We start from the raw sequence: 72,089 nt of genomic DNA, 5'->3' as shown, positions 1-72,089 counted from the left end.
TTCGCTGAATGACGCAGTAAATCTCCTTTGGTGCCACACGCGATCAAAAAGGGTGAAACAAGGCAGACACGTGACCTTTACATGTTTAAAACAATACCAAACACACAGGCGAAATAACCCAACTATACGAGAACAAGATCCGAACAAAGATGTACCGTGACACACGTGTTAAAAGTCAAACACAACAATTAAAACATATGTTAATACTTCCTATTCACGGCCTTTGTTCTCCACGGCCGCTTTTGGTCTCCCTAATCAAAGGGACTTAAAGAAAACCTTTAATTTAAAGAGCCGAAGAGCGAAGCTTTGTCTGACCTTTACGCTGCTAAGCGCTTCGTTTTCGCGCGTAATTGGAAATTTTTGTAAGGGCCTATTGCACACGTGAGTGATCGCAGAGATCGACATCTGTCACTCATTGTGCTCGAAATACACTGTAATGGCTTCCTATCGCGAGGGAATCGTTAGCGATATTGCAAATGTATATATGGCGATGTTATTTCGTCAATGAGGCACGCTTCGCGACAGATTTGTTCGCCCAATATGGGGTCGATACCTGCTAAACATCTGATAAATGCACACAGGAAAATCTCCAGGAGAGAACATACAGTTTGTTCCGTGTGTTTCAATCTCACCCCTTAACAATTAACGCCACTTATACACTTTTGCTTAATCACGTAACATTAGCCCTATAGCACTTAGAGTTAGTCTCTTTAGCAAGAAATAAGACTGTTTCAAAAGTCGAACATTGTCAGCCAATATCAGAAAATCTAAAAATAAACAATGTCACGAGCCACACTGTTTTCTACAATTGTTTACTCACGTTGAAAAAAAAAATGTGATCATGGTAATTTTTCGTAAAAACTTGCCCATGATGTGCGTGACGGATTACACCAAAAGAAAAAAGAACTTTAAACATACATAAAAAACTTACAGCACGTATTTATTGCTATTTTCATCAGTGACACAACTGTTTTAAGAGAAAAAAGTTATTTGCCCCCTGTTCTCTCTTAGAGCAATTCATCTTTTGACAGTAAAGATTTCTTTTCAGCTCACGAGTGTTGCCTTAATAAAGAGAACGAGCATTTTTCTCTCCAGCTTCAAAGGAGAGAGCCAAGGAGCGTATTAGTCTTCTAAGTAAAGATAAACGAACTGAAACTAAGCGAGTCAAGCAGAATTACGACCTAACAAGGACGCAGAGATGAACGTTTCCGTGTCTCTCACAATTGGACATCATTTTTCAAAATCTTCTATTTTTGAATCACGGCACGCTTCACGACTGGACTAGACACGAAAAGTCTGTTTTTGTCTGGAAATAGTTTCGTTTCTCTTCTGACATTATTGCTTACAAATTAAAAGGAAGTTCACCAAACGATGGCGTCTACGAGCGCTTGGCATAGCGGAAGGATGACAAATTCGAAGTGATATGGACGCGACATATACGTAGCACAGAGATAGATGAGGTCCTGACTAATCAACGCGTTACTCAGCAACTTGGTGATTTTCAAGTTCGCAATTTGCGGTTTAGGAACGAAAGCCCCCCTGAACGCCTTAATTAGAACCGTTTGAATGACACAACAACTGCATTAACGGAAAATCACGCACATCAATCAAACAGTCGCTTATTTTCACGTGTGATTGCAAAGTTCGGTTGTCGAGCGGTCATACTCAATGGAGAGTAAAGGGGGAAGGTACAAATCCTTACCCACCCCTCCCCTCTTCCCATAAATTCTTGTGTTTCGACCACTCTTCCCAGTTTTCGCTCATTAAGCGATAATTGACTGTATCGTTGATTAGTATTGAGGGCGAGGTCGTACCATTCTAGGATATACAGCAACCAACAGCCGGGACGGGCGGAACGCAAAGCCGGCAAAATTGGTGCGAGTGAAGTTGATAAAACGAGCGAAAGGTATCTGGTCGTTTCGCTACAATGTTAAGCATAAAAATGTGATTATTTCTCGTTCTAAAGGCGAGTTCAGGAGGAAAACTATTTTAGCTAAGCTTCTGTGTGTCATAATGTTTGTGTTCCGGGTAAATTTAAAATGTAGCGACGGAAACTACCGAACTTCAGCGAAACGAACGGTAACCGAAAAAGCCCCTAGGCACCTTCTCTTCTTGGAACAAAGCACACACACATTCAAACTAAAAACCACAATCGTTATTGTTAATAATATTTTACACAAATGAATAAAAAATCTTGAATATATACATGTGAGAGATTTTCACCATCCAAAAATAACGTTCCTTTTCAGATATAACAATTTTCTGCTCAGCAGTTTCACATGTCGGTGACCAGCCCCAAACTCGCCGGCGTGAGCGAGACGGCCGTTTTTTACTAGTTCAAGCTTCTTTCGATCCAAAACCGAAGAGAAGAGACTTGGTAGGAGTAAACTTCTAACCATTGAAACGTTCTTAAAATCAGTGTAATTCAGGGCTGGCCAAGGGCTGATGATGTACCTCATATAACCTTTCCTCAAGTGTCTCTTTTCTTCAAAACCAGCGCAATGGGGGAGGTTCTTCTGGCGCAGCGTCAGTCTTGGTAGATTTGTCGTCTTTTGGCTCAACCTTTGGAAATAAATCTGGAAACTTGAAGGTACTATTGGCCTGAAAGATTAGAGATGAAAAGAGAGAGACCACTTTTACAGCAAACCTACAGTAGTATTTGTAACTGAACTGAAGGTGTGGAAGGAACTGCCTCAGGCACCTTCAATACAAACTTTTTGATATGGGAACTTCAAAAAGCTTGCAGGGAATTTTGGATTTAGATCACTTTCCAAAGATAAACTTCCAAAAACAAGACACAATATACATGTAGCAACAGACTTGGTACAACAAATGTATCATGAAAAAAATCGAATCAAAAATTAGATTAACATGAGAAAATAATTAACCAATGGTCAGTCAAGCAGAGTTACATTGTATTAATTTTAGGGCTTCTTTTTCCAATCATCCTTAAGTTCTGTGCCAAGACTCGAGGGAAAAGATTTGAAATGTTCAAGAAGAAAAACAAGAAGTACAGGAATGGTGAACTTTACTTAGCAGCCTGTTCACAGGTGGTCTTAGTCTCCAGCGATGGTTGTATTGATGCACCCATGATCTCTCCTCCTGAGGTGAAGAATGCAGGTGCATCAAGACACACCCATGGCTGGAGACTGAACACAGTTCACAAGCTACAAATATGAAAGAACCCATTCTCTGTGCTCAATTTCTAGCCCTCCATGAAGCTCTGTAGAAGACGGCCTCACAAGAAAAGTTGACACTCAAAAACGAAATAAAGCCTCCAATTGTTCTTGTCTTTCAGTTATTTTCAAATTCTTCATTGTACTGTACATGTCAGAGTTGCCAGCCAAAATAGTTGACTGCTGTTTACTAATGACAGCCTTGTACGATATTCACACTGACTAGTCTTGATCATTCTTCCAACCATTGTTTTGTTCAAACGCATTCATATCTAGTTTTCAAAATAAACCTAAACGAAAAAGCTGCAACAGTGAATTTTCTGCATCCCTCCCTGAGTGTATTGTTGGCAATATTATTAGAGACTAGATTGACAACATGTTTGTGAACCATCATTGTAACATGCACACTTGACTGCATGCTAACTTACATTGAGTTTGCTGTGTGAAGAAGAATTTGTGTTTTGGCCTCATGCTATTAAATTCAAGTAATACTTGCACGCAGGCCATGCATGTATCTTATCTTAGTTAATGTGGATAGATGAATCCTTCCCTAGTTCAGTTTTCCACTGATGAAGGGCTAACGCTCCAAACTTCAGCACTCAAATCTGTTTATGGTCACCAAATTACCTTATCAACTCTGCTGATAAAACCAATCCTTTGTTTCGACTCCCCACCATAGTTAATAAAAGGCAATGGTTATGATTAGCCTGACAAACTTCTTTGTTATATATTTTTGTAAGCGTTTTTGGCCTTGACAGTGCACACACCACGATAGATTTTGAAATGTGTCAGAGCAACTGACCAATCAAAGCGTTCCTGTTAAGATATTCAACTGTAGTGTTAAATTTAAAAGAAGGGATTGTGCACGGTTGTGGCTCTTCCAACATAAATTGCAGCACCATTGTTTTCATGGCAAGGTTTCGTAACCAATCCCTCAATTAACTACAGTATGTCCCCACCAACGCACAGCACCACAGTTTTTAAGTTAAGAAACCACCCCATGATCCATTTACAAGTGAAAGTCAAAATTTGGCAGTAATCTTGATTTCTAGTTCAATTTACATTCAGAGACTTTCTTTTATAACCAGGTACTCACCAGAATAACATAGGCCACCTTGTAATCTGGAAGTTTTTTCTTGACCAGTTTATCATTCTTTACTATAGACTTTGTTTTACCTAAAAATAGAACAGAAGTGACATAGGGCAAAGGTCACTTTTTAAACTCAAAGGAACAAAATTTTTTAAACTATCTCTTGCCATAACAAAAAATAATGATAATAATAATAATAATAATAATAATAGTAATAATAATAATAATAATAATAATAATAATTAATTTATCCACTTTGCCTTGAGAATGGTGTCACGATGACGCCGAAATGTCAGCCATTAACTTTAAGTTTCGCTTGCTTATGTTTCAAGAAATCATTATTGATCAAAATAATAATAATAATAATAATAATAATAATAATAATAATAATAATAATAATAATAATAATAATAATGATATTTAAACAGGAAAACAGGGGGGTTGTACTTGAGTATACTAATGATGGGGAGAAGTGAACAAGGTCAAGTTAACAAATTGACTTCAATTAATAACAAAAAGTCAGAAGGGGCAAAATGAAGTCAAAATGCGGGGAACTTAAATTTCAGCAAATCAGACCAGCCAAGATCAAAAGCTTGTCTCACTCTCTTAAAGGGCCCTAGTGAGCCACACCTTTCTTTTTGTTTATATGCGAGAGTTTGGCTATTATATTTTATTTGGAGCATGTCGAAATGAACGAAATCACTGTGAAACTACTAAAGATAATGAAACATTTTCAGGAACAACTTACAGTGAAGCAATAAGATTTCGCTTCACCATGCAATATCAATAATTTTGAGGCATCGAAAATGGCGGAGGCTGACTAGGGTCCTTTAATGGTTAATGGAAAAAAAGGGAGACTTTCTTTTGGTTAAAAAAAGTGACAGATGGATGTTTGGTTGTTTTCAAATTCCCTGTTCTCGTTCGTTGCGTCAACATCGCATAAACTATAAATTCATGTGTCTGTCCGCTTATTGACAATAAAAATTAGTCAATGAGCTACAAGAATGTCTGCAGTTATTGTAAAATTGTTATTAGGCTTAGACTGGACCCAAAGAGTCCAATGGCCCACAAAGTATCCCAAACAAGTCCATTCTCCTCCACACAATAGCCCTTTAAAAATAGTCCCCGCCAAATTCTTTCAACCCCACCCCCCCCCCCCCAAAAAAAAAAAAAATCCCACCATTAATTTGTAACCAAATGGCCAATTTCTAACCTCAAGAATGTATTCACGCATCCCAGTCATTATATACCTTAGCACCCTCCTGGGAGCACAGTTTTTATACATGCAAGCGAAAAAAATGAATTTTAAGCTTACCATGTTGTATTCTTGTGTTCACCTTGTAAACATCAACTTTGTAAATACTCTGAAGGTAGTTTCTGATGTCCAGTTTTGACATGCTAAAGAAAAGGAAAATTTTGAAATTCATGTACAGTGTAAACTAAATTACAGTCAAACCCCTTTCATGCAGACATCAAAGGAAAGCTGAGTGCCCATATTAATGAGACAGATGTTATAGTTACATGTATAAATTTTGGTCTGTCTGATTTCAAGTGAACTGCCCAGAATAAAGAATTCTTGGTTAAGGGTGGGTCATAATACCAGTTTTTCAAATTGATCTGATTCAAGTCAATATTTATGGATATTGGGCAATTTCATTGATTCTGAGATCGATGTTAATTTTGTTTTCATCATCCATGATTTGTTTAATTTGTGGTAATGTCATTGTCCAAGGTAGAGTCTCGGCCATTACAGTGTAATATTTTTATCGAAAGTACAGCTAAACCAACAGCACATGTACAAACAGGAAAAATATTTTGTACAAGAAAACAGTAAAATACTTGGCATGACAATTAAGGTTCATTGAAGAAAGAATTTCTTAAACTCAACTTGTAAAACTTCCAGCCAATTCTTGTTTAAGTGGTCATGACAGCAGTATTCAAAGTTCTCCAAACAGCTGAAATACCACTGATTAGATCAGTTGTTTGGATTTATACTGCTCTGATCCCATGACCACCTAAAACAAGAATTAGCTTGAACTAAATTTTACTGAATGGGCAATTCCAGAAAATATCCATACCCAACCACGGACGGCTTCCATGTTTTAACCCCCCCTTGCCTTCGGAAATTCCAAAATGCGTTACCCCCCCATGCCCTCAGAATTCCATAATCGTGAACCCCCCCTCCCCTTCAGAATATCCGGTTTTTCTGGGAAGTACATTTTCAATTTTAGCAACGCCTATATGAACAAACGAACATGAATTTATGCCTCCTCAGGGCTGCGATCTAGCGGCGCTAGGCGACAAGCTTTACTCTTCAGCAACAAGAAAAACCTACCGCTAGTGGCCAGGCCGTGAAATGTCCTTTTCAAGTCCGAATTTGGCTATAATAATAAACACCATTTACGGCAGTTTTACTCCTCTTTGTTTTCTTGTGCCATTCAACTCCTTTAGGAAAAGTAGGAAACTAGAACAACGCATTGGATGAAAACAAAAATTATTTCTTTTCACCCCTTGTTTTATACCCGCACAAAATCCATGCTTCAGTCGGCTTCAGTTTCTGAACCAAAAATTCAATTAAATAAAATTGTATCTGTGATTCCAGGCGCTATCAAGAGAAAACTTGTGGTTTCAATTACCACATTACGAATACCTAGTATTAACTATTTCAAACGCTTTTAGCGAGGAAGAAGAAAATTACCGATTGTCAACTACATTGAAAACAACTTTATGCAAATTTATCAGTGATATGTGATGCGCGTCTTGAATGTTCGATTCCACGTGCCCGAGTCCCTCACGAGTAAACATACATCGTTGCTGTTTTGTAATTATCTACTTTATTTACAAAATGTTACTGAAAAAAGTAGCAGTCATTAACCCTCATACAAGAGCAGCCTTCCAATCGATCGACTCTTACGCCGGAGCACGTGGACAAGATTGCGGCTTTTTCGCGGAATGTAACACGATCGCTTCTGAAATATCTTCGCTGCGCAAGCAGTACGCTGTGCAAGATTATACTTGATTGTACTTGAATCTTTCGAATGAAAACTTCGGAAAAAGCATTTCCTTTTTTAAAAACGTACAACGTCTACGGTAAAATTCGGCAAGGAACCGGGGAAACTTCAACGTGGCCGCTCGCTTGCCTTTGAGCAGACTTTGTTTACATCTTTCGCGTAGCGTTACAAATTTGCATAAATATTATCGAGATCATCGAATCTCAAAAGGCGATGTCACGTTTTCTTCATTTCAAATCGTAACCGTGTCTTCCTCTCAAAGATGACTACCTGTCCACTTAACCCAGTAATAAACAGTGAAGGAAGCGATATTAAAGGATTGCACCTTTTTCGGCCGCTGTTTCACAAGCTGAGAATGGAAACACGCGCGATCGCTACCAGTACGCTGCACATAATTATGCTTGATTGTACTTTAATCTTTCGAATCAAAACTTCGAAAACAGCATTTCCTTGATTAAAAAACGAGCCAAGGCCCCCCCATGCCCTCAGAATTCCATAATCGTGAACCCCCCCTCCCCTTCGGAATTCCATAATCGTGAACCCCCCCTCCCCTTCGGAAATCCTAAAAGCCGTCCGTGGTATGGTATGGATATTTTCTGGAATCGCCCAATGTTTAAGGATATTCTTTCTTCAGTAGAGCTTAATAATATAATTGGCATACAAGAAAACAGACTGTGTATTGAGGCAAAAAGAATTATTATTAGAAATTTACTGTGATCTTGAGCACTTTAGGACAAATTGTTCCCGATGGACATCCAGTGGTACATGTATAAGTGTAAAGTTTTATTAAATCGGCCCCAGTTTACATATTGTTTCAGGAATACAACATTTTAATGATGTGATTTCTCTCGGGCCCAGATGTTAAGTGTATTGTCTGACCTAAAATCTGCACTCTGCTTGGATGCTATATATACAACGTACAATAATAAACATGCACGTAACAAAACATGAACTAACACGGTATAAATTATCACACAACTGGCCAATTTGAAGTCAACTAATGCCCCAAGTGAGTTAAGTATAAATGACACTGTTTTTAGCATAAGTGGAAGTGAAAGTTCACATTTACATTCAAATAGAACCAACAGCAATAGCTTCATTGTAACATGTGAACTGTATACTTCTAGAAATAGTAATTTCAAATGTGCTACAATGCTGTTAGATTGCCAAAGGTCTTCCTGTAACTCAGAATTTGAGCGTCTAATTGACACTAGGAAGGTCATGGAGCTGGATGCAGAATTTCATTTGTGTTGTCCTATGCCTGTGATAAGCTCCCAAAGACAACTTTACACTACTGGAAAATTGGGCCTGGAGCCATTAGAAAGGAGCTATGGCTGCACACATCTGACCAAGTAAATGATGTGTATTCTACAAATGCTACATGCATTTGTCATTTTTCCTTTACGGTTAGCTTCAATGTTTTCAGCACCTACAGTGTACAGCATGGCAGAAACTGAAAAAATACACATTTAGACTTATCTTTACAGTTCGAAGCACTGTATTAACTGTTATTATTTTTCAATATATTGTAATTTGTCCAAATGTGGTCATGGTGCACTCAAGATTCATCATACATGTATGTACAGAACAGATATTCTTCTACGATCTTGCAGAGTATTGCCTGGTTTTATTCAACTTGGGTTTTGGCCTTGTTTGCTTATGCCAAAGTATCCGGCAACATTCCATGTGATTTTGCAGGATGATTGTTGATTAGACTGTTGGAAAAACCTCAAGCACGCTTACACAAAACCTGGTCCATGCATCAGGGCCATATCCAGCATGAGGCAAGACAGGTTTTATCCCAAAACTAAAATATTGTGTATATTTTTAAGTTGAAAAGTATTTTCCAACTAGAGTTACAAATACTGTGCCCTGAAAGCTCAATCCTCATTAGGTTCATGAGCGAATTTAGGAGAAAATTCAAATAATTCCAGAGGGCAATCTGTTCAAAATTAAATGTGAGTGCAAACAAAAATTCTTCAAATGCGGTCTCACGTCTCTGGCTGTGGCCCTGCATACAGCTCTAGATCATTAAACAGCATGTATGGTTGTTGATCTTCCTTCCTGTCCTCCTCCACTGATTGTTACATGTTAAGGCCCATTTAAACGGTTTCAACATTTGACCAACATTTCGTTGAATGGATGTTGGGCAAATGTTGGATGAATGGAGTGTTCAAACTGCTTCAACGAAATTCAACATAATTTTTCAAGAACAAAGGAAATGTTGAATCCATGTTGAATGAGAGTTTAAACCAATTTAAATTTATTCAACACACTTTCAACAATGTTGAACGATCTGTTCAAATGCCCTCAACATTTGGTTCAAGAAAGTGTTGAATGAATGTTGAAGCAAATGTTGAAACCATTTAAACAGGACTTTATGATACTAATTGTTTTGAGTTGTTCATTATCTGCTAAATGTTTGTGCTTGAAGTCAAAACATTATATAAATTATTAAATTTTATGCCACAAAATTAACATTCAGTTCGTATTTTTCATTTCCCCGGATTATTAGCCCTTAATATTAAGACTACTTGCTCATTAAGCCCCCACCCCACCCCCATTTCATCAAAGTAAACTGCTGTTTTAAATAAAGAGAAACAGTGTGCATTTTCATGAACTATTAAAAGAAGATAGTGTGAAGTGTACAGGTCGCCATGTCTAAGTATAATTAAGCTTACTTAATCCAAATGCATGCTCTTTGCAATAATTTTGCACCAACTAACGCCAAACGTGAAGCTGATTTAATTGCTGTTCTTGGTAAAATAATAACCACGAATCATAGGCGACGAAATGAAATATCTTGATATAAAAATCCGGCTCTGCAGCTGCACAAATGCAAGCAGAAGACCAAGCAGTGAAATCGGCTGCAAACGACGAAAATGAATAAATAAATAAAAAATCTACTTACTCCATCGGGACATGGAACTGAACTGTGTTCTCTGGTATTTCTCTTCCCGGTCTAACAATCTTCATGTACCAATTACAAAGAAATATACGAGCTTGTAATTGTGGTCTCTTCACCACATGTCGAAACGCCATCTTGAATGAGCAACTCAGCAGAGGTCTGGATCCTAATTGGCAATTTGGGGAAGAGGGGGGAGGTGAGGGTGGAGCCTGACTAGTCGGGAGTGGGAAGAAGAAGAAGAAGAAGAAGAAGAAGAAGAAGAAGAAGAAGAAGAAGAAGAAGAAGAAGAAGAAGAAGAAGAAGAAGAAGAAGAAGAAGTCAGTTTGTAAAATGCAGGTATAGAAGACGAAGAGAATCTTGATTTATTGGAATTTCTGGTCACGCGCCCATACAGAGGCTTGTGATCTTCACAGCATGCTTCATTTTGTAGCTTTTTGTGTGTACTGAAGTCGGTTTCAAAGTACAAAAAAAGGGAAAAGATTAATGGAAAATTGATTTGGTACAATAGTGCGGCTGACACTATTGAGATACAAAAGAAAATTGAGAAAAAAAAAAAAAACCAAAAAAACAAAAATATTACGTAATTGCTAATAAAGAGGAGTTGTAGCAGTCGTGTAATACAACGAGTGAGATACTTTTACAGGGCGGAAAAACACCAGTGTCAAGTTTAGAAAAGTTTTGTCACGGACATTTAAACTATCAAGTTTAAGTGTCCCAGCTTGAATAATAAGGGAAGCTTTCCTGGAATTACGGTTGAGTCTAAGAAGGAAAAAGGATTTTTTCAACAGGAAGTGCAATTAGCCTAGAAGAAAGTGGTCGGCGGAAATTGTCAGTGGTGGGTTTGAATCTAGTTTTCGGATTAGGTTTGTCAACTGCTCTACACTGTTCATACATGTGTTTATTTCATCTTTTAGTTTCACTATGTATCGATACATCACTCAATAAAATTCGGCCAATTCTTAGATCATCATTAGCAAATTGAGAGATGATTTAATTACAAAACATAAATGTTTGTACTCGGCATATCTATGATCAGTAACAACGCCCATGTTGTTGTTTTTTTCAAATGCCTATTGATCAGTTTCCCTCTATTCGTGTTACGATTGTTTCAACTGTAATTCTATCAACCGTCTCACAGCCTTTAAACCTTTTATGTTTCATCACTGCAATGAGTAAACCTTATTATATTTAAACCCTATGGTTTCTCCTAATTAAGCCTTCCTCCGCCTTTTTTCTTCCGCTCGAATTTTGTTTTTGTAACGTGTGCGGTGAAATGAAATGGAATGAAAAATAGAATAAACGAAGGAGTCTTGATCTTATCTTCTTTCCGTTGTGAACAAGGTAAAAAGGTGAATGCTAACGATAACAACAACTTTTTTGCAACTAAATAGTCGGATTGATAAAATCTAGAAAAAATCACGCCGCGGCCATATGCATCAATGACTGTTTTGTCTTTTCATAGTAAAACACGCGCGTTTGAGAAATTAATCGGAGAGTTATAAAATTAATCCTGATAACTATAACAAAATTCTCGAATCTGATTGGCTATCAGCAGCCATGATTTGAGCATTCAGTAGGACAGTGTACACGTCATTTGCCCACGTTGTAATTAAATTGATCTCGAAACTTAAACTCCTCTATTTAGTCACCAAAAAGTTAAATTGTTGGCTTTTTTTCTCAAATTTTGTTAGAGTTAACTTCCTTGTTGTCCAATTCTGTCTGTAATCATACTCGTGATTAAACAAATCGGACTGTGCTGCGCGGTTGTCCGATTTTCTTTTACGATTACAAACCGAAATGGACTCCACTCAGTCCTATTACCCGATAAATAAATTAACCCCTTTCGGGCTTGCTCGTATATTGGATGTTGTTATAAATGGTTAAGGACTGTCCTCAAAATTTTACAAACTGGTCAATGTTTCCGGTTGCTCTCGAAGCTTCGATACTCTGCCAACTGTTCATTTTTCTGACAATCTGACAGCTTTGGGCATTATTCCCCTGCTTAAGGGGTTTATTGACAAAAGATCCCTGCTGCAACCCTGACTGCCACAAATATGGTCAATAAACGCCTTGAAACAGAGATTAAGTAAGCTAAAACAGGAGCCCTGTTCATCTAGAAAAAAATCGTACTGACGCAGAGGAATTAACACGCGTGGAAGAAATTCTGTATATATACTGTTGCTTGAACACAAATGACAATATTTTACTGCTCAAAGTGGCTGACTTGTCCTAGAGCAGACAAGGACAAGAGGAACTGAAGAAAGTATCATCGAAAAAAGACTTTCGACCAAACAAATGATCACAAAGGTTACTGGTAAACCGAGTTATTGTAGTTGTCTACAATACAGAAAACACAATGCCCGGATTTCTGTGCGTCTTTATTTTTCGACGAAAAATAAAGACGCACAGAAATCTATATCCCGGCTGTCTGAAAATGGTGTCGATTAAATCGATATAAGTCAATTAATTAATTATATACTTGGTCCGTTAGGAATTGAAAATATCAGCTTTGGGGCGACCGACCAACTAACCGGAAAAAAAAGGAAATACGAGGGATTTTAAATAAAATTAGGCGGACAAATTAAAGCACTCATTCCAATAATGAGAAGTACGATCTTTAGACAATAAACTTTACTCCGTATTGTCTCTCACCCAGGCTCCAGTTGTTCAAAGGCCGGATAACTTTATCCTGTGGATAAGTCACTATCCGACAGTTTCAATCTGTGCAAAGATTTCAGTATTTCCTCTTGTACAAGCGAATATGCACACTCTAACCACAGTTAAGTTTGGAAGTGTACGAAAACCTTGGACAACGTTTAACGTGAAGTATATTTTGGAGCATGAATAGTGCCTTATCCAGCGGATAAAGTTATCTGGTCTTTGAACAACTGGGACCAGGTGTATAAATTAGGTACCGACGGCACACTACTGGGGGTAACCCTGCGATGGACTAGCATCCCATCCAGGGGGGAGTAGCAATACTCCTAGTTGCTTCACGTTACTGAAACCGGCCTAAGCTTCGGCCGTGTGGGACACTTTACTTCATGCTATCCACTGAGCAAAAAGCGAATTAAAGTGCAAACTGCACATGATGAATAAAGATGTACAAGAAAATCTTCATGTGTGCCTCAAAACTCGATCACACGGGTGCCTGACTTCTCATTCCGGAATACCGCCAATCGAATGCACCCTTGGTATGTACTGAAAATTACCACGATTACTCCGGCAAGGGCCCATTTATAACTGAACATCCTAAGGGATAGCGACGCACGTTTTTGACACTCAAAGCAGCTTTTCCTTCTTCCTACTTGTTCACACTACAACACCGCACACCGATCCCCTCCCCTCCACACTGCTCCACCCCACCCCACTCCCCTCATTGGGCGTTGTTAGAAAAGGTTACTGCATGATTAATACGATGAAACAATGAGGGAATTAACTTACTAAACCCCAGAGCCCAGTTGTTCAAAGCCCGATTAAGCTAATCCTAGATTAACGAGAACTTTGATTCGAGTTTAATTACTGAGTAAAAAAGATTTTTCAAAAAGATTTTTGGCCCTCAGGTTTGACGTTGAATTTTCTTTATCACTAGCTTAAAATTGGATTTTTAAAGACATTTTTAACGAGCGAGCTGGAAACCTCGGGTAACTTTTAATCCAGGGATTAGCGTTAATCGGCTTTCGAACAACCGGCCCCAGGAGAGTAAATCGTTCTCCTTCCGCTGAACAAACAGGTATCAAGCGAACAAGGAGCATGTCTATATTTTGAGTAACCTTTTTTTTTAATCATATAAGCCACCAAAATTATTATCTGTCTGTCTCTACATCACCGGCCGTGCCTGACGAGCCACACAAAACATATATCCAAACCCTCACGCAAACTGATAAATATTCCCTGTTCTTTTATCCATTACCTTGCCAAACGAGTCATGATATCCATATGTTTGAGAGCTAACTTAAGTTCCCCAGAAATGACCACTAAGCTCTTGTATTGTGAATCCTGAAATGAACCCTACATGTCACGTCTTTTTTTTTTTAATGATGCCTCTATGTGCATCAACAGTAATCTAACAGCTCTTTGTAAGCACACCCTTCCGTACAGCATTCTTCAACCACATCTTCGGTACCTGAACCTTTCCGGTTGCGGCCCTGGGTTTGTTGTTGGAGGAAACTGAAAGCTCCTTTTTCGTCTAGGAACAGAGATCCTAGAAAGATAAGAGGAGATACTTAGAAAGGCGCACAAGAGCCTTGGACCCAATGTAGAGTTTGCATCAATAGGGTGTGCCGATAAGATTGGAATCTGCGCTGTGTACAACTTTTAGCCATTTAAGTGACTTCACAAAAGAAAAAAAGGTGTTTCGTGTTGTTTTTGCGGTCATCGGATTTCGTTTACTGTGATTTTTGTCAGTTCCAAGCCTTAAATTTTTATTTGGCTCATAGAATCTCATCCTCAATAATAGGCTCGATTTCTGCCGTCCCCGGCGGGTCCGGCTTTTCTCCCCTCAGGGGTGGGCGTGGGCTTATTTCTCGAACAGCGGCTGGTAATCAAGCCTACCTCAGTATTTCGGTGGTGAAAAAAAAAATAAAATAAAATAAAATAAATAAATAAATAAGAAGCTGTAATTTATGTAGCAGCTAACAAAGTAAAGCTAGCAATGAACGATGTCAACTTCGCTAACACGTAAGAGGAGTAAGACAAAACCTGGAGAGAAAAAAAAAAAAAAAAAAAAAAAGGAAAGAAGAGAAAGATAAAAACAATTGAACCAAACAAAATCAGATCATTTCTTCCGTAGCCTTAATTGAGAACTGAAATTTTACTTCAAGATCTTGATAAAGGAGGACTCCAGGAAATAAAGTTTTGTTCCAACTTACTGTGTTTCAGTCTTTTTTCACTCTTACAGATAGACATAAACAAGGAAAAAAGTCATCGCCGCAATATATTCCATCTACCGGACTCGATCCTACCTCGTTTACTTTATGTAACTGCCATTGCTGTTCTCCTGTAAAAATAAAACAGAGTTAAGTTGGATGACTAAGTTTACAATCACAGTTCTTTCAGTCAATTTCAAGATTAAAATCCAATTGAATCCAAAATAACGACGACCTCAGGGCTTTTCAGTTGTGCTGCCAATTGATGGTTGGAGGACCGAATGATGCTTAATAATTCTTGTCCTAACATGAAGCATCCTCACCAGGAAAGTTATGAAAGCGATCACATTTACAGGGACGGCGGAGCTTATTTGCAACTGGAGAGCAGTGAGAGCACTTGCCTTCCACCAATGTAGCGTCATATCACAATTTATTGAACATATAAAATAAATTTCAGTTAAACAACAACTCTTGTTTCTATTTTGAGCTATGAGCTTTGCTAATCATCCAATCATCGACCTTGGATGACCTCACGTGAAAATCCTGGAAACCATCCAATCAGAGCGAACTTTAGCATATTGATACGTGCTTGCTAAATTTGGCCACTGCCTTTTGCTCTCACACGAGATAAACTACAGTGCGACATTTTTGTCCCCATAGACTCGATTTTCGGAGGCCCAACTCCCTCCAATCTTACCCCCTGGAGTTAGGTTAGTGGAGGCCCACTCCCTCCAGTCAGAGAGGAGGCCCACTTCCTCCTCTCTACCCAGGAATGTTTACAGTGGCCCTGAGTGAAAGACTACTCCCTTCTCTCCATCCACTGTCTACATCTCCTTGGGCTGTAGGTTTTGTTTTCTTGACACTCCAGGAGCTTATGGGGCTTAAATATTAACGGAGCACTTTGTCACCCACTTCCCCATTTCCAGCCACACAAAGCTGTTGTTGTCCTTATTTCAAGAGAAGCAAGGGGAGGTTGATTAAATGTGGGTTGAGTTTGTTGTTGGTTCCCGTCCTTGCTCCGAGAGGTTTTTCTCCGGGTACTCCGGTATAGTATAGTATAGTATAGTATAGTATAGTATAGTATAGTATAGTATAGTATAGTATAGTATAGTATAGTATAGTATAGTATAGTATAGTATAGCAATGTATCGGCTGGTCTGCCTGTGAATTCTTGCCCTTTAGAACCCTGTTAACGAGCTTCCTGTTCCCCGGCGGGGAAGGCGACAAATGCTGCCGATTCTTGATGCAAATCACCCGATCAGCAGCGAAGAAAACAGAGCTGAGAAAACCACTCTATTTGATGACAATTGTCACAGATTCTTGCAGACGTATTTTTGTTGATCTACGAGAACACTCCAGTCCATCTATTCTGACATTGACCGTTTTTGTTGTTTTCAGAGTGGATATAATGTAATTCTAGTGCACGTGCGTGTAAGAGTCTTACCGTTTGCTAAGCCAATGCAAAGGAGAATACCAAAGAGTGCAAAACTACTCCACAAACACGAATGCTTCATCTAAAAACTAAAACAAATGAATCAGTCCCATGACCTAAGTGCAAACCTCGTGTAATTATTATGGTTGACCTCTTTTAAAAAGAATATATAACATTAAAAGGTAATATATAAATGGATCTAAATTTCGTGCGTTCAGTTAGCTTAAGGTGGCTGGCACCGGTTTTCATTACTTTTCAGGACTTTTACTTTGACAGATTACCATTACCACGCTTTATCAGTCGATACAACGATGATCCCAAAAAAGTCGAAAATTTAATTTAAAACTTTGTTTTTGGCCCATACACGTCACCAATCAAATGAAATAATATTGGGACAAGATTCCTTCTCTCGATATGCGTCTTTTGAAACCTTTGAAAGTGAATATATGACAATTCATACGTTTTAACTGCGAAAGAAAAAATGAAGAAGTGAATAATCATCGCAGTTATATACGCAACTTAAGAGGGAATGTCTACTAACACCGAGCGAGGGGTGGCACATGATAAAAAGTGAAAGTCCGTCACAAATTGACTAAGGATACCCTATGGTAGTTCTAGTAATGTGGTGGTTTTGATTTCTCGGAATTCTTTTTTTAACCCAGAAAAATTGAATAAAATCTGTTCGGGCCCATTAGTGTCTATAAAAGCACCCAAAGTAGACGTGTCCCATACCTTCTCTCAACTTCGCTCTGTTTAATTCGCATCGATAAAAAACTCATTTTAAGCTTGGAAATGTGCAGTTGAAGTGTTTACGAATCGCTTGAGGCCAATAATAGATCTCTGCTTTAGTTTTGAGGGTCATGGGGAAGGTACCGAAAGTTACTAAAATTGGCTCAGTCGAAATTCTCAATTTGGCGCACTTTTTCAGGAGAGAGTTTCCCTACCCGGTAAAACACCAAATCACTTGAAATTTAGAATTCTTGATTGACGAAATGCCGTTCTAAAACCAGGTTTAAAAATCAGTTTCGGGCTTTCTATCAGCGCTGAGAACTAACGCTCTCAAAATCCCGATAATTGCAACATTATCTGTCAAGAACTGTAAGCAATACACATGTTGTTTCTGTCAAAATCAACTAACACTTTTGTATTTTTTTTTTCTTGTTTTCCTCAATATTACGATGAACCAAACAACAGAAAGCTCATATTTAGCTCACTTTGAATAAGATGTCATCTAAGTATCAGTTTCTTGGCTTAGTGTACCACACAAAGCCATCATAGCTCGAAGGGTTGATAATTGATCTCCTTCAGTGACCAATGACTTCTGCTATCGCACTCACGTCACTTGGCAAATGCCAATTGAAGGGGCAAAAATCCTTTGACGGTGACAAAACCCTGTCGGCTCATAGAAAATATTAACAGAAATATCTAATTTTAAAGTTCTCCACAGTCATCTCAGAAACCGCCGGACTTTATAATCTTCCATCTTCGACTGTTTTTGACTGTACTTGTTTCGGTCACGCAACGGCTTCCTTCGGAGTGATTGGTTTTTCTTACATATGGCCAAAAACGAAAAAAAAAAAAATTCCAAACATCAGGGCGCCTGAAACTAGTTCCTTTAAAGTTATTTGAACATGCAAACGTGACTGTTCACGCATTAACGCGGCTTTTGAATTTCTCCGTGAACACTGAGTGATCGATTCAGGTCATTCAGGTTGTTTATTTCACGACGGTCATGGCGTGTGCGTGAATGGTTTATTCAGCAAAGATAATTACTTGAATGATGTTTTAACGAGAGGAAATTGAACAGATACCGGTAGAAGGTGATATAAGAAAATTTTGAATTAACGAGAACTTTTTCAGTTTCTCAACCAGAATGCCGTTCGTTCTTTTCGCATGTGTCGGTTTGCCAACATAAATAACAGCTATAAACAAGATAAAAGATATACAGACAGATAAAGAGTTCCGTGATCACTGATGATAACAGTACCTGAAAAAGGGTTGGGTGCATCAATTCTTCGTTAACAAGATCTTTAAAAAAGTTCAGTTTTCTGTTTAATCGTTAATTTTCTCTGATCTGTAGCACTTGTTTTTTTAAATGTGTTTATTTTAGTTACAATGATCTGTTGTGTTCTTATAAACACCGCCGTTGTTCTGATTGAAACAATTACCAAATATACAAAATTTCTATATTATAAAACACTTGTAGTTTTTTGTATTTACGCCGCGTTTAAAGAATTTTCTGATGATTGCAATCATTCTAACGGCCATTTCGGTCGTGACTGGGTGAAATCAGCTTGTGAGATTTGCGGGTGCCAGTTCAATTATCTGACAAGGTGGTCAAGCAGAAAAAAAGTGTTTTAGTAAACCGTTCAAATCTTTCGTTGGGGCAACTCTAGTGCAAAACCGTTAAGACAACAATAAACTTAAAGGACCCTAGTCAGCCTCCGCTATTTTCACGGGGGGTGACAACTCTACAAACGCTGTTTCGGGAGAAAGCCAAAATTGTTCCGGGAATCTGGAGATTTTCCATTGATATTGCATGGTGAAGCAAAATCTTATTGCTTTGTGTTCCTGAAAGTATGTGTCATTATCTTTAATAGTTTCACAGTGATTTCGTTCATTTCGATATGCTCTGAATAAAATATAATACCCAAACTCTCGCATATAAACATATATAGGCGTGGCTGGCTAGGGCCCTTTAATGCATACCTCGTGAAATTTCTCAGGACAAACACGTTTCGGGACAACACTAGCAGTGTTCGAATAAGTGATGTTTACTCCGAAGTTGAGCTTATCTTAGCGCGCGCGTGATTCTTTCTTCAGCTACATTTCTGTGTAGACCATTATAGACTTGCCACAAGTCGTCTTCTTATGCACCGAAAGAGTGACCAACAAGGCGACGGAGTCGTGAGCCGAGCGCCTGACTGGACTCCCACGAAAACGGACTTTGAGAAAGTCTAACCTATCCCATCTCAGTGGGAAATTGGCCGGTGCAGAGCCAGTGCTAATCAATGACGAGATCCGCATGGGCTCTCTTAACATACTGCAATACTGACAAGGTGAGAAAAGCAGACCGTGGGATAGGCAAGTCGGAGTCCTTAGCTTTATTGCGACAACTTGAAACTGGTGTACTGAGTACACCTTAATTTTGTCATATACGCTGGCCTCCTCTGTAACTGATTTGCGAATGAATGGGGCAATTTAGTTTGGAAACAGTGCAATCCAAACGTAGCCTGGACCCACGCAGTCGTCATTTTAGGGGACATCGTATTACCTGCTCCCCTAAAAGCGACTGCGTGGGAGTATAACCCAAATGTGACTAGTATTTGTCTTTTTCGTCGCTGGTGTTTTGAACTTTGAACTAATCACTACTTAAATCAATAAGTGAGCTTAGCAATCTTTTGCATAGGTATATGCCGTGACCGCAGGCCTATTGCGGAAGCTACCGAGGCGACACCAAAAACAGTACGAGAAACTGCAAGCATTGGATCGAGCCCGAGGGGATTGGGGGGGGGGGGGGGGGGCTCTACTCATAGTACACGGTATGTGTGAAACGATAGTAAGAGTTAAAATTTAGGTGTGAAAGGCTTGTCCTTTTGCACAGTTCAGATTCAGAACATAAAATAACTTTATTATATTACATCAGGAGCTACATTTAGGCCTATAGACGCACTGAATTCATACTTGGCATCTACAGACGTCAGCCCTATTAGATCTCAGCTAAAACGCTCATTGGAAAATGCGAACGGACGAACTTTGATGGTGGACAAGGGGTGGCTCCTGTCAGGTACATGCCAAGAAATAACACCAAATGAGACAAGCGCCCTGTCCCGCGCAATACGTTCACCAGACACGCTGCGTCGCCAGCTCTCTAGTGATAAACATTCTGATGTCGCAGCACACCGTTGATGTGCTAAACGAACTTAAAGAGGAGTTTGCATTGACTGTGAAGCAAGCAAAGGCAAACATCTTTACATCGTCATGGGAGGCCCACATACCGGCGCTCTATCAACCAAGATGCTGCAAGGGTTGACGTCCTAGAGCGACCTGAAGAGTTATCAGCAGGGGCACCCAACGACAGTTTTCTCTTAGATCCTTTGAAACGCTATTTAAATAAAAATAAATAAATAAATAGGAATTTCAGTGGAATCCACGGAGTGGCTCTTCTCTCCACTGTTTCCAGGTCGAATTGGAATTTGGTAATGTTGGTTTTTTAGGCTATCTGGAGTGCCTTTAAAGTTCTGTAGGTTCATTTTAGGCTGCGCTATAATATTTTTATCTGTTCGGTCATTCTAGGGAACTTCGGTCTTTTCGAAATTACTAGGGCATTTTTGTCCATTTCTCGAAAACCTTAGGTCTTATTTCCTTTCCGAAAATCTTAGCTGACCTTTTTTCCCCAAAACGACATTTTTATCAATCCGAAAACAATAGGCCTTAAATTTTCCATATCACGAAAGTTCGAGGTGAAAATTCCCCTCAGAAAATTGTAGGGGATTAAGGGCCTTCCGAACAGATAATTTACCGAAACCATCCGTTGGGTGCCCCTGTTATCAGTTTTGGTTGTCCGAAAACCAAAGTGCGCGATTCAGTAAACATGGTATATTCCTTCGCATGTCAGCATAGCTCAGATCCTATCTAGAATGATAAAAGAAGCAGAGACCGATACAATGTAGAATTACGGTTTAAAGGTTACTATATATCGGCTGGCCAAACCAGCCTTCTTCAGGTATAATGAAAATTTACATTGGGACATACGCTTACATATCTGCAGACAAATATTTGCGCAATAGCGGAACTACGTTAAACTAAATTGATTGACAATATAAAATATGAAGCAAATGACAATAATCATAACAAAAAATAAAAAACGAAGAAATGTACTAGTTTTTTTTTTCCTTTTATTATTTTTTTATTTTTTGTCAAGGATGCGCATGTCAGCAGTGAGGAGTGATTTTTTTCTGATAACATTGTTTTGTCCCATCCTCAAGAGAACAGTCAGGGATGAGACCGTAGTGACTTTTGCACGAAGGCGAAAACCAAGGCGTCAATAGTTAGTGGTTCTAACAAGAAAAGTGTTCCCTAGGTTTCACCTCATTAAAATGCAGAGTATCATACTTTAGCAAGGCTTGCTTTGTGGCTCAGTCCTTTTGGCGTGTATAGATGATAAAAACATTCGACTATAAATCATCGGTCCTGTCCACACTTTGGTAAAGATTTCATTGTTTTTAATTTGTTTTTTTTGTTTTTGTTTTCAGCATGTCAGGACACACGTTTCCCATGTTTTTTTCACCCAACATAGTCAAACCTAACGTCACGTGAATTAAAAAAAGCGTGACATTTTATTACGTGACTTATGCCATAAACAGAGTCGAATTGATTCACGAGCGCTTTCGCTTCAAGTAAATCCTGCGAACGGATCTCGAAGCGACAGCTCGAAACAAAAAAATCGTTTCGAAATTCAAAGAAAATCCAACTCATCTCCATTTTAAACGATCTTCAAGTCGAAAAGAAGTGGTCCGATGGTAAGTCATTTGAGTTTATTGTCGCTCCATCGCAATAAGCGATGATAATTTCTCTTGTTGACTTCACACATCAAGATGGCTATATAATAATGAAAGGATACACACACAACCAAATATCTTATTTAGACAATGCCTTATTGCAGTTAGCAAAACATGATCTTTCACTGGTGGTTTAAAGGCGAATGCCGAGGTAAACTACATGAAATTTCAATAGTTTCTCTTCATACTGGTTGCAGTCATGTGCAGTTTGTTTACACGTTGATATTGCGATTTTCGTGCTTTTGAGACCGCTAATGCTCGGCGCTGGTAAAAAGCCCGAAGCTATTTTTTAAACCTGGTTTTAGAGCGATACTTCCTCAATCTATAATTCTAAATTTGAAGGGTTTTAGTATTTTACCGGATCGCGAAATTTTCTATTAAAAAAGTGCGCCAAATTCAGAACTTGGAGGGAGCGAATTTTTGAGATTTTTTTGTGGCTCCTCATGACCAGGAAAATTCATCACCTGAAGTATTTTTGGACTCAGATACTTAATAAACACTTCAAAAGTAAATTTTCAAGAAGAAAACTGGGTTTTCTTTGATGCGAATTGAACAGAACGAAGTTTACGAGAAGGTGTGAACCATGTTTATTTCGGGCGTTTTTCAAACCACGAGGGGCCGTGACTGTTTTTTCTATTTTTTCCGGTTTAAAAAATATATTTCAGGAAAAAAATCCCACCACGTTTTTAAAACTAGTATGGAGTATCTCTGGACAGAATATGCAGAGTTTTGATTTTTTCATCATGTGCCACTTTTTTATGATTTCGCTCGGTCTTAGTAGACATTCCCTCTTAAGTAGTTGCGAAAAGAAAACCGGAAAAAAGTACATTATGATTTTGTGAATTCGCAATACAATCTGTTTTTTTTTTTATAAGAACGTCTAATTTTGGAGCTGAGGCTGAACGTTCTCATGTTTTTTTGCGATCTGAGGCTGAGAACGTTCTTAAGGCGTTCTTAAATTACATGGTATACGCTACATGTATTTCAGTAAATCAATACGGCGCGTAACCAGGAAACCTATCAAAGTGCATTGCCTACGACAAACCGAGATGTGTGTCACCATTGTGAATGTTATACAAAACATGTCCTTGAGTATTTTGGTTAATTTACATCTGTTACCTTGATTTTATTTACAGATTAGCAAAATAAAAACGTTCTTAATGGACTCTCAGCCTGAGGAATGTTCTTAATACGTTCTTAAAATTTTGGTTAATCTCAGCATTGACGTTCTTATAAAAATGGTTCTTAAAAAAAAAAACAGAGTGCATACCCGTAGAGGTGATTAGATGGAATTGAATAAATGGATATTTTTTCAGGATTTCTTTTCGCAACTGCTTAAGTGGCGTATGTAACTGCGATGATCATTCACTTATCCACTTTGAAACCTTTGGCAGAAATTTTAACTTTCAACTGACAACTTTGATAGGTATATGTTTCTTACCAACTTCTTAAGGTGGAAGGTAGTACTTTCAATAAAAGAACTTTCAACCCATATTATTAACAGTCAGCACAACCATTTAGAAAGCGTGCGGCGCTTGCATGCGTTCAACCATTTGTGAAAACAACATAAAACATTTAGGAAAACAACATGTTCCCTGACGTTTTCCGAGCACAGCAAAATTGCGTTAACCGTCAATCTCAAACGTTTAGAGAACGTGAGACAATTAACCCCCCCCCCCTTACACCGCCTTTTAGGAAAGGTGTCCCGCACCATAGCTGTATTTATAACATTTGAGATGTCGAACGTATTCCTATCGTGATCTTTGATTACTGCTAGATGTTGGTACTATGTATTATGTTATTATTACTCGATATGCCTTTTTAGAAAATGAAAGGTGACACAAAGTCGTGCTACTTTGGTGTTAAGCTGGCACTTCACTTGTAAAATAAAACGCAGATATAATATAAACCTTACGTAATAATACGGTATACGTTTATGATGTAGTCAACATTCAAGTTCTTCCATATACAAACCTGTACAGACGAATTTTCTTATCGTAACGTTACTGGATCAATCAGTCCTTAGTAAAATGTTTGTAGACCACACATCTTAAATTAAAGTTCCCATTATCGTCTTTACAGGTTTGTATAAATTAGCTCTTGTTACCTCATTTTTAGCTCAAAACTCAATAGAATATTTTACGTTGAAAGAGGGAATAAATGGCTGATTTGAATGCAAACAAAATAATAGTAAAATGGAAGTAATGCGAGCAATGAATAGGTCAAGAAAAAACAAGACAAAAGAAAAACTGGTTTTGACGCAAGACAGTCTGACCAAAATTCTAGCTAGTATGTGACCATGAAAAAGGTCGCTATTTTAAATACAAATACTGATATGAATTGCATGCGTTATTTCAGGTTATTAACTGAGCTGGTATAAGAGGCCTCGTCCCTTCCTAGTGACACAAGCGTCCGGAAGGTATGATTTAATACACATCTTGTTTTATTAAAAAGGTTTGTATTGAATCATACCTTCCGGACGCTTGTGTCGTTAGGAAGGGACGGGGCGTCTTATACCAGCTCAGTTAACAACCTGAAATAACGCAATTCAGATATTTGTATTTAAAATAGCGACATTCTAGCTAGAATTTTGTTCAGAGTATCTTGAGTCAAAAACAAAACTCAAACAGTTTTTCTTTTGTCTTGTTTTTTACCTATTCATTGCTCGCATTGCTTCCATTTTACTATTCTTTTATTTGCATTCAAATCAGCCACTTCTTCCCTCGTTCAAGGTAAAATGTCCTTTTGAGTTTTGAACTAAAAATGAGGCCAGTAACAAGGGCTAATTTGCATACGAACAAAACTGAATATTAAAATGGTAGCCATTTTTAAATAAGGCCAATTGCACTCCTGGCGTAGCCAATCCAACGGAACGGAATTTTAATCGAACTCAATTGATTGAAAAAACGCAATCGAACTCACAAAAAAATTCTTGGCAATCGAACGTTCAATTGCCAAACTCTTCGGTGATGGCAAGTTTTACTGGCAAGCTGTGTCGACAATTCAGTTCGATTTGCGAACACCATCGAACTCAGTTCACCGGAATGAGTTTGATTGACTACGATTTTCGAACTCAAGTTCGTTTGCGTTCGATTGATTCGGCAACCAAACTCACAAAATCTGGATCACTCAAGGTTTCTGGGACTCGATATAAATAAGACACGATAACATATACACTCGATAAACGCCGGAACGTAGCTTAGGCCCGTTTAAACAGTTTCAACATTTGCTTCAACTTGCGTTCAAAACAGTCGTTGAACCAAATGTCGGAGGCGGTTGAACAGGTCGTTCAACATTGTTGAAAGCGTAAAAAAATGTTGAAAGTTTGTTGAATCAAATTTTAATTGGTTAAACTTTCATTCAACATCGATTCAACATTTCCTTTGTTCTTGAAATGTTGAATGGCGTTGAAACCGTTTAAACACTCAGTTCATGACAACATTTGCCCAACATCCGTTCAGCTTTTGTTGAACGAATGTTGGGCAAATGTTCAAACCGTTTAAACGGCTCTTAACAAGACTTGGTGAGATACGACCAGTGGAAATCGTTAATCGAGTGTGTATGTTATCGTGTCTTTTTTGTATCGAGTCGTTTCCCAGAAACCTTGAGTGATCCCTACGTGGCATGGATGTGAAGAAGTTTATGTACATCACTCTCACTACAGTTTTTGATGGACCATGCCTCACTTTTTTTTTTTACCGGCTATTAGGTCTTCTTTGATGCACCCATTATCTTTGAAATGTCCCCAATTTCTTTACACAGTCAGACACATGTCTAACTCTGGACAACTTCTACTGAAACGACGTTGAGAGTTAGGGATAGGACGGAACATCGAACCGCGTTTGAGAAAGGAAATTGTTTCCTGAACCTGTCATTTGAAGTTTGAAAAACAAAAATAGCTTTCAGAATCTAAAAATTTTAAAATGTTACAAGCTTTCGATTCCTTCGCCAAATCTTTTGAATGTATCTAAAGTGCAAATAAATTGCATTAATTTATTAACAAATGTTCTAGATTGTAGTTTTTAGCGTTTTAGTTAACAGCTTGATTTTATGTTTTGTCACAGGCACTCGTCTTGATGGCCGGAAAAATACCCAAAAACCTGCGTAAGTTGGAGGCGAACGCGACTAACTTTGAGCCGGATATAAAATTAGATCCAAAAAAGTTATAGAAATGGTACAACAATAAAATCCATCATTTAACAGCAAGGTGTATGTCTACTTCAAAAACAGGGTTGGTCATTATATTTAATGTTTCTGAAGTTTTCGTATTAGACACGATAAATCAAAATTCATAAGGTGGAATTATTACATTTTAACTATCTGTTTCTTTCTTTTTCTTTTGAACACGAACAGAGATCGATATGTTTATACGATCTTGCAGTTCTCCTATTCGCCATACCAATTTCAGACCAAATTGGGAAAACACGTGACCAAAGCTCGGACCAAAACAGCTCATAAACTATAGCCTTTGGAGAAGCGCATACTTATATAAAGCTTGCATAAGGACGTTAACCTCACTTCCCGATTCCCAACCACTGCGATTACTGAACAAGAATATTAGTTCTGTATTCTTCACCTTGGGACGTTGCCATCATGTAAAATGTGCACGCACGTTTTCGTATCAGTTGAACCGTCGAATGTCTGGGTTTGCTCCACGTGACGATTTAGCCAAGTCAGCAAGTCAATGCATAAGACGATTGAAACTGTTCTACAGTTCCTCTTTGAAGTCTGCATTTCATGGGAGAATTACGCATGAGTACAAGGGTGATAGTCTACATTCGCTTGTTTTCACTTCACGAAATTGTCTGCGCTTGGCTTATCAGCTAAAGCGCCCATCAGACATGAAAAGACTATTAACCTTGTGTTCAGGAAAAATAATTTAATTACCTCACATGGGGCCATTATTTGAAAGGATGAAGAAGCTTTTAAATTACCTTTGCCCGAAATGTCTGCATACTACTGTGTTGTGAATTACCGGCGGATGTTTGTCGTTTCGCAATTTCTTGACTTCACGTCACCAGCGAAAGATGTACTCATGAAAATTAAAAGAATGACAATTCTGATACAGGGGGAAAAGAACAACAACAACTTAAACACACAAACAAACAAACCAAGAAAAATTGGGCAAAGATGACATCACGAAGGCGCTACTGAAAGAAGTAGTTCTTGGAAAAAATACTTTAACCATCAAGCTGTCACGATCGTCTGCTCCCAGTTTGAGACGAGGAAACTGACAATCACAACTAAAATTACTAATATGTCCATGACACGCAAACTAAAATACGTGATTGAAAATATTTCCATACTAAATTGTGGTTATTTTCACGAGACCTCTGTTTTCATTGTTCTTTCTTTGCGTTTTTATAGGATAATGTGTTGGGCCGGGGGAGGAAAATGGTCAAACATAACAAGATTGCATCGAGAAGATTAACGACGGAGCTTCCTATTGGCTCATTCAAGGTCGTGTGAAACCATAACTAGACCATTAAGACAACGAGGCTACTCTTAAAAGGCAATAACAGCCGGATAACACAAAATCATTTTAACATCGCGTTGCAAGCAAGAAGACTGCTGTCTTATTTGGAAACTCATACTGAAAAACTAAGGTAAGGGAGATATAATACGAAGTAGCGAAGATGGCCTATAACACTTCAATGCAAACCAGAAGATAGTAGTTAAAGGAAGAATAACTTTTGGGTTCAAAGTAACGTTCCAACAAAGTTGAAATTGATATACCGACGTTTCAGTCAAATGATCAAAGTAATTTTCGGCGAAAATTGCAAACGAATGGATCGATAATGAAAAACGATGAGCGATTGATGCCAGAGTTTTTTTAAAGGTATTTGATCAAATGAATATGATAGACTGCGTCCATGCAGTCGATATTTATTGGAATAACGAATTTCATACTCCACGTCTTGCAAAAATAGTGTTCAGTAAGAAGGTCGGTAAGCTGAAACGAAACAAGAGACATAAAAGGCGCCTGTTCTCGCAGACCAGACTGACTGAACTTCCCTTTTTAATTTAATTCATCATTGCACCGCTGTGGCCGAACGTCACAAAAAAGGAACACCATCAGCGACAACTGGGCGTCATTTGGAGAAACCAATGTATGAACACTCACGATGAAAACTACGTTAAGATTTAAGGAGAAGATGAAACATCAAAAAGCATCGTTTCGTCAAGATGTCTGCCAGTAAGTTCTTAAGAAAAAAACGAACTTCATCTGTAGTTCATTAAACTGATTGCATGAATTCGTGTGATCTCAGGTAATTTACTCCACCGCTGAAGACAAATTGCTGGGATAAGATGGATTGCCGGATTTTTAGACAACGGAAATGAATATCTGGATATGATTTTTCCGGTTAATTAAATATGTTTTTTTTACGAAACAAAATCACGACCACCACACATAAAGCATGCACTGTTTTAGGTTTGGAGTGTGAGGCAACGCATGCGCAATGGCTTGGAATCGAATCTCGTTTGATGTAAGTCTGTGTATGTGAAAGCTGTTGAACTACTTTTTGGAATAGTGCTGTTTTTTTTCTGAATCGATAGTTTGCGAATCACAATTTGAGATTTTTTACCTTTTGGAGTTTTTGTTTTTCACAGTGAAAAGGCTAAAACGAAATGTCACCCACACAGTCATTTGAGACTTTGTTTTCCCCAATTTTCACGGACGCAATCGATAAGAGTTGCAGGAATTCGAAAAGTAACGTTAAAAGAAAAAGCCTGACTATTGAATATTATTAAACTATCAACTGACGACGACGAACATCATCTTGGGTTAATTTACATTGAAATGGTGACAAGAGCTGCAATTACCTCGATCTTGCCGACAGTTAGAACAATTAATTATTCCTACCGTGTCTAGTACAGATAAATTGAACAAATTAGTGCAGCCTCTAGTAAGTCACTCAAGAATCCTGAGGACAAATTGGATAGATTAGAGTCAACTTAGTGAAGTGTGTAACATAATTTTCTGCTGAATCAGGCTTCTAACAAAGCCGTTGCATTATCCAAGTTTTTTTATTTTCACGCCAAAGATTTTGGTCATCGTATGTGGTTCTAGCTAGAGTCGCTTGATGAAATCCCTAAGGTGATTAATTTTTCCGCGAAATTAAAGTTGTCGTAAGAATTTTCTCCGCAAATTTTGTCTGATTGTTCACTACTACGTATTATTTCAAGAAATGTAATAAAAAAGATAGGTCACTGTGTCCGCGAAAGAGTTACAATCCACTCAGTTACCCCATAAACGCTTGCAATATTCGCTTTCAAAAATGAGTTTATTTGTCTAGAGGAGAGAGAAGTTATATAGATAAAGCAGAATTTAGAAAAACGTTATACATAGAATGTATGATGCATAATCGGCAATTAAAGAAAAAGTTCTTGGCAGGGAATATGAAGCAGTATCGACACAAAACGTTTCAGTTGCGTGCGAGTTCTCAGTATCACTATTTTATGTGCGCGATCGTGTGGTGGGCAAGCTCGTATTTCTGGCAATAACTCATTTTTCTGTGTCAATTTTTTATCGAAAAAAATTACACATAAAGAGGGTCACAGCTAAGTTAAAGTAATGAGATAAAAAAGATAGGTCACGGCGCTCGTTTAAGAGACTGAATAACCATTTAGTAATTGACTGGGCTTAGCATCCAGAAAAACACATACACCTTGCTTTTAACCTGCGCGCAGCGACATGCGCTAATGACATAAGAAATTATGCGCAGTAAGAATGCGCAATGCAATTCACTGGAATCACCGTAAAAGGGATTATTCACAATAATGAACGGTTTCTTGCCATTGGGACTGTAAGCAAGGGGACTCTTTAATTTTTCTGATGACATTCAGTTTGGCCATGTAGATGAAAACAGTTTCACTATACAGAAGTACGTTTCTGTTAAGTTGGGTTTGTTCTGAAATCAAACTTTGAGGCTGATTCTTACAGTTTTGAACACGGGAACCCTTCGTGAATCAGTCACTTTGTTTAATCCGCGGCGGCCTCACAAAAAAAGATCCCTTTCGCCGGTCAGCCAGTCTGTCGCTCAGTCTATCGTAATCTGTGTGTGGCGGAATACTTTTACGAAAAAAAAGGAAAAAATCAGCAGTTTAACGGCCTTATTCCGAGAATGAAAGCGATGAATACTATCTAGGGTTTTGAGGATATAGTGAAAGCCAACCTTTGTTTCCTCTAAAAAAGATGCCAGACATTCGGCTAATGATATCTTGATCTATAGAGTAAATAGATTGAACAAGTAATCCGGTATCCATAAGTCGCCTTGGAAAGATTCTGAGATGGAATTATCGTGATAAGGTGGATTGTTGCTTTTTTTTAATCTACTGAAGTCTTTTCGCATTTTTTAATTAAGCATTTCCCACTGCTAAGCAAGAAATGAGGAGATGGGGGGTGGAGGGAAGGGGTGTTAATACCCTACATAAGGTACCCATTGTAACAACCCACAGATAACATAGGTCGAGGTTCATTTGTTGGGTGTGTTACGTGGCTTTTCAGACTATTATTTCAATGGAAAGGGGCCACGGCTTAAGACTAATTAAATTATTTATTCTCGGCTATTTCGATGAAAAAAATTCGCGCGCGCGACATTCTATTCATAAAGAAAAATAAATAAACAAATAAACAAATGAAAAATCTTGTTAACCCAAGGAAAAAGACACGATACGATTAATCCACAGGAAACCACGTTATGAATTTAATTTGGCCGATGGAGGCCAAATTCCAGCTCCCCTACTCCGAAATAGTGCTAGACTTTCATAATCTTGTTAATCAAGTCAGTCATAGGCTTCTTCTTACGTAACATTCCCACCCAATGACCGAGACTGTCTAAAACGTGAAACTTTCGAGCTGGAATGCAAATATTTGCACGAGATAGTCAGACCATTCAACAATCAGGCAAACCTTAAAGTCCGTAAATTAAATTAAAAGAGAAAACAGAAAAAAATTGTCATTTTTTGTTCTCTGCAACGCCTCACCCCTTTGATCAATTTTATCCCCAAATAAGTCCATCTTTTAAAGTCTCATCACCTTAATCCGAAGAAAACAGTATAATTTAACAATTTTCTTAACTCCATTAAAGAGATTGATATCTAGATCTCCGATCTGTTCCTTCTGATGTTGTTCAGCTTGTGGCTTGCTTAGCTTCTGATCCATTTAATCTCATCATTGATGATAGCAACGTCCATGAAAAAGACAGGTCCATATCTGCAGAATTTTATTCCTGCGGAAATTCAGTGATTCTCGTCAGGAAATAACTAACAACAAGCAAATTCTCTCAAGGCATAAGCTAGTTTAAGGGGTTACGTAAGAAAGAGTTATCTGTTCGAGATTGAGTATACAATATTTTCGGCTGGCATATAGATGAATTAAATAATTAAGTATTCATATAGATGGTATAGTAATTTATACTGAAGTGGAACAAAGTTCATGCAATCAATCAATAAATCAAACAATCAATCAATGCTATAAATAAGTTATGAGATATTTATCTGTACATTTTTCCTTGCCAAATACTTTGTAAAAAAAAAAAGAAAAAAAAATTGAATGAAATAACGCCAGTCTGCAACAACGAACTAACGTTTTGTCCTCTCCTTCGACAATCCAAGAAAACACAAGGGGTCGCTTTTCACAAAAGAAGTATCTAAACTTCATAACAGACACTATGGTGGAATTTGCAAATTTTGCGCAAAGTATGACGGCAAGGTTACCCCACTCGAAGACGACGATCGTCAGTTCAGTTGACGTAAAATAATTCAATTACGAATGAGGACGGAAATCATAAAATCTTTCACCGCTCGTGCGAATATATCGATCCAAATTAAGGCACGGGGCGGCTTGTTATAAGTTTGCAGCAACTATTTTTATCGAACGCGCACGATACTTGGAGCCAGTATCACAGCAACGGAAGGAAACTGTATATTTTTGTCTCACTGACAATTGTCTAGTCTGAATCAGGCAATTCCTGTCCAGAAAACCTGAAAATCTACAAGCACATGTAAATCTCAATTTACCCAAATTTATTATTTCTTCCACATGTTGCATTGCTGCAAATTAAATATACATGAGATTTACAGAGTACATATTTCGTGGATTCTGTAAATGACCCGTAAATTGATATTTGCGTGATCTTTCATAACGAACACGGAAATACCATGTAAATATTCTTGTGTAGGAAAAAAATAACCAATAATAATAAAAACACACGTAAATTTTTGTAGGGAAATATAGAGTAAGATGTAAATTTACTGCTCAAAAATTGGATTACAAGTAATGGGCCCACCAAAGATGACAAAAAGGCAGAAGTGTCACTGTGGTGTATTATAAATATCAAAAGAAAATCTCAATTCCACAAGTTAATGTTTGACTGACGGAGCGAGTGAGTTCAGGCTAGATCGACTTCGTTCGCGTGAATTCCAGTTGGGAGAAAATTCCAGAACCAGCTTTACCTGTTTTCTTGCTCGCTGATATTTACGTGATCTGTCATAACGAACACGGAAATACCTTGTAAATATTCTTGTGTAGGAAAAAAAAAAACAATAATAACAAAAACATACGTAAATTTTTGCAGGGAAATATAGAGTAAGATGTAAATTTACTGCTCAAAAATTGGATTACAAATAATGGGCTCACTAAAGATGACAAAAAGGCAGAAGTGACATTGTGATGTACTATAAATATCAAAAGAAAATCTCAATTCCACTAGTTAATGTTTGACTGACGGAGCGAGTGAGTTCAGGCTGGATCGACTTCGTTCCCGTGAATTCCTGGGAGAAAATTCCAGAAGCAGCTTTACCTGTTTTCTTGCTCGCCTTCTTAATGAGTAACAGACTGCTGGTGTACGACTGCCGGGAAAATTCTTCTCCCACCGCACTCGGCGCCTTGCGCTATTTGTACGTCAGAGCGTAAAATACCGAAAACTGCAATCCCACTCCGCATATTCTGGCACATTCTGTTGATACTCTTTTTCATCTGTGGTTTTTGAACAAGTCATGCAACTTAAAAACAACAACAACAACAACCACAACAATAAAAATCAAAATTGGGAGCTGCTTCAAACAAAGCAAGGTGCAAATCAGCAGCTAACAGAACCAAGAGCTCTTGTCGGAACTCGATAGCCAATCCATGATGGGGTTTTCAATGTTCTGCCTCCACTGACTCGGATTCATTACACCGTAAAACTGTAGAATGAAACAACAACGAAACAGGTCTCTTCTGAACACCAAGTCAAGCACGGTGGTCGTTTCATATATTTGTTTTTTGACATGGATTTCGTGTGGTTGTTTTCCATCCCTGTCTCTGGATAAATGTTTTGATAGACAAACAAAATGATGGTAAGACCACCCAATCGAAAGTTCACCAAAAGGTTATTGCATTAGTTGTAAGTTTTTGTAGCATTAGTTCAAAAGAGTACATTATTTGGAAGAAAAATTATGCTGAATTAAGAATGATCTGGCTACGAGGGCGTTGTAAACAATTCGTATTATTAGGTCCAATGCATTAACGTTTCGCTTCAAAGGAAGCTATAAAGTTGGACATTCTTCGCCTTTATTTTCACCAGTTCAGCTCAGCACTGCATATAATAAACACTCTTTCTTTTTTTTTTTTTTTTCTTATAAGAAAGTCTTATTTTGAGGGTGAGGCTGGACGTTCTTATTATTTTTGGCAATTTGGGCCTGAAAAGTTCTTAAGATATTCTTAAGTTATCTTTTATAGTATTTCAATATCTCTATGCGGACGTGACTTGCAAGACACCTATTATTTGGGTTAATTGGGCAATATAGACTGAATTGTTTCATGTATTATTTTATCCGTATTTATACTGTTCATTTTAAAAATACTTGGTTGGAATAAAAATGTTCTTAACTGACTCTCAGCCTGGGTAATGTTCCTAGTATGTTCTTAAATTTTATTTAATCTCAGCCTCAACGTTCTTATAAGAAAGGTTCTTATATAAAAAAAAAAAGAATGTATTTAAGGACGGTGCCTACTATTGTTACTGCGCATACGTTCTGCGCATCGCAAGATACTCGGGTTTCCTATGGGTGGTGCCTACTAATACAGGAATATTTTTGCGCGGTTTAAAACTATGCGGATAAAGCAGAACTTACCAAATGCCTTTGGTGTCTCAAAAGAAAATTGGGGGTAACCATGCATTTTTCAGAAAAAAGTAAGCTTCAATTTCGGAAAAAATCCCATACATTGCTTTATGTTTTGGCACTTTTTAGAGATATTGTTGCTTAATTATCTCTGAAAAATGCGTGGTTACCCCCAGTTTTCTTTTTGGATTCAAATAGGCCTTGCTAAGATCTGCTTTTCCCGCATAGTCATTAACCGCACAAAAATACTTCGGTATTAGTAGGCACCGTCCTTAATAATATGTATAATATCTATATGCAGGATGTTTATCCCACGAACCTAGTTTAATGGCCTTAAATGCTCCCACAAGTCTCCTGTAGCTCAGTGGTAGAGCATCCGAACAAGTAATCTGAAGGTCTTAGGTTCGACTCCTGATAGGAGCACTCGGATTTTTTTCCGAGTATGCCAGTGTCATTTGCTGATTAATACATCATTCTCATTTATTCACCAGGCTTAACATATTCCATCACATTTATCTAGATGTATTTTATAATTAGCCAGCAGCTACCAAGGAAACGACTTTACATTTTCAGAATCGTGCACTGTGTATTCCCGGCACGGTTTGGCAATACGCTGGAAAACTGGGAACAGGGCTGAAAAGCCACACACGATCGAGAACAGTCTAAAGTACGCCAGAAAAACAACAAGAGACGTTGAAATCTGTCGATCATCTCTGCTAAATCCGATCATCCCGTTGAGACGATTTCAGACAAATGATCAGACTAGACCTCCAAAGGAATTAGCATCCATTAGCACTGATAAGGGTTAAGCTTACGTAATGACAGGACGATATGAAATGGATTATCACAGCAGTGCTGTTTTCATAATTAAAGTATTAGAAAACCAAGAGAAAAAAAAGTTGATTAAGGGAAAAGACCTTTTGCGATACACTGTATGAAGTCTGAGGTAATAACATAAGGTAGAGTAGCTGAAAAACAAAGGTTACCTAAGAATGGTTACCTAACTATACACAAAAGTTACCTCGCACTGATTTATAATGGTCGAGATTATAGTACAAAGCTGTCGGAATGCTCATGAAAGATTCCTTGTTTGCCTATGACATGTTCGAAAGGAGTTACGAAGTTCTTCTTTAAACTATTGCACTAATCGTAAATTATGATATGCAGTCTGTTTGTGCATGTATATGTAACTTTTCCACACGCTACCGTACGCACTCTTTTGATTACGCCATCGTAGAATAAAGAAAGTTCATTTCGTATTGTTCTTTGGCGAAAAGCACGACATGGTGCTAAGTAGTGAGTGAGGGGGTGTATTCAGTCGAAAACCAGCTACCAACAACAGGTTGGCCAAGGTGAACGATGACATTGCAATACATCAAGTCATTTATACAAGATATTGTTACTAGGATATTAATGATTCGGCGAAGGAAATGATCCACTGAATCGACCTTCCCTGAAAACCACTGGGTGAAATATTGGATCAGTGTTGAATCGGTTATTTTGCATGGTCAACGAGTAGACAAATGTTTTGCTTGATGTTTTTTCTACAATATATACCACAAAACCATGATACTTTCAACAAGGGCTAATTAATGACTGATATTATTATGGAAGAAAATTAAAACATGTCTTTTTTTTAAGTTGATAAGCGGACAAACCGCAATAGGCATTCGTGTAAGCTGTAGATGAACCAAATTTAGTTCAAAATGTAAAACAGTGATGTCCGGAAGCACACGGGGTAATTTCACGATCCTCCCAATATTGTGAGCAGCCCCTGGTGAAATTGCAACCCTCATAAATGGTCCAAATTTGTTCACCTCGGAAAACGAACAGTATCAAAGAGAAGACCGGCTCATAAGTCTACATTGGAATGGTCATACTTCCAAGATATCATCCACACATCACCAAGGCCGGGCTTTGAAGGCAACCGCCCGTGATCAGTATCTGAGCAAAACGAAAGGCACCGCAGGGAAGAACTGACAGCAATGTTTCGACCGCTACACTGCTGGTCTACATCAGACAATCTTGCTCCTCTCTTAGTGCAAGTTTCAACGCTAGTTAATTCTAATCCCGGCCACGAAATCACCAAGCTTCTTTGATATTTTTAAGCGCGCATCGTTTTATGACAAGAGCACACACCACAATCTCTTCTTTATGACTACACAGAATTATAATTGATTACTAAAGTTTTGAGGCTCCAAGTCTGATTGTGTTAATTGATTCAAGGAAAGACAGCATCAGTCGATCCATCTGCCAAAAATACCCCGATGGAAAAAGCTCCTCTACAAGAACCCCGAATTTAATTTTCGAACTCATCAATCAGCTGTTTGCTTCGTCCTTTATTCCAACCCGCTTTGACGTATTCGCGAGCTGTAAATTCGATCAGTCATTTCAATTCGGAAAAATCATGAACTTAAGTTTGAAATTTCATGTTCTTAAAACCAGCATATAATCCCTCAAAGCTTCATCTCTTGCGCTAATATTTGAGTTGATCAAAGAAAATCAACTTTTTGCCAACTAAGGCATCTATTCAACAATTATCTTACGAAATCGCGGGGAATATCGCCTGATACTTACCCGACGAGGCCTTAGGCTGAGTTGGCTAAAATCAAGAGATGTTCCGCAAGATTGAACAGGATAATTGTTCTATTATTCAACGTATTGATAACAAAGCAGTTTTATTACAGAAAAGCTGGAGACGGATCTTTATTTTGCCATTTTTCTCCCCGACACACGAAACTACGTATATCGCAGGATATCTCTTGACTATCTCTAGCTCTTGACGAATATTCCGTGCACCATGACCATCTTTGGGCAGTGTTACAATGTGTTGAATAATAACAGCCGATAGCCCCTCGACAGAAACTCGTTTTAATGTTTATTTAAATAGCAATACTCCGACAATACATCGAATATTCATCTCAAAAGAAGGCCATTCTGTCTATCCCAAGTCCAAACCAAAAACGTTCTCAAATAATGCGCCCGAAGTCTTCATAGTATACCGGCTGAATTTTTAAAGCCGAGATCCAACTGCAACGACCTGAGATTTACTACAAAATGCTACGTTAAACATAAATTCCGATACATAAGTCATATTCTTCATGATCTCATCTGAGCACTTCTCGCTCCCTCTGCTTGGGTCTCTGGTAAAACGAAACTCTCTAGTCTATCTCTTTAAATAGGGCTGTGTCGTGAACGTTTCCTTTTTGTTGTTAAAATTACTGCATATAAATTGATTTCAACGTCGACCCGACATCTAAAGAGTTGGAATTTGTTTTCACCTGGCCATCGCTACCCAAAGACATCATATATTAACATTTTAGTACTCTAGAATGGCCATTTCAACTGAGCGAACTTGTCCACAATGTTTGGGTTTCCATTAAAGCAAATTTGGTGATAACAACAATTGATGACCGGTTGCCCCTTTAAACTCCTTGGTCAATCGTGTAGCTTAAACACCAAAAAAGCCTGACGGGACATTTCTCATCTCGATTTGCCTATCAGCCAAAAGTTCAATCTTATGAGCTGGTTTTTCTTTTCTAATCATCTGTTGTGAGCCCATCTCAGCTGGCCTCTATGTTTCAGCACCTCACAGCTTTTGAAGATCTGAATATGTTTTCACTAATATCTGAGAAATGGCCGGAATCCTCGAGCGGCTGACACTGAAAAATGCTTCAACATTTTAAAACCCACTTAAGTGCCTCGTTCTTGTCATACCAGCCGAGTCTTGGCACTTTCATGGTGGGCGATTTTGTCACCGTTCAAATGGTCTTAGAATGGAGTTAAATGCAGAAAAACAAACAAGAAATACGCGGAAAATCCAGGAGAGTAGGATGAACAAAATTGGATGGAATTAGAAAGGGCTGCGAATGAACAGCATAGCTTTGACATTCCGGCTGCCAGCACGACCACCGTTAAGATTAGCCATTTTGCACCTCTTAAAAATGCACAATGCGTCAAAAGACGCATCCACGGCGGCTTTTACCATGTAAAAGAGAAGGGGAAAAAGAGTCACGATTATAAACTTGAGCTTTTATTTTAAGAAGATGACTTTTAAGAGATTCTACGGATGCGATCTTTGTTTTTTTGTTTTTTGGCGGTGTTCAACAATCCAGGGGAAGATCAAAAGATCCTTTTAACGTATGCAAACATTGTGGTTTTTTGCCACAGAGAATAGCTTGGCAACACATCAAGGTAATGAACGAGCAGGAATGTGGTCAGGTCAGAGACTTGCGATATAGCGGCTAGAAAATGAGCCAAAAGGCCTCAACAGTTACCAAAAGTGTCTTCAAAATAACATTCTGCAATTCTATGACTGCTCAGACTTCCTTGGCGAAAGGACACCGTTTCACGCATTTGCATTTTAAGTTTACAGCTCGCATTGACAGAGCAAAATGCCAAAAAAGGATTCCCGTAACTACATGTATGCTTTAAGCCTCTTCACTTACAAATAGTATGAATTACTTTCCCACGGTCGGGTTATAGGTCTAACGATTAGTAGACGGTAAAGAGAGGCAATACAGACCAGTTGCGGCTTTTTCTAATTTTTCATAGGATTATGAACGCAAACGCTTGTTTACAATATTTCTTACGGATAGCGGAGAGTTCACCCGCTATGTACTGATCCGCCCTTGGGATGGCTAAAGGATCATTACGCAACCAGACGCATTTCGCATTTCATAGCCTCATGAACGGCTCCTGTTCGTACTGACGGTTTCGACTTTGTCTTTCTGCCTACTTTTATTGCGGTCGTCAAACGATCTGTTTGCCAGTAAGACACCCATTATAAACGCCGGCAAAACAATGGAAGACATTCAACTGAGAATAGCTGCAATTCCCAATACAAGTTACAAACTATACCATCATACACCTGCGAATTGCTTCTTAATTTCCCGCAGAAGATGCATGCATGAATTAGAGCGTGGTTTTGATAAGCCATGTCCGACCTGACAGCAAAGTGAACACGATCTGGCACGAAAATAACCACATTTTAACCAGAGATATCTTTACATTTTTCTGGTGTCAAGGTTCTGCTTGTGTCTGTTAGTTATTTGTGAAGCTGAAATGACTGGCTTTAATCACGAAGAACTTTAAACTAATAAATAAGAACAGTATCACTTTCTTTCTAATTATAGTTGGAAAAACAAAACTTTTTTCCTATTTTGGATACAAAATCCCGAGAAACTCTCTCTCCTTTTTACAAAAATAGAGCCGGGGTACGAAATAGAGGATGACTAAACACAAATGAAAACACACTTTACACTTGATCCAATTCTTGGCTGCATATTCACCAGAAAGATGATCATCTCTTTAAATAAACTAATAGACTACGAAATATCCTTGAAAGGTAAAAATAAAGAACTAACTAACGCAAATCGCCACCCCTGCAAGCATTATTACGAGCCCAAAGGTTGAAAATTCCTGCAATTTGCGTCAGAAATAATTCCCGTTCAACATCGTAACGAAACTACGTGACAGTAAGGATGACCAAGTGACGTGACGTAGCGATGTCATCATTTCAGGAATCTAAAGAATGCTGAAACCTCCTTTGCTTGTTGTTGTGAAGGCGGTAAATTATTTTTGATTTGGTCGTAAGCACTAATAAGTGTAATATAGATCGTATTGATAAGAACTATGTAATCACTTATCGGCTGTTGAGGTAAGCTGTCATCGTTCAAGCAATCGTGATGAATGGCCACAAAGTGATTACGTGACATTCTTAGATGACCAAGATCGTAAATTCTCGAACATCCTAGATCAGTATTTCGTAACAATGGCAGTTTGTGGTTGACTCTTTGTTCTCGTTTTAAACACATTTTGGAAGGAAACGAACACAAAAAATGTCAAATCACTCGACTTATCTTGTTATCTATTTATAACTGTACTTAAAAATTCATTAAACAGACGATTGTCGACCTCAATGCCGACCTTGCTCGTTCCGATTAGCCACAGCGGAAGTAACGGCATTCTTGAGTGGTCTGTTTTGTTTTCTAGCGACGTGTGCCCACGCCCTTCCTCGGCCGGCCATAAAAAAGACAGCTCTTTGCACCTGGGTAGAGTCATCACAACGTTCGCCGCTCGAATCAACACCACTTTAGCCCTAAGTGAATCTTTCTTCGAAGCACTCAAGTCGTCAACAGGACACATAAGCGATACGTTTAACGCTAGGAAAACTGATTTTTCTTCTGAAGGTAAGTGGTGCGATAAATTCGAGAGATACTGTGTTCTTTAATTAGCGACATGTATGATCCATTGAACAAACAGAGATCGCAGATATATACAATAAGAGGGCTCTTGGGGGCTTGTTTGACACAAAGACAGGAGTAGAAACTTTCTTATAAAACACCTCATGTTTTAGTTTAAGCTACAGCTGCCTCTGTATATTGTAAAAGATGTCGGTGTAAAGCAAACTTACTGTCAGACGTACCGTTTGCTAAACGTCCAAATTGAGTGGGGAGACCACACAGTGATATGAAAATAGATTTGGATATTGTCGTTCATTTCCGACAACGAACGTAAACAACAAAAAAAAACTTGTTCTTTCTTTTTTGCGGCTTGAAGAGACATGATATTCAAAGAGCACTGTACGGATTGAGTAAAAATTTTATGTCAGTCGGATCCGCTCAGGAATTTCTCAACGTGACCTGAGCAGGAAAAATTAACTATTCAAGAAGATAGTTTTAATTAAAGTGTTAATAAGCTTAGTTGTTGCGGAAAACCATAACGCCAAAAGCGTGTTTAATCCTTGTTACAGGTCTACTAAAACCAACTGAAAAATGTACACCAATTCTGTGCTGTTTGAAGTGTTGACATCCTAGGCATATAAATTTTAACGGTGTTTTTAGAATTAACGTACTACAACAGAATATTGTTACTTAAAGAATTGAAAAACTTTTGAGAATAATGGACAATGGTCAAGGAACAAAGCTTGGTCAGCTGGAATAATATTTAAACAAGGCGTGGTAAAAGCTTTCCTGTTACGAAAAATCAATTTGTTTAACTCAGTTGTAAAACCGGCTAATTGCCCCAAAATTTCTAGTTTTTTTCTAAATAATTTGAAATAGTCCGAGTAGAAAATATACAGTCTGGAAAAGTCGCAATTTCAAAATAGTAAATTTAGTGGAGTGAGGCCGCATACAGAAAATAGTCGTGGTTTGTTGATAACGATGCGTACATTGGGTTGACGGGCCAACTCGACTTCTTTTTTATTCAATTAAACGACACCCCGATACATCACTTCAAATTGTAAGTCTTTGGCGATGTTTGCTTCAAGCCCATATCAGTCACAAAATACTTAACAGTGATTTGGATTCATCAGTTATTTTCGATTTAGGAATTTTAAACTCTCTTGCCATACCAGAGGTCCCAAAAAATTTCCTTTAGCTCGGCTAAACCGCAAATCTTCTTACGGAAACCAACCATTTACTATATTGAATTTTTTTTCCAACTAAGCTCATTTGAGCGTTTCTAAATAGTCTGTCTAGCGGTCATGCTTTGATGTTGTAAGCTCTCCCCCTAATGGGGTTTAACGGAGCCTTATTCGTTCTGTAGGGAATGGCATTTGCGTTTGAAATCCGGCCAGTTTTTTTATGGGAGAAAAATAGTATCAAACTTGGCATATAATGGAGTTTAAACTTGGAGAGATGTGTAGTTAGAAACCATGACGATGAATAGTATGATTTTTGCTACCAGAACAATTTGAGATAATGGAGTCCTTTTGAAAACAATCATTTTGCCGATGACTTAATATCCTGTCCTCCTCCTCAAGGGGTCACCTTGGCAACGATTCGTGTGGGTACCTTAGCGCAAGGTTCGATGGGCAACTGCCGCTGAAATTCTCAAGTTTCGGGCCGAAAACATTAACGCTCTAGAATTTCTTGTTTGGTGAACAAGATAGCTTGAGGAAAGTGATAATGTAGCTTCTTCTGTTGTTCTACACTCAAAAGCGCAAAACAGTGACAAAACAAGTACAAATTCCACGAAACGTGACCTGGTAGTCATTGCTTACTTTTTTCTCTATTTTGCATAACCTGATAGTGTTTGCATTTTGAAGTAGGTATTGTTCATCTTGTAGTAACTACGTGTCCTCTCAAGACCTTTAAGCATAGTTAGTGTACAACAGAGAAATATAGAAAAGACGTGCCCATGACCCCGAGCTTAGAGGAGGTTACTGGGCGTGTGTGTGGTCAGTGGCTACAAAGCCAATTGAAGGGAAAGCATAAGTTGCGTGCTGCACAATACGTCTGAATTAAATACAATGCTCAGACTTTTTAATTACAACTGTTTACCTTGGCGCCCTTGATTTAAGTATTGAAAAGAAACGTTGGCTCTCGCGAGCAAAAATACAAAACGAAAACGCTCTTGATAGGTGGTCAATGGAGGGAGACGAGGAAGGCTGTCCCAGTACTGAAAGCACTCCTTCTGTCTTCTAGCTGGTTAGCTGTCTGATTTGCCTTGTTTTCTTTTATTTTTTCATGTATTTGACAAAATGAAATCCAAATGCCGTTAAAAGAAAAAAAAAAAAGACACCTGATATTATCTCTTGTTTATGATTTTGACCCAAATTCTCACAAAGAGAACTGTCAAAAAATGAAAGCTATGCATCGACGAGATTCTGACCGTTTTCATTACTCGTGGTTCGTTTGCATGTTTTATTCCACAGAGTTCTCTCACGGTTGAAGGACGCAAAACATCCTTCATTTATGTCGAAATTCCATACGTAAACTCTTACTAAAACCCTCTCAAATGAGTCTCATAAATGTTCATAAGGAGTTTGCATTCGTTAGTTTAAGAAAGGAAGGGTTAACGGGTTAACTTGTAAACAGGCTGCGTCATAGGGAGGAGTAGGGCGCATGCAAGACATTCCGGAGAGCCGGAGCCAGCCGAACGCGAAATGGAGCGAACGACGCGTCCGACAGGGCACCCGCCGCCCCGTCGCGATGTTGATTCCGCGTTCGACTGGCTTCGCTCGCCGATGTGTCTTTCTCCCTGTTCTCCATTATACAGAGCTTGTCCATTGGAAACCGAGGGTTAAGAGGATATTCTATGGGGCTTAACGGAAAGCTGAAAACTGGGGCCGATCATTGAATTGTAGACTTGAAAATAAGAGTAGTTTTGACTGATAACTAAGAAATTGTTTAATACAGAAGACTGTTATCTGAGAACGTGAAATAGAGTCAAATTCTCACAGCTGAAAGCTGAATTGCCGAACCTTAAATTGCTCAACTAGAAATGAAGGCAGGTGATCGAGTCTCACTTTAGTGACGTGTGACGTGTCAACTGAGAACCAGCCGTTCAGTTCTGCCAAATACATAACAGACTAGTCCAGTAACAACCGTTCGTACTCACTAACAGCTTTATAGCTTTTGCGTCAGTTGTTTTTCTATGGATTCACCGATTCCATTTAAGTTTCCTGACCCGCATATGAGAGCTACGGAATTAATAAACCTGGCCAGGCAATCAAATAAACATTTAGCACGAAACGATATAAAAATTGTTCCCGTTTCGGCCTGTTTTCGTTTTAGCATCAGTTTTGAATGAAATTTTTAAATTATCACAGTTGCATGGTACTGTTCGCAGTACCATGCCAGGACTGTAGATTTTAGTGAAAGGAATCTTTCTCCCCCAATTTGGAAGCTGCTGTTTCCTTAACGACGTAACGCGCTTCCCGGCCCTTGATCGAAAGCGGAAACGAAACGGAAAGCTGAAAAGCTTAAAGGTGTCATTTTACTTAAGAAAATCCAATTTTTGATCTCGTTTACATCTACGTAGGTCTTGCAACCAGATATTCTACGGTAGTGATTCACTGGAAGCTCATGACCAAAGCTTACGTGATCCGGATTATTTTTCCCTTCCCCATGCAAAACGCCCTTGAAGTTGTAAACAAAACTGACCGATTCATTTCCGTTCCTAAAGGAATATCGACAAGCAAATGAAGTACAGTTCAGTAGCTTTCGTTTGAATGGTCACATTTTCAGGATTTCATCCACAGAATCACCAGTCAAAGGCTCCCAGTTTGTAAATTCGGTTCTCATCGGTTTCGTGATGAGAAGGATACACGATTGAAATGGCTGTTGTGAAATTGAACACTCCTTGTGTACACGCCAAATAACGCCGGTTGTAGGAACTTTTTAAGCTGCTATTCACGACACTTTACTTTCAAATACCTATTTATACTTAACGATGCAGTATCCTCTTAAAAAGGTAGGAAGTTGGAGTACAACCAAACTTTTAAGGCAGATGATCTTCTCGTTGAGATCAAGCTCAAATCAATTGTATTAACAAAGAGCCTTAATAATCAAACTAAAACAGATTGGAAGTGCGCGGAAATCTAACGCTTTGTTGTAAAAAGATCTTATGCTCGCAAGGCGATACATATTTACTTTACCAGGGCGTTAGACTTCATTTTGTCTGTTTTCCTGTGTAACAACTAATTGGACTCAAATATTATCTGTAAAATTAGCTGACTTTTTGTGACTTGTCAGAGTTTGAATTAAACTCTTAGTTGACATTTCATTTCCTAATGAAGTACGTTTGTGGAAAAATAGAAGACAACTTCATTAAAAAAAAAGCGTTTAAAAAGTAGGCGGATCTTCGCACTAGCTATAAACACGATTAAAATAAGCTGCCTGCGGTTAATATTACCCGATCCCTACAAAATTGTTCCCGCCAAAATAGTGATTTTTGAGTTCGGCGAAATAGCAGCTGAATCGGGCGAAAGTAGTTATATTTCGTCCCCGTTGAGGGACTTAAAATGAAATGAAATGAAATGTTTGTCGCCGGTAACATCAGGCTGTATTGACAAACGCAATTTATTGGCACAATGACAGATAACGGAAACGTGTTAAACGAACAAAGGCTCTTAACAGAGACAAGATTTCATTTGAAAAGAAAGTGCAATATATTGAAAAGAATGTACGTGGGCATTGTATTGAGAGGGCCACGTGGTTTCCGACGTAAACTGGATAAAAACAAACCAGCTCATTTCTCGATAAACTGGGCGGCTGCAGATAAAGGCCGGCGAACGTTAGGATCTTGGATCAGAGGTCAGGCTTTCTAGTATCACTTTTGGATAAAAGAAAACATCAATGGTACGTAAACTGAAATTAAGATTGATATTTATAAACAACTTGACAAAACTTGTATTTTTATTTAAAATATGGCCAGCATGATGGCCGACTTTTAACAGTATGGAATTTAAAAAATCGCAAACTGAAAAGCCACCTGATCAAGCAAGAGATATTTTTCAATCCGTTACATACTCGCACAGTTCAGCTGAAATGCAAAGCGTCCGAAAATCTGGTGTACTTATGTTCTTTCACTCAGCCGATTTCTAGTGTTTTACTCTGTTCAGTCTGAAATTATTGACATTTTCTCGGCTCGGCGTGAATGAAATATTAAAACCGAATCACAGTACTGCATATCGTTTTCTAAACAATGGGCTGTAAAATTAGTTCTTTCTTCTGAGCAGGTCATGTTTCGCACTAGGATAGCGACACAATAAACGTTCTTAAAAATCAAATTCACTATTTTTAAAGTAGAAACTGTTATTCTAAGAGAAACGTTGAAAACCAACCCCTGCACGTACTGTAAGACTAGAAGACGAACGAGGGCATTTTCATTCATGATTTCCCAACTAAATAACACACGATACCGGGGAATTTAATATATGACGGATCAGCGGTACCACATTTACGGAGTCAACTGAAGAAGGTGATAATAGGAGATATTAACCCAGTAGGCAGGAAATAATATGTAATATGTCTTGAATGCAATATAAGACATGTCATTGGGCCACGTCATTGCACGTGGAGTATAATGTCCGCTCTAAATCTCGTTTCCTTTAAATGTTTTGAGGCTTAGAGATTTCCAAGTAATATCCCGGGGTAATATCGGCCTTGAAATCGAATACGATAAAATCAAAGCCATTGTTTACTTGAATTATTTTTTCAGCTGCTTACGCTGCCGTCGCTTCTCTCTTGAGATTTGTATAGGTCCTTGAATAACTTCTGTTTGGTTTCAAGATTTTAATCTCTTTTCCCAACTGCAAAAATTTACATGAAAAATCAAATTGTTAACTTGAACCAGCATAATCCCTAATAACCGAGCAATACCGTGTAGCAGTTCTCGAAGTTTTGCTGAATTTTTTTTACTGTCTTCACTCAGAAATCTCAAAGAAGTGTATCAGCTCGGCTTCAGTTTCTCACTGATGTGATTTGAGTTAATACAACGCCAGGTATCTCAATCCAGCAGATTTATGAAAAGCAGTTTTTGTTTGATTACCACTAAAAATAAATCTCATCTAATTTTCCCTTTAGTTCTTTTGCTCTTAAATGAATGCGGTAATCAGATAGCTGCTCTTCAGCACTCTTGACCTCGCTCAACATCGTGAGAATTCACTCCAAGACAAAAAAAATATCGCCATCGTATTTTATAACACCGTTAGTGAGCTAGGTTTATGGATAGATACTGCCGTGTTTCTCAAAAGAAGAGTTTTACACAAATTGAACAGCTAAACAGCCTACGTGACTTCAGCGAACACTCGATCTCTAATTAAATCAATGACTGGAGTGCAAACCTTCTCCGGAAATCCTACAAAGAAGGGTTGATACATGATAATCACGAAAACTGTTACGCATCAAAACACTGAAGGATACGCGGATGTCACGAAGCCAGCTACCTGCCTCCTTGCATGTAACTGACTAAATCGTGTACATGGGCGTGAAACCCGTTTGCTTTGACAGTAGTTTGACAGATCATGACACAAGTTCTGGTGTTGATCGGAAGTTTTTGCTCTTGCGGAAATTTGACGAATGTTGCTCTCGATTGCGATAATGGGTTGTCTTCAAGCGGAGAGAAGATGCCGATCAAAAAACAGAGTAAAAACAAGACGAAGCTTTATCTCTTTCTTGCAGTTTCACACGCTCTTCCAGGGGGCCAGGAATTTTAAATTAGGGTTATCGCAATCTTAAGTCCAATAAATATTAAAGAGATTTCATGCTTTAATGCCGTGCAGTTCTAGGGATTAGAACAATTCTTTTAGCAATGTAAGACACGAAAATGCTTCGTCTTGTGGGAGTACTTTTCTTAAATACAAAAGATTCTAAAACTGTATTCATATGCAAATAGCAATGACTAAACTCTACGAAAATAGCCAATATTGGCCGTACGTGCGTCTTCGAAGACCAAAAACACACAGTAACTCTTATAATAAGGGTGACTCGGCTTTTTGTAACCACGTATATCCGCTTTCACTTTATTCATAAGAAGATTTGAAAGAGTTTCCGAAAGTTCATAGTACTAAACACGCCGGCTGTAGTAAATGTTCACTGGCGCTGCCCTTTGGAAACCAAAAAAAGGTGGAATGTTTTGCAAGCGGAATGAAGTAAGAACTTTTTATTTTATTTTCGAAGATAGTAGCGAGATGAACCTATTTACAGGAGTTGATCAGTACTTGATATTAATGCGTCTGTAATTAAGGTTCCATTCGTGGAGAGAGAGTAGAAGAAGAGTAAGAGTTCGGTATGGTCAGTTACAGCCATTTTCAAAGTTATCTTTCCACATGCCATGTAACTACACATGTTCTATTAAACCAGGTTTACCAAAACGAAAATTGGTAACAGGAAGCTGAACCATTGGCTTTGACATAGGATTCACGTAAACTTTCACTTGTGCTTTCATTTGTGCTAAATCTGTAGTCGATAAAAATCCGAAAGCAACTTTTATGAAGGTAACAACTTTAAACTGTGTTTAACTAAACAGCTTTTAAACGTGTTTAAGCCTTAGTGTGAATGAGGCATAGGCTCAAGTCTTAAATGAAAGCGCAACTGATTTATTTACGGTTGAACTCGACTTTAGGTCTGAAAATAAATAACCACATTTTTATTGCTGACCGGCGTAGGGGAATATCAACAAAGTCAATGCAAGATCGATAAAACAGTTTTGAAATTTAACACCACGTAAACAAAATAACCGAATTCTATCGGAAGTTACGATACGGAACAGAGCCGATCGAAAGTGGTCAACTAGTTTGAGTTTTTCTGAGAGCTGTCCAAAGTTAACAGGTTAACACATTTATTAGCCATTTTAGGTCAGTAGTTGTTGTTAATTTGTTGTTTCTTAAATGGCTATAAGTGGAAAATGTTCCGGTTTGATAGTCAACACGGTCTTTCAGCTAGATAACAGCAACACTATGCTATATACGTAACATTGTAAGTGGTTGTAATGTCAGTCAACATTCAGTAGTACTGCCTGGGGTTATTTTCAAGTTCATCAGTTGAAATTCACGGATGCCGTTGGTAGTTCCCTTGTAAACGCGTTTTAAAGACGGAAGTTCTAATTTCGATTGCATATCAAAAACCAGTTAAGACGTTTTGCCATTGAAAGCCATAGCTTTAAACTTTAGTATTAAATAGAGGCTAATCATTTGTCAAAATTAGAAGCTGTAATTCAATTTTTGTTTATTACAGTAAATCAAAGTTTTCGTCCATTTAGAATTTGCAGTTCACCCAAGCGTATAGAAAACGTGCCAATTCCTAAGCATAAAGGAAACCTGAAAATTTTGAAAGTGCTACTGTTGTAACGAACGCCTTTGTTCCTTAAATAACTAAATGGAATTAACTTTTGGTCAAAGCTGACAAACAAGATAGTTAGATCTCCTGATAAACTTTCTTGCCAAGCTATTAGCCCCGGCTAAACCTTCTAACAATGTTTCATAAGACGTTCAGCATTTGTTATGTAAGAGCGTTGAGCGCAAGGATAAGGGTCGTTTAACATCATTTCAGCATTGCTTAACGTGGGTGAAAATGTCTGATAGAAAGCTTAAATCGCTGGTTAGGCATCATCTTATACGGGGTACTTAACGGTTTTACTGTTGAACAAAAAAATGTTGAGCAACAGCGTCGAGAAAGTTTAGCCGAGGCTTTGGATTACTTAAAAGAGTTTTATTCCGCCTCATGCAGCGGCAAATTTGATTTCGTGTCTTATGCGTTGAACCGGATCATACCACAGGAGGTCACAAGGTAATTTCGGCGATGCTTTAAATACAGAAACACTTGGCTTATTTCAGGCGACGCGCTTTCTAAAATTCAAATCGAAGGGCATTTTCCGCTTATCACGTGACCTAAAAATTACCTGAATTGGTGCCATCTACTTGAGGAACGCGGCTAATTAATGCGTTTAAAAGAAAAAGACCTTCAAAACGATAAGAAATTTGCGACATGCAATACTTGAAAACCGACCTCCTTGGCTAACAATGCCAGTTACTGTAACCTTTTCTACATATAAAATTTGGATCCTAATTCAGCTACAAGCCAGTTTCAATGTAACACTCTCGCGACTTCAAAAATCGTTGTCCACGCTAGAGCTACAATCTTTGCAATCTTCGCGGTATGTATCAGTAAAAGACGCGGCTTGAACTTTGACCAAAAAAATCGAGATTATCTTGAAATTTTGTTCCGTTAGAATTCGAGATAAAATCGGGAAAGCTGATTGGTTCAACTTGAAATATTAGCGAATCTCGGTTTCAGTGACGCGGTGAGACGCCAACAATAAAGGATATTACCATCAGCAAATCACCAAAAAAATTTATGGCTAGATATATTCGTCCCCAAACTTGAACGTTCCAGGCCGCGATGTCGTTGCTATAAAAATTTACTGAATCACGTAGTCGAGGATGAATGCCAGTGTAATGAGCTGATTGCTGGGGGCAGGGCGGGAATTCCTCAAGATATGTGGCGGCGTTGTGTAGCCAAGGTTCTTAAAACCCTTATCCCGCTGTCTGACCTCTATACGATATTTTCCACCCAAATTAAGACTATTAAAGTGGCAAAACCCTATAGCCTATTTAATACTGGAAAGCAAAACACTGCTATTTTCAAGGCATAATATTTAAAACCTATATCGACAGTTTCAAACTAAAACGGCTCATCCATTATAGTTTTTAAGGTAGTGCATACCTTCACGAACAGGCGTACCCCTACCTGGAGCCAATTGTGACCATTCAGGAAACTAGAAAAGGCCTAAAATTCCTGCCTGCTGCAAGTAGTTCAAGTAGCAGGGGCTAAAATGTATCAAAATTAAAAGTTGTAGCATAAGTTTTTGTTACAGTGTTAGTAGATGAGTTAGTAGATGTCGGTAGCTACGCACGTGAAAGCAAAACTGTGAGTCTTATTACGGTGAGACTCGGCGAAAACTAGAAAAGGTTAAATTAATTAATTAATTATTTATTTATTTAATTATTTAACGTAAGGCGCTAATTGGGGACACTCTCCAGATCGAATTGGAATATGGAATATTCAAAAGTTTATGGCTGTTGTTTTAAGAAGTAAGACCTAATTGAGAACTAAATATTTCTCAGTTTTAACAGTTGAAAATAAACCGTCTAGGACCTAAAGATCTGCCGCGTCAAATACAGCTTAATTTAGAGATAACCATCCGCCAGTATTACTCTTTTTTTTAAGTTGCTGGTATAATTAACTGGGATTTTTGCCAGTTTCTCGGAGTCTTATTAAATTCGACGCGACTGAAATGGTCGAAATGCGACGGATAAATTGGACACTTATTAAATCAGTCAATGTCGGTAATTCGGCACGTGCAGACAACATATGAGAGCCACTGCGTAACGTTTCAACTGTGAAGAAAGGTCTACAAAGTATTCTGAAATATTGAAATTTGGACTGTTACTTAGCAAGTAAATAGTTCGTATTTGCCAAAGTTACCAGTTTTACATCAAGTTGCATTTTAGCACGGTACAGTGCACGCAAACGACAAAGATAAGATAAAAACTGTACGCCGGCATACTAGAAATTCATGTCTGTTACTTTGAAAATCATTCCAACGTTTTCACTAAAGCGGTTTGTTGCTATGGTGCCCTCACATGTACGTACACAAAACACAACGGTTCAGAGTTTTCAGGGGCAACCAACGGTTAGTTTTGGTAAACATCTGTTGGTATAAGGCCTCAGATTTTCAGATTTAAAGGGGAAGTATCACGCAGATTTGATGTATTTCAAAACCCAAAAACGTTTTCTGTCAACAATAACAAACAAGCAAAGTCTCTAGTTTTGTTATACATTATCACCCCAGTACAGTGAAACTGTCGATTTGTGCCTCTTGCCAGAGACAGAGTAAGTCGGAATGGATTAAAACTTGAAAAACGTTAGGCTAACGTTTATCTAGTTCTCGCATTTTAGTTTCCAGAATGCTCCAGAACAGATCACGAGTTGTTCCTTCCAACAATTGAGTTGATTTCTTTCCTCTCGTTGTTCTAGAATTATTTTGTAGCTAAGCGAGTGTCTTATTTCACCATATCAACAAAAGAGATTAAAAACCCCATGATATACTTCCCCCTTAATTGTGATGAAAAACTAGCGTTTTCTTATGAGAAATATCGCCTACAAAGTTTCCCGCAAACATGGGAAATTATAATTGCTTTTGTTTTCTCGGGGAATATATGGTGTTTAAAGAACGAAGTAGGACCAGAAATTAATACGGGAGAAACATTCCATTCGCCATAATTTTACCTGTGACTTGAATATTCAGCTAAAACATCAGAACAGAGATTAAACTGTATTAGCTTGCCCAAAATGTCTTGTAAAGGCCCAAAATCCATCTGGAGAGACACACAACGGCATTTAACAATTTGCTTAAAACTGGGCCCGGTTCCCTGAGTTTTTACCACAAGGCTTTTCTTTTGACGGAAGACACCAACAGACCAATTTTGATGTATTTCAATTGTTATATAACTTGGCTCGGTGGCTTAAGGGGAATCAATTAAAACAAATGAGGCAATGGAAATGAATTATTTCTACCTGAAGCTCCACGGGGTTTCTTTCGTTTTATTCTCCCTAAACTCTGGGCCAAGAAAGAATTTTAATGTATCGGAACTACGCTATTGTTTTTCAAAATTTGTCAATTGAAACCTGAAAGTAATACGTTCACATCTCAACTTTTTCTGTTGAAGTTAGTCATGGTCGCTCACTCACGTGCAGGCAAAACGTGAGAGCACTTATGAAACTGGACATCAAGCAAAGTTTAAAGTTCTATTATTGAAAGTAATACCTATTACCTTTAGACGTGGGTAAGAAATGCCTATCAAAGTTGTCAGATGGAATTTTAAACTCCTGCCAAAGGGTTCAAACGGCGCATCTCGAAGAAGGTCTCTGTTTTTTTACAAAATTTCCTTTTGATTGGTGACGTGTGCGTGCCAAACAAAATTTTGAAAAACACAAGAGGTCAAGTATAATAATTATACGAGGTTTGTATCTAAGTAGAAACTGAGGAAGAACGAGTTGGTCAGGGGGACCGATTCGCATTAATTTCATTTTTAATTGCTTCTTTTTTTTATTTTCAGATGAAGCATTCGTGTTTGTGGAGTAGTTTTGCACTCTTTGGTATTCTCCTTTGCATTGCCTTTGCAAACGGTAAGACTCTTACACGCACGTGCACTAGAATTACATTATATCCACTCTGAAAACAACAAAAACGGTCAACGTCAGAATAGATGGACTGGAGTGTTCTCGTAGATCAACAAAAATACGTCTGCAAGAATCTGTGACAATTGTCTTCAAAGAGAGTGTCTGCAAACGTTTATGGCAGTCCACTTCAGTTTGCACCAAACCCATTGAACAAGTTTTTGATCTTTCTCAGAAAGGGTCGTAAATTTCCATCTGAAGCAAGGGGAAATCTTGATTGATGACATCCTGGAGTGGTTAGCTCTTGGGACACGATCGATTACAAGGATTGAAATTTGCGTCTATATCGGAATGTTAATAGAATATACGTTTGTGGCATTTATCTATGGCAATACACAGCTGGTAAACACATTTATTCACTTGCTTGGAAAACCGAAATCAGAAAAAGAAAAAAAAAGGAGGTGTCTTTTTGGGGGATGTGTTTGGGATGGGCTAAGGCTTGCCAATTGAAAATGTTAATGGCACTAAGCGACGCTTGCGAATGATTTGATGGTTACAAATCAGTTTTGTTCTAGTTTCTGTATACGACCACGTCAAAACTGTCTAGATTTCTGGTAAATCCTTGCATATTTAATGAACATTGTGCCGAAGTTCTAAGAGACTTAAAGTTCTGGGACAAAATTCTGAAGAGCCAAGATCAAGAGACAGCCATTTTGTCAATTAATTAGAGTCAGAGCGTAAAAAAGATCATATGACTGCTGAAAATTGTCAGTCGGCAAAGACCCTCGGAAATTTAAACATTTTACAACTTAATTCCTGATAGGAGCACTCGGATTTCTTTTTTCCGAGTATGCCGGTATCACTTTCTAGAATAATACATCATTCTCAACTTATAGACCATTTCCGAGGTGCTTTGAACCTCATTATAAAAGCGAGGCTAAGTGCAAAGTTTTTGTTATGAAAATTAGTCTTCATTCATATGCAAACAAAACTAATTTTCATAAGAAAAGTTTTGCACTTAGTCTCGCTTTCATAGTGAGGTTCACAGCAACTCGGAAATGGCCTATTTTAGTATGCAAAAATTTGTTTAATTTCGGATTTTTGTATTCGTGACATCCTCTGCATGCTTCTAGATAAAATTCAGATGGAATGGAAGAGGTCGATTAAGTTCTGAAGATAAATAGGGCCCTTTATAGGGCAAGAACTCATGGGCAGACAAGCTTCAAAGCTCAAGGGGCTGTGGAAGCTGCCATTTGAAGAGTGTTAATTAAAGCCATAGATGCTGACTGATGTGTCTATTCTCCTTACTTGCCTCCATACAAATAGTACACAAGTTAATGTGAGAATTTCTCCTCCTAAAACAAAGGTTTCGCTTAATAACTCCCCTGGCGTGTCTGCTTCAGGATAGGGCGAGAATTATTTAACAGCCTCCCTATATGAAATGGCGCTAACTTGCTTCTGCAAAGATCAATGAACGAGGGTGACAATTAACATTCTACCAACTGTGGTCTGTGGTCCTCGAACTTTGGATCCAGTTGGAATTTAACCTTGAAATTGCTTGGTTGTAAAGCCTGGTTGTAAACTTACTCACCCAACTTAACATCGTTTTAAATTAATTTTTACAGGAGAAAAGAAACCACAGTACAAGGTAAACGAATCAGGATCACGTGAGATAGATGGACATTATTGCGGCGATCAGATTACCTCCTTATATGTTTCTTTATGTGGCAAAGGAAAAAGAAGACGCAGTAAGTAGGAACAAAACTTGTTTCTTAGATTACCTCTTTATTAAGATCTAAGTCAAATTTCAATCGTCATTGAGGCTACCAAAACATGATCTCATTTTGTTTGATTGCAATTTTTAGTCGTGTTTTTGCTTTCCTTTTTTTTCTTTCTTGCTGTTTAGCGAACTTTGACATCGTTCATAGTCAGCTTTATTCTGTCAGATTCTATTTAAGTTACAGCTTCTGGTTTTTTTTTTTCATCATTGAATTGATTACTCAGAGATTCTGCAAGCGAAAGTGTCATTACAAAGGCGGCATTGACGTCGTCGCATTTCAGAAAAGTCAATATAATTCAATTCCAACATGGAACTGAAAAATACCTTAGTAAACAAAGCCAATAACCACACAAACAACACGTATTATACACCACGGAAAAAAAAGAAAGAGCGCTTTGAACAACTGAGTAACGACCTCGGAAGATCGTCTCCATCTTTTCTTCAATAAAATTGTACTTTGATATCAACGTGTTGAATAATAAAACAATTATCCTGCTCCTTGCGGAATATCCCCTCATTTTAGCCAACTCGTCCTACGGCCTCTTCGGCCAAGCACGAGGCGATATTCCGCGCGATTTCGCAGGTCAATTGTTACATGACATTTCCTTTTAAGAAGTCATTAAGAAGTCGAACATAGCGCATATCCCACCCTATTCATGCCAGCCGAAGATACTTGTGCGCCTGTTTATTATCTCTTTCTGTCTTTCTAGGATCTATGTTCCTAGACGAAAAAGAAGCCATGAGTTTTCTCGTACAAGAAACCCATCACCGCCGACGGAGAAGTTCAGGTACCACCGATGTGGTTGAAGAATGCTGCACGGAAGGCTGTTATCATGAAGAGATGTACGAGTACTGTTGATGCACATAGAGATAATGTTAAACAACAAAGGCGGCGGGACATGCAGGTGTTGTTCGGTAATTCACAAAACAAACCAATAAGAGAACTTAGTGATCACTTCTGGGAAATCGGCTCTCAAACATGTGGAAATCATGACTGGCTCGTTTCGCCCGACAATGGATAGAAGAACAAGGAATTATTTGTCATCGTTGTTTGAAATGATAGCTCAATTTAATCGTTCGTCTCACGATTGTGTAGCATAGGTGTTGATCGCAACGTTTCGACCGTAATAATGCTGGTCTTCATCAGGCGATGGTGTCCACTGGCTGTGAACCAAAATAAGTGGGACCATGGTGGATGGTGATTGGTGCATTTCGATCCTCGATTTTATTATTGGTGATTGGAGTATTTCGATCCTCGTTGTTCAGATTACACGCAGTTCTTTCCGTGGTCCGCTGTAGTACCGACCGGTTGTTGTCGATCCACACCTATGTGTTACAATCATAAGATAAACGAACTATTAAGGAATAATTTATTTTGCGTGAAGATTTCGGTCTATGTTTTGTGCGGCTCGTTTGTGATCTAGAGACGGAGGAATAATAATTTTAGTGGCACCTTTGGTTTGGCAGTGGATGGAACAAACGAGCCTGTATTCTGTAGGTTAGCATACTTAGTATGCCGTTTCCAAACAAACACTGTGTTTTCCGTCATGTTTGGGAATGTGTTTTCAAAAGGGCGGAGCCTGGAAGTGGTCGATCCATTCGCCCTCAGACAGTGACTGTAACTTATTTAACAAAGGTGTTGTATATCGGTTGTATGCAAGGGAGTGTATGTTGCTCTCTTGTTTGTATATGGTATTTTGAGACGTTTTTTAAAACGTGTTAAAGAAAAGTAAAATAACAAAACAAGCTATGTTTGTAACATAATAGATATTAATATATATATAATATACAATTAAAAAAAGATTACTCAAAATATGGATATGCTGCTCGTTTGCATGCTGTTTGTTCAGCGGAAGGAGAACGATTGGGGTTTATTGAGGTCATTCCCACATTGTTTTATCATACAAATCATGCAGTAACTTTTGCTAACAACGCCCAATGAGGGGAGTGGGGGTTGGGTGGAGCGATGTGGAGGGGAGGGAGGGGATTCGTGTGCGGTGTGGAGGAGTTGTCAAGTGGGAAGAAGGGAGAGCAGCCTTGAGGGCTTCTGGGCACTGGCGATACGACCGCTAAAAACCCGTACAAAACATGTCGCCAGAAACTCACCAGGTTGAACTTTTCGCGACAACGTTATGGTTTTGCCTTGCCTCCTGTACAAAAGAAGCTGCATGTGCGATTTTTGCAGCTATCACTGTTAAGCCATAGAGGGGTAGGGGGAGGGGACGGGGGAGGCCCAGGCAAAGGCAGGGCGTTTAAACTGACTCAGCTGAAATTTATTTGTTGAAAAACCCCACTGCAGGGAATTTTCGGATGGTAACGGATGGTAACTAAGCCTCTTTGGAAATTTGTTAAAAATTTCACTTAACATTCAAACGTCAACAATGCGGGCAGACAATTGAATCAAATCCCACCTCCCCTCAACATTGCGATGAGATTTCCACTGAAAAAAATCATGTCCTGCCGCTTGCACTGCTGATGCAAAACGCCACTCGTGTAGCCCCTGCTTTCCTTATTAACATGAAACACGTTTCCTACTTTTGAATCCGTGGATAAAATTGTACATTGTGCGTCGTTTAATTGGAAGTTATTGAGCAATACTTTCCTGCAGTGGAACAATCTTTGTGTCCCCTCGATAAACGTAAATTTTGACCATTCGGATGGATGCCATTGAAAAGTTACTGTAACTTCTCTGTGCACTATAAATGTCTTCAAATTTTCACAAAATGAAATTTGAGATTTTCCCCAAATTTTCTTTTGACCAATATTTGCGAGTGGCAAGTGCCATTTTTCTCTGCACGCGTTGCTTGCAATTGCTTACGTTTTACGATTAACTGTATAGATAGATAGATAATCTTTATTTATCCACGGACAATTCATCAGCTACAAATAAAACATTAAAATATATATCAGTATCAACATTGTAAAAACTATACTTAAAACCTAAACCTAACTAAAGCGGTGCCTCAACGTACTTCTCTAATTAAGCGCTTAAATAACCCAAGGGACTCTGCTTGTCTTATGTCACAAGGAAGACTGTTCCAAAGGGTGGCGCCACTACCCTAGTAGTACTGGGGGTAGCGCTTCTTTAATTACTTCTTAATTACCAGCCTTTTTGTAATTAAATAGCAATCCACTCATTACCATTACCTTGACCTTACATTAGGCCCCCTCGAAAACTCTGTTCTCATGCCTCGTCCAGCAACCGCAGAGCTCAAACAGTATATACTGGCCTGATTATAATGTCCTACAATAGCAACATAAGAGCGATTAAGAAACATGTTTTCGGCAAACGCTAAACGTGAGATTCGCGTTTATGTTTTCTTTAAAGATGAGTACATAGTTGATAACAGTACAAGACAATTCTGGCCTTTGATGCTATCACAAAACTACTCAAATTTGCTAAGAAATTGAAAACAGCGAGCGGCAAATGAAGGATAAACGTGGTCACGTGGTCATTTCTACCGTTTGCCGTTTACCGTAAACGTAATTATCTCTATAATCAAGTTCCCACCTGTCTGTCAGTCCGGAGTTTAATTAGTGTTTTACTCAGGGGATCGTGCTTCTCACTATTGGAATGAGTGCTTTAATTTGTCCGCCTATTTTTATTTAAAACCGACGCATTTCCTTTCTTTTCGGTTTGTTGGACGGTACCCCAAAGTTCGGTTAATTTCAATACCTCACGGACCGAGTGTATAATTAATTAATTGACTTTAATATGTCTCGATGCAATCCACAGCCGTGATAAATTATAATTATATAGTTTTTTACGGCTATTAAATAATTTGTCGCGCATCTTTCCGATATTGTGTGTGGTCTGTATTGTAGACTTGTACAGTGTTTCGGTTTACTAGTAACCTTTGCCATCATTTGCTTGACCAATGCCTTCTTTGCTCTTAGTTCATTACCTGTTACGCGATACATGGTCGGTAAATCTTGGAGTACGTTGAGACGAACCGGAAGTTTTTGCTTGAGTCATAGGCTCGTGAGCTCAGCGAGTTAGGTGCTATTTCGGACGGTGAGTTTTCTCATATACATTTGGTCGCGTGCTTAAACTATGAGTTCGTTCGTTGTTCGTTTACCATGTGCCTCGACTCGCGTGCCGCTGGTCCCTTGACGCGTGGGTATGCACGTGCATGTTCGACGTATCACAAATCATACTGTTTACTTGTACCGGCCGGCCTGCCTCGTGGTATTAAAAAACATGTTCTATCCCTTTTTAATATCTTGGCACAAGACGGACTGGCCTACTCCGATTACAATTAAAAATTACATGAATTCTACCCTGACAGAATTGAAAAACTAAACTAAAATTAGGTGAAGGAAAAGAAACACAAAACAAACCAAAACAAAAGTGTTTGCGAGGAGAAGGGATGACCCAGTGGTGAGAGCACTCGCCTCCCACCAATGTTTGTGCTCAGAGAGGTTTTTCTAAGATACTCCGGTTTTCCCCTCTCCTCAAAGACAAGCATTTTCAAATTCCAATTCCATCTGGAGAGTGTCCCAAATTAATGCTCTGTGCTAAATACATTGACACTTTTTTTTTAATAAAGTGATTTTTTATTAATTATTCCTGTGAACTGACTCTAAAGGTGAATGAGGTTGCACGGGGATTTTGTTGGTACAGCGTTGGTCTGTTCAATTGTACACCACTGTTATTGGTTTTAGCTGTATTGTTTCTCCAACCATTTTGTTTCTTTTGTTCTACTCTGTATCCATGTAACTAGTTTGTTTGTCTTTTTCGCATGACAAAACTAAATAACGATGCAAAAAGACGCCAACACGTATTAACAGTATAAGAACATTATGTGTGGGCCACTTTCGATTCCTACGAAGATTTGACATTATGTCGTCAACTAGTGAGCCACTTTATTTATTTATTTATTTATTTACTTATTTATTTCTGTCCCTGAGAAAAGGGTGTTTGAGATGACGTCATCTTCGAGTGGATGAAATCAAATAAATTCCACCCGCACACAGAGATGACGTCCGCTCAAACACAGGCAGCCCAAGCTCAATATGAGAGAACCGTTGAATTATGCATATGACGATTTGTATGGGAATACAACGGATTTGTGGAAAATGGTAGAAACTAGCACTGTTTTGTCAATCAAGTCAACTTACCCTGCTGCTTAAAACAATCCGATAGTTGGCCTTATAGCTTGGTTTCCCCGTTAGCAGAGTCCTCAGTTGCTTGGCCGAAGTTTTCTTTTTCGTTTGTACCAATGCTATGTGAGGTGGATACCTAGCTTATAGAATTCCAGAATTTTTCTATTTTCCTAGACATAGCAAGATCACCATTTGGTGAATAAGTTTAAATTAAAATCGAATGTTCCATGCAGAAGGACTCCAGGTTTTTTTTGTCACTGTTGAGCAGCACAGGGCTTGCGATCACCTGGGGGGTGTTTGAGACACAGGCAGCCCACGCTCAATATCAGAGAACCGTTAAATTAGAAGGATTTGTATAGGAATACAACGGATTTGAATAAAATGGTAGAAACTAGCATTGTTTTGTCAATAAAGTCAACTTACCCAGCCGCTTTTTGTATTCTACCAGCTTTTCAAGCCGATTCGAAGCGATTTCGGCGAGTTAGCGTCATTTGGGTTTCCACTGCTAAGGGAAACGGAAGGCCGAACACTGTTTCAGCCGTGCCCGAAGTACGAACCGGAATAAATCCGTTGAAATCATCCTTAGTGTTCCAATTCCTTCATAGAATCAAAGTAGAGATGTAGACCTATCCTGCCAGCGCAACTCCGACTACATTGAAGCCGTATCACGTTTGGTAGAAAGATTTTTCTTTTCAACGCCATGGACACATTGAACTTCCGAACAGCACGCTGGGTAACAAAAGTTCCCTAGCATGGGTGGTCAGCGGCCAGTTGTCGACAGGCAAACATATTTGTTCCCGGGGTCCCCTCGTGTCCTTTTTGTCAAGACCGTCAAGGGATCATTGTTTCCATCGACCAATCAAAATTACTACCAGACGTGTTTTCCAAATTTAAAGAGCGCGATCTATTCGACCTTAATTTCTCATACAGATTCAAAAACCATGGACAACCTGTTGTCCTTTTTCCCGGAAATTTGGAACTATCGGGAATTTTCTGTTCCATTGGTCATACCATTTTGCCAGATATACTCAGCCCCAGTTTCGAATCGGCTTGAAAAGCTGGTAAATGACAAAGACATGAAAGTTACGACATTTTCAAAACGTGTAAGCGTTCGGATGGAACTTCACCCATCTTTAGTACAGAAAAGCCGGCTTGTAGGTGTCAAAAAATACAAGAAGTAAACAATATAGCTAATAACAGCGGGACAATAAATGTGGAACAAATAACTAATTACAACGGGAAAATAAAAGTAAAAATATAGCTAATTACGGGGTGACGATATTAAAGAAACAGAGCAAAAAATACATGTTGAGTATAGACAAACGAAAGTAAAAGGCTATTGATAGACTGATGTGAAAAATTTGCCTGTTAGCTGTGGGTTTTTACCAATGAATGTGTAACGCTTTTGAGCTGGAAACGAGTGGAGGCGGAGTCAGGTCTAACATGGAAAAACAATCTTCAGAACAGAAAGCTCGGCGGTTCTCTGAGCTTGGAAGGTGATGATTGTTGAGGTAAAAAAACGAAACTGGTCACTCAAATACGTAACTCTATGAATCTAAACAAAACCTACGTGGATTCTAACAGATGGAGGAATTCTGTAATACAAATAGAATTCTCCAATACAAATAGACTGAAGCCCAGCAACAGACGCATCGAGTTGGCATTCTGTCTGAAAGTGGATACAGCTGAGGTCCAGCTGGATTTATGACAAGAATTCTACAAGGCTGTACAGTATAAAACCTCCTTAAAACTGGTGTTGCTTTGTTCTATACACTGCTGAGGAAAACAGAGCATCGAAGCCCTCGAATAAAGGTATGTCTAGTAAGAAACTGTTGACCTGGACGAACTCGAGGAACCATTATGGTGAAGGCGATGGCGAAGTCTGTCTTTTCAACGGACATTATTGACAAAAAAATCAGTGTAGCGCTTGATCAACGAGACATACTAAACGCTGGTTTGCCAAATTTTTCCTAACGATTTCTGAAACCGTGGCTTCAAGCCATTATCTCCGAAATTTAACTTTAAATAAGCGTATTAACTTCCGGGCGAGACCCATTGTTGCATGCTTATATTTATTTTATCAATTAAAAAGATATCACTTGTGAAAGAAATGAGATGTTTTGTTCTTAGCCTGGTGAATAAATGATAGATGAGTTTTTCAGTGAGTGACACAAGCATACTGAGTGAAAAATTCAAGTATCACGATATTACTTTCTTCTTCTTTAGATGGGAAGGATTAGTGCATGGTTGCTCGCCATGTTGTTTGCTCTTATTTCAAAGGACCACGTGAATGGCGGTAAATGTAAGCCCTTTAAAATGTACTTACATACATACTTTATTGTATAGCTCCCCTCGAGGGGCTCTTCCGCCATAATGATGAAAATAATAATAATAATTTTTAAATTAAAAAGAGCTATTAAAAACCTATTCACATTTCATTTCGATCAAAAAAAAAAGATAATATTTTCAAGCAATAATGTTTTTGTAAAGAAAAAGAAAAAAGAAACAAATGTCATGAAGTTTTTAAAAAAAAAAATGAAATTCGGCATTTTAAAATCAGTTTCACTTGATAAAAAGAAAAGAACAAAAAATAAACAATATACGCATCTCTCAAATGGCCCCTTCTGCAGTTTTGATGTCAATGTCCGCGTTCTTGATGTCACGTTGAATTCTTCGTAATGTCCTAGAACCTCTAAGACAGACGAGTGCAGATCTTAACAGTGCGAATGAAATTCGGCTTCTGATCCATGACATCCATGACACGGTTTTGGCATATTGCTCCCCTTTCTTGATAGCAATCAGCTCCGCTGATCGACTATGGTATCTCAAGCATTCATTGCCCATTCCGCCGGTTGTAGTGAAGACCAAAGGTGTAAATGTTTCATTTTCAATGTCGAGAACTCTCCTTGAGTACAGGCGCTTTTTCTCATTCTCATGCGTAGGATAGATCTGTTGCGGTTCCAGGTCCTTATAATAATAATAATAATATAAATATAATAAATAAATAAATCAATAAATCAATAAATAAATATAATAATAATAATAATAATAATAATAATAATAATAATAATTCATCGACATTCATCGACAAGATCTGCAATAATGTCGAAATCGAACCACGCCTTCAACCTCTGGACAACGGGCGATTTCATTTGAGGAGCGCTGTTACAAGTTCTGAGGCAAGGTTGGACATCAAAGCGGGAGGCTTCTGGGCAAGAGGAGTTACGGCATTTTTTTATGTTAGAGTTACGCACGTCAACTCCAAGTGTTACCAGAGCAAGCCAACATCGGAAGTGTTCAAAGAGCAGGAAGAAGAGAAGAAGCGCAAGTACCAGCAGCGGGTGTTAGATGTAGAAATGGGTTTGTTTACGCCTTTAGTGTTTGGAACCAATGGCGGAATGGGAAACGAGTGTCAGCGGTTCTTAAAGCATCTCGCAGACAAGATAGCTCACAAAGACACCGAGCCTTATCATGTTGTAATCACTTGGCTCAGGACACAGATCTCGTTTGAACTCTTAAGATCGGTACATGCATGCGTCAAGGTTCGCAAACGCCGTTTCGTAGCAAGATAGAGGAATCATTAGACTGTGAAATAAATGTCGCTAGTGCGGATATCTGAAATACGTGTCTATATGCTTTTATACTTAGGGCTTTTTATGGACACTGGTTTAGCCGTCATTAGTGTGATTCGATTATATGATCTTAACATCTCTGCATAATGGAATTCTTTATTTTATAGAATTTTGAACTTTTATTATTGATTATATCTATTTCCTCTTCTTTTATGTAAGATTGAGTTACTTCTTTTTTTAGAATTTATGAATGAATAGTGTTCCGATGAATTGATTGGATTTTTTGTAACAGCAAGTCGATTGTAAATAGGATTTCAATTGAAATTTTGTAATAAAGATTTTATAATTTTATTATAATAATAATAATAATAATAATAATAATAATAATGAAAACTATTTACATTTGGATGATAAAATAGAGAGAAAGAAAAAAATTACGATAATAAAAATCTATGAATTAAAAACTTTTCTTAAAAAGTCTCTTTTTAAAAACGCTAAGAGTTTCCGTGTCTCTGACATGCTTCGATAAATTATTGTAGATTTTTTGCTCCACGGAAGGCGAAAGCCCTTTGGCCAGTCGCAAGTCTACACTTGGGCAGCGTTTCATGGAAGGATAGCACTAAATTCAACATTTCACGCAACAGAAAAGAAAAATACTTTTTACAAATAAAGAACTGAAATAACGGAGTACGGATGGAAATAACTGAAATGGTATGCAAAATTAACGTGATATGCATCGGGCCCACAGAAGACCTATTAACCCTCATGCAGCAGTCAATTCTGCTTTAAAGCTAAGGCGGATTAAGCGTCTCTCTTAAAATAACGCTTTGTGGCAAAAGAAAACGAAATTTATACTTGCAGAACATGGTCGATATAGTGCGGAAGGACAAAAAAAATGAAATGAAATCATAATGCAGGCAGCGTGGCCGAGTGGTGAGTGCGCCCGATTTGAAATCCCGAGACCGCGGGTTTAAGTCCCGCACTGACGGCTAGCAGAAGTTTTCTTGGTAGCTGTTGCCCTACTTTCTTGTCTTGGCCATGACTGTAAATAGCAAGTAATCTGCTTCTTACAGTACGTAGGGACTTTTGACTTGTTATGTTTTATTTGATTATTTGTTTCTGATTATTCGAGGAGGCTCCCTAGCTTGGGGTAGCTATTAAAGTGCCCCTAACCCTTCAATTTATTTTCTTTTGGTAGATTTCCATATCTGTGAAGAACTCATTTTCGAAAATTTTTTTTTGGAAATATTGAATCCTTTTTTTTTTAAAAGCACTAAAAGTTATTGAAATTTTTAAATGTTTGCGCGCTTTAAGCCCCGCTGGACAAATTTTTGTCTCGTGGGCTCATTAGGAACGAGCCAATGAGAAGCGTCCGATATTTGACACTTTCTTAGCTGTGACGTAAGAAAAGGACACCAGCAGGATTCAGAAGGAATTTTATGCATGTTGATTCCTTTCTCTACATTTCGAGAGTTGTTGCATCCAAAAACCACACATTTTTCAACCATTTTCTCTGTTTACAATTGAAGCATTACCGCGAATCTTCGGATATTTTTGCACGATGTCCTTTTCTTACGTCACGCTCCACATTTGGCCGAGTGGGGGACTAATGCGAATGATAGGTGAAAATATCGACAAGACTGCCTTAACTTCTAGCGCTCGTAAAAAAAAAAGGATTCAATATTTCTCAAAAACCTTTTCGAAAATGAGTTCTTGAAAGATATGGAAATCTACCAAAAGAAAACAAATTGAAGGGTTAGGGGCACTTTAAAGTGCACTTCCTCTATAAAAAACGCATTTTTATCTCCTTAATCAATACAATTCCAGACACTTACAGAAATAAATACTATCTATCGTAAGGAATGTTGTGAAAATTAAAGCTAAAGTAACGCCTTTCTTACTTGCTTCCTGCTTTTGGCAAAGGGGCGTCAACACACCCAAAGTGCAGAGATTGCTCATTAGTCCCCCAAATAATGCACTCACCCCTACCCACACATTTCACCTTTATTTTTATTACTCATTTTTATACCATTCCCTTCAGATTTGTGTGCGCGTGTACTATGAATGTAGATATCGACTCCACCAATCATAGCGTTTCTATTCTTTGACGTTTTTATAAAACAAAACTTAATAATATAAAACAAGTATGTAATCAATGAGTTTGAAAGCGCGGGCAAAGGAGTTCCATCATTGTCCTTCTTCTCCTCCTCCTCCTCCTCCTCGTCTTCTCCTTCTCCTTCTCCTTCTCCTTCTCCTTCTCCTTCTCCTTCCTCCTCCTCCTCCTCCTCCTCCTCCTCCTCCTTCTCCTTCTCCTTCTCCTTCTCCTTCTCCTTCTCTTCTTCTTCTTCTTCTTCTTCTTCTTCTTCTTCTTCTTCTTCTTCTTCTTCTTCTTCTTCTTCTTCTTCTTCTTCTTCTTTTTCCCCTTCTCTCCGACTGAGGGATAGGGCCTCGAAATCTCTTCCTGCAAAGTTCTCGGTTTTTCGCACAAGCCCCTGTATCACACCAGCTTTTGAAACCCAACACTACCCTTTCCCTCTGTACTGGTCGTCTCCAGGACCGAGTTATTCAAAGCCTGGGTTAACGTGAACTTTGATTCGAGTATATTTATTATAATCCGTAAGGATTCGTCCAAAGATTTTTGTCCCTCAGTTTTTCCTTAGACTTTTCTTTACCATTAGATTAAAACGAACCTTTAAATAACCTTTAATGAGCGAGTTGAAAATCTCAGTTAACTTTTAATCGTAGATTAGCGTTAATCGGCTTTCGAACAATCCGGCCCAGGTCTCTAGGGGGACTTTTTAGTTTAGCGTTCTTAACAATTCATGCTTTCCTATATTAATTACACAACTCAACAATTCACTCCTAGTCAGTGCGTCTCTCAGCGCCGCGAGACGTGAACGTAATATTTAAAACAATGCGTTTTCATTCTAGTTGCAAATTGCGACTGTATAGCTGTAGTGGAACGTTTTCGTTGCCTCGTACCTACCGATGACTGTATCCATCGTCTCTGATTCTCTCGTTTTTCTTTCAGTACAGCTTGTGAAGACCAGTGAAGTCGGTCGCCGGCCAATTCACGGATTCTTCTGTGGTGATCACATAGTAGAAATCTACATTGCAGTTTGCTATACGAGAATAAACAAGAGATTGAAACGTGAGTATAAGACTAGCTGCCTCAGTTTGGTTTTGTTTTTCACCTCGCAGTCCTCAGCTCATTGTGTCGTCAATATGGCAACAACGACATAACCCTGTCTCCCTGTTAGTTTGAACACTGTTATGCTCTAAGAGACCCAGCTCAGTTCAGTTTTATTTCAGTTCATTTTAGTCACACTTCGATATTTTGTTAAATTTACAAAGTACAGTCGAGCCTCCCGTAAGCGAACACCCTTGGGACCACAAAAAGTGCCCGCTTACGAGAGGTGTCCGCTTATGGGAGATAAAAATGTAGTGTTTGTATGTAGCTGAGAACATGACCAAGTGTCCGCTTAAGAGAGGCGTCCGCTTATGGGAAGTTAAAAATGTAGTGTTTGTATGTAGCTGAGAACATAACCAAGTGTCCGTTTAAGAGAGGTGTCTGCTTATGGGAAGTTAAAAATGTAGTGTTTGTATGTAGCTGAGAACATAACCAAGTGTCCGCTTAAGAGAGGTGTCTGCTTATGGGAAGTTAAAAATGTAGTGTTTGTATGTAGCTGAGAACATAACCAAGTGTCCGTTTAAGAGAGGTGTCTGCTTATGGGAAATTAAAAATGTAGTGTTTGTATGTAGCTGAGAACATGACCAAGTGTCCGTTAAGAGAGGTGTCCACTTATAGGAAGTTAAAAATGTAGTGTTTGTATGCAGCTGAGAACATGACCAAACGTCCGCTTACGAGAGAAGTTCGCCTGCGGGAGGTGTCCGTTAGCGGAGGTTCGACTGTATATCTTGAACTAATAAAACAATAAAGCAGAAAGACGGAAATCAATGGCTTTGGGGGGAAGTGTGCGTTGGTTAGAGGAGCATGGCTTTCGAGCTAATCACCGCATACACGAATTTAAAGGTTAAGGTGAATTAAGTGCCATGGCCAGCTATGGAGAAATATTTTATGGACGTTACTTACTTTTGAGAGCCCAACAGAATTTTTTTGTATTGTTTCTTGAAATGGAAATGGCTGGAAGTTTTTAAGTCAGTAGGAATCTCCTCCCAAATTTGGCAATGGCAAACTTAAATTTATGTTTGCCATAATTTGTTCTCACATTTGGTATGTTGAAAATAAGAAGTGAAGCATATCTGGCGTTATACAGGTGAACTAAACCTTTCTAAGGTAGTTTCGAAATGCTACGGGGATAATTTGTTTTATTTTGAGAGATCTTATGAGCAAATAGAGCGATGCTCTAAACCAACTGGCCATTTACCAGGACGGATAGAAAACCTATTCACGGACTGAATCTTACTGTCCAATCTCGAAGAAACGCGTGCAATGCAAACATCGAAAACAAATATATTCTGACTGGCGAACGCATTCTGAAAAGTTTGAAAGATTGAAGCTCTCACGAAACACATACGACGCGCTTCATAGGCAATATTTTGCGTTTTTCGAGAAAAGACTACTCGGAAAAAACCTTTTCTCGTTTCATATAACGAAGCACCATTAAATCTGCAAAGACACAAAAGCATTGACTTGCTCCAATGTTTTGAAAGACGGATAAGTTAAGATTTCGAAGTATTCTGATTTCATAGTATCCCGATTATGTATAGAGTAAGGGAACTGGTCATAACAAGTTTGTTCGAGAGGACCCACCTTGTCTGGGGTAGGGGGGGTTATCGAAGACACCACCTGTCTCGTGAACATTACCGACAAGATTTTATTGGCTTTAAAATTGGAGTTGACACAGAACTATTCAGCTGGCAAGAGTCAGCATTGCTAGATAAACAAGAAAAGTGAGGTTTGAATCTCATTGTCATTGTTTACTCCTGGATAGAGGGGTGGCTATGCAATAAAGACACCCATCTTTTGAGGTTGAGGAAGGGGGGTGCAGGCAGAGGCCACCATCTATTTGGGGGTTTGGTGGGTCCTGTTCGAGTATAGTAGTTTTGAACACTTCCCTAAAATACAATAATAGCCACATGCAGGAATCGAAACATGTAATGAGTAAAGTGTCCTCTTTTCCAGGGTCAGTCACGGTGAATGAAAAAGAGGCCAAAAGTTTTCTTCGTCGAAACTACCAATCCAGTTCATCCACTAACATAGTGGAAGAATGCTGTGATGAAGGATGCCACCTCGAAGAAGTCCGGGAATATTGCTGACAAATACAAAACTCTCTAAATTATTAAATTAAGTTTTGCTACAAGTGAAGGAAAGTTCAAGTGCCACGAGAGACTTTTTTTGGACAGTACAATTTATGCTACAACTTAAAACTTTACAAAAAGGCTCTGAATTTAATTGTCAAAACTGTGAATATTTGAGATTCACAGTAGCCTTAGGGATGGAACATTATTTTTTTGGAGGGGGGGTAAAATATTCTGAAAAAAATTAATTCAAAAACAAAAAAGCCTAAATAAATTGTTTGCACACACACACAAAATTGTCAGGAAGCTGCAGCCGGAAAAAAAATTGTGTGCATAGACAACGACACAGAAAGGAATTACTTGTCTTGATAAAAATTCCCCCCCCCCCCCCCCCCCACCCTCTCCAAAAAATCATTGTCCGTCCCTTACCAAAATTTGCTTGCGACGCTGGCGTTATTGGTCAGCGAAGGTAAGAATCGCTTTTAACTCGGCCCCATTCCTCTCGCGGATCGCTTTCTCTGCTCCGTTTCCAAAGCATTTTGGGACGAAAAAGGGTTAAATGTATGAATTTTAACAAATATAGTGGCGAAGAACTTTGACCCACAGTAATCCCAACTGATTTGATTCAAAAGGCATTACTCCGCGAAAGTGCATCAAATGTTGTCCATCACGATATTGTTTTGTATCGCGTTTTCCGACCACACTAATCCGTATAAATTTGAATAAGGAGCTTCCAGAAACTTTAAATACGTCAACATGTTTAAAAGGGTCCGTCTTGGCCGTCCATATTAATCCACACAGCCGGTGTTTTCAACTTTATCCACTCTGCAGAGCGTTTTCAAAACGACCCGTTTTCGGTGATTGAAGGGAGGCCAAAGGTATACCGTGTAAAATTTCCAAACATTTTTCCCCGGGAGCTAACCTGCTCTCGCAGAAAATATCATGTTTACGTGATTCGACGGCCGTTTACAGATCATTTTTAAACGGAAATACTTCCTTTATGTTACGTGTTTAATGCTTTATCGACAGATGCTTTAATCGTTTATTAAATTCTCGATACCATCGATATTCGTGTAGAAATTAATTTTTGAACAATATTGTTTCGTGGCCGTGTTTTTTTCATTTTTTTCATTCGCTCAGTTGCTCTTACACCAAAAATATTATCATGACGTGTAATTCAACGGCCGTTTACAAATCATTTGTAAACGAAAATCCTCTCTTCCAGGCAACAATCGATAACTTTTCTTTATGTTACGTGTTTCAAGCTTTACACAGATGCTTTAAACGTTTCGATACCACCAATATTCGCAGAGAAATTGTTTTTTGAACATTTTGTTTTGGAGCCGTGTACAGTCAAACCTGTGCTACTTAAAGCGGACCCCATATTAAGCGGAGACCCTCTATTAAGCGGATATCAGCACAAGTCCCAACCTATTTTCCCAATATTTACTGTAAAAAAATACCTGTATTTAACGGACACCTGTATTCAGCGAACGCGGACACCTTAAACTTGACTTTTATGGTCATTTCTATTGTTAAAAACCTGTTTAAAAGGAACACTGCCAAAAGGATGCATGTTTTCGTCCACGTTTGAATAGATCGGTCATTTAACTTTGTCGGCAAAAAATCTTTATAGAGACTTACCAAACAGGAAAAATACTATCTCTGTTGTCGGCCTGATTAACAAAAAGTGATCAAATTGAGTAATATGTGACCTCACCGACAAGACATTTGTGAGGCAAACAGGAAATTCGTGTACCTAGAGAAAGTTTCGTGAAACTAACTGCATACTACAAATCCTTCCTTCATCAATTTCTGTCTCAACCAGATACATGAAAACGTGCCCCCTTGTAAAATGTACTCGCGGGCAGCTCCTGCCCTACCAGCAATGGTTTCTCCACAGGTCGCTACGCTAGCGACCGGTGGAGAAACCACTCCTCGCAGGGTAGGTAGCTCCAAACCGAACCCACCGCCTCTGCTGACCCTCTTTCCAGTAATTTTCACTTTTCCAGAGTTTGTTGAGCGCTTGAAAAACTTGGATAACCACATGGCCATGAGCTTTCATTTGGAACGTACATATTTATTAAAAATAATTAACTACTTCGATAAGATCTGTTATTTCGTTTGGGTGTTCAGTAGGTTTTTCTGCTGGTGTGTAAATCCATCTGGTTTTTGGTCTGCCGAACACCTTTCCGTTCACAGGAATGGTACATGTATTTGACCCTTTCAAAGCCTTTTAATACTGAGGAGTATTCATATGACCCTTTTGAGACGAATTCTAAGGGAACCTGTTTTCAGCGGACACCCTATATTAAGCGGACACTAGCAAGGGTCCCGAGGGTGTGTTCTTAACACAGTTTTGACTGTACATGCAGAGCATTTGCGGCGCCGCTCTGCTTCCATGCGCTTCTACTGCATAAACACGCACAAGTTTTAAACGCTCTAATATTTCGGGCCACAACCAAGCGTTAAAGTCTTAAAATTTTTGTAAGGGCCAGAATTATTTTAGTAGGAGCAATATTGACTGCCTTATGATTTTTCAAACATTTTTATCCGAGCGCCAAATATGTCTGGGAACCCTATTAAGCAAGGACGACGGCAGCAACAACATTTGGACAAAAACATTCGCTCCGCACATGCATTTTAAATTTTGGTACATTTCTTTGCCGTCCTCCGCAAAACAACAACGTGGAATGACCTAATTTACGGTTTTGTGAAGAACATGAGCAAACGACGGTGAATTTTTCTTTCTCTGTTAACTTGAACGCAACTCCTACCAATTTAGGCAACTTGCTAGCCGTTTACTATTCTAATGCGTTTCAGAGCAACAATCAATAATTTTCCGTTATTTTACGTGTTTCAAGCCTTACAAATATACTTCAATCGTTTCGATAGGACAAATATTCGTGGAGAAACTAATTTTTGAATATTTTGTTTCGGGGCAGCTTCGTTTGCACGGCTCTCATTCAGTTGTAAACACACTTAAAGATCTGTGCCAAGCAACCAAGAGTGATTTCCCCGTGTTCTCCTTTTCTTGGTGTTTATTTGGATTTCAGTAGGAGGAATATTGACTGAGAATTCTCAAACTCATTAATAATTCAAAAGCCAAAGACAAAGGAAATCATGCGCCGTGACGTGTTTGGATATCTGATGAAACACTCCTCGTTTTTGCATCCTTAATTTCTCTTTCAAAATCAGTTTGTTTGAGAAGCTATATCAAACACTCGTCACAGTGTTTCATCACGATACCAAAAACCTCGAAGTTCGTCAAAAATACTCCGCTACGCGTCGTATTTTCAACTCTCTTCTCGGTGTTTGATATGTGATGAGACACTGAGCCTCGTGTTTGATATATTACTTAAAAAACCTCTACTCCTTCATGGGCCAGAGTTAAAGTGACTCCTTCATTGGAGCTAATACAACTCCGAAATTGGAGTTAAATTTGGGAGTTAAAATGACCCTCAAATAGGAGTTAAATTTAACCTAGGACTTTTACTCCCTTATTTGTAGAGTTGAACAAACTCCCCCACTGGAATGTAAGCCCTTTAAAATGTACATACATACATATTTTATTGTATAGCTCCCCTTGGGGGGCTCTTCCGCCATACTGGCAAAAATAAAAATAAAAATAATGAAAACTATTTACATTTGGATGATAAAATGTAGAGAAGGGAAATAAATTACGATAATAAAAAAATCTATGAATTAAAAAGATCCTGAAAAAGTATCTTTATAAAAACGCTGACTTTCCGTGTCTCTGATATGCTTCGGTAAAATATAGTAGATTTTTTGCTCAATGGAA

At 38.5% G+C, this 72,089-nt stretch overlaps 3 protein-coding genes and 1 long non-coding RNA gene across 8 annotated transcripts; 2 read left to right on the top strand and 2 right to left on the bottom strand.

Annotated features, from left to right (window-relative positions):
• Positions 1-2,133: 2,133 nt before the first annotated feature.
• On the bottom strand, positions 2,134-10,329 carry LOC146470336 (large ribosomal subunit protein uL23m-like). The gene is made up of 4 exons (XM_085122445.1): positions 10,189-10,329; positions 5,582-5,664; positions 4,273-4,352; positions 2,134-2,601 (listed from the first exon to the last, which is right to left on the bottom strand). The coding sequence occupies exons 1-4, from the start codon at positions 10,317-10,319 to the stop codon at positions 2,488-2,490; spliced, it is 408 nt and encodes a 135-aa protein (XP_084978571.1). The 5' UTR covers positions 10,320-10,329; the 3' UTR covers positions 2,134-2,487.
• A 3,567-nt stretch (positions 10,330-13,896) lies between these two features.
• Positions 13,897-52,070, bottom strand: LOC146470335 (uncharacterized). Its single transcript, XR_014867087.1, has 3 exons — positions 51,965-52,070; positions 15,057-15,184; positions 13,897-14,389 (listed from the first exon to the last, which is right to left on the bottom strand). It is a non-coding gene; the product is annotated as an uncharacterized LOC146470335 (long non-coding RNA).
• LOC146470334 (insulin-like peptide IlO1_i1) lies at positions 27,570-56,160 on the top strand. 5 transcript variants are annotated; one of them, XM_085122442.1, is made up of 4 exons: positions 27,570-27,652; positions 52,507-52,576; positions 54,193-54,315; positions 55,058-56,160. In XM_085122442.1, the coding sequence occupies exons 2-4, from the start codon at positions 52,507-52,509 to the stop codon at positions 55,204-55,206; spliced, it is 342 nt and encodes a 113-aa protein (XP_084978568.1). In that variant the 5' UTR covers positions 27,570-27,652; the 3' UTR covers positions 55,207-56,160. The 5 variants fall into 5 exon arrangements, with proteins under 5 accessions (XP_084978568.1, XP_084978567.1, XP_084978566.1 ...); XM_085122441.1 differs by lacking the exon at positions 27,570-27,652 and adding an exon at positions 40,185-40,345; XM_085122440.1 differs by lacking the exon at positions 27,570-27,652 and adding an exon at positions 45,123-45,244.
• A 5,081-nt stretch (positions 56,161-61,241) lies between these two features.
• Positions 61,242-68,598, top strand: LOC146470333 (insulin-like peptide 02). The gene is made up of 4 exons (XM_085122444.1): positions 61,242-61,265; positions 61,680-61,749; positions 66,057-66,176; positions 68,172-68,598. The coding sequence occupies exons 2-4, from the start codon at positions 61,680-61,682 to the stop codon at positions 68,303-68,305; spliced, it is 324 nt and encodes a 107-aa protein (XP_084978570.1). The 5' UTR covers positions 61,242-61,265; the 3' UTR covers positions 68,306-68,598.
• The last annotated feature ends 3,491 nt before the right edge of the window (positions 68,599-72,089 follow it).

This window comes from Pavona decussata, unplaced genomic scaffold, assembly GCF_977016875.1.
Source record: "Pavona decussata unplaced genomic scaffold, jaPavDecu1.1 SCAFFOLD_114, whole genome shotgun sequence".
NCBI classification, from domain to species: Eukaryota; Metazoa; Cnidaria; class Anthozoa; order Scleractinia; family Agariciidae; genus Pavona; species Pavona decussata.
The sequence above is the reverse complement of the archived record's forward strand: the minus strand, read 5'-3'. Positions and strand labels throughout refer to the sequence as shown.

Excerpts from the sequence above, each read along its gene's own strand:
- LOC146470333 (XM_085122444.1), top strand. The coding sequence starts at position 61,680 with ATGGGAAGGATTAGTGCATGGTTGCTCGCCATGTTGTTTGCTCTTATT. Across the intron at positions 61,750-66,056 it reads AAAGGACCACGTGAATGGCG|TACAGCTTGTGAAGACCAGT; the intron begins GTAAATGTAAGC and ends TTTTTCTTTCAG. Across the intron at positions 66,177-68,171 it reads AATAAACAAGAGATTGAAAC|GGTCAGTCACGGTGAATGAA; the intron begins GTGAGTATAAGA and ends CCTCTTTTCCAG.
- LOC146470334 (XM_085122439.1), top strand. The coding sequence starts at position 47,476 with ATGTTCACTGGCGCTGCCCTTTGGAAACCAAAAAAAGGTGGAATGTTT. Across the intron at positions 47,539-52,506 it reads TGTTTTGCAAGCGGAATGAA|ATGAAGCATTCGTGTTTGTG; the intron begins GTAAGAACTTTT and ends TTTTATTTTCAG. Across the intron at positions 52,577-54,192 it reads TTGCATTGCCTTTGCAAACG|GAGAAAAGAAACCACAGTAC; the intron begins GTAAGACTCTTA and ends TAATTTTTACAG.
- LOC146470336 (XM_085122445.1), bottom strand. The coding sequence starts at position 10,319 with ATGGCGTTTCGACATGTGGTGAAGAGACCACAATTACAAGCTCGTATA. Across the intron at positions 4,353-5,581 it reads GAACACAAGAATACAACATG|GTAAAACAAAGTCTATAGTA; the intron begins GTAAGCTTAAAA and ends TTCTATTTTTAG. Across the intron at positions 2,602-4,272 it reads AGGTGGCCTATGTTATTCTG|GCCAATAGTACCTTCAAGTT; the intron begins GTGAGTACCTGG and ends CTAATCTTTCAG.